Source organism: Mercurialis annua, linkage group LG7 (assembly GCF_937616625.2).
Source record: "Mercurialis annua linkage group LG7, ddMerAnnu1.2, whole genome shotgun sequence".
Classification (NCBI taxonomy): domain Eukaryota; kingdom Viridiplantae; phylum Streptophyta; class Magnoliopsida; order Malpighiales; family Euphorbiaceae; genus Mercurialis; species Mercurialis annua.
This window is the reverse complement of record NC_065576.1, coordinates 3,011,548-3,083,636: the sequence shown is the minus strand read 5'-3', so window position 1 is coordinate 3,083,636 and position 72,089 is coordinate 3,011,548. Positions and strand designations below refer to the sequence as shown.

At 30.1% G+C, this 72,089-nt stretch overlaps 6 protein-coding genes across 8 annotated transcripts; 3 read left to right on the top strand and 3 right to left on the bottom strand.

Annotated features, from left to right (window-relative positions):
• Positions 1-1,190: 1,190 nt before the first annotated feature.
• LOC126657452 (uncharacterized) lies at positions 1,191-2,094 on the bottom strand. Its single transcript, XM_050352142.2, has one exon. It carries the CDS (start codon positions 1,974-1,976, stop codon positions 1,359-1,361), a length of 618 nt encoding a protein of 205 aa, XP_050208099.1. The 5' UTR covers positions 1,977-2,094; the 3' UTR covers positions 1,191-1,358.
• A 3,249-nt stretch (positions 2,095-5,343) lies between these two features.
• On the bottom strand, positions 5,344-7,903 carry LOC126657451 (reticulon-like protein B13). The gene is made up of 4 exons (XM_050352141.1): positions 7,819-7,903; positions 7,469-7,655; positions 6,223-6,434; positions 5,344-5,768 (listed from the first exon to the last, which is right to left on the bottom strand). Exons 1-4 carry the CDS (start codon positions 7,853-7,855, stop codon positions 5,587-5,589), a joined length of 618 nt encoding a protein of 205 aa, XP_050208098.1. The 5' UTR covers positions 7,856-7,903; the 3' UTR covers positions 5,344-5,586.
• Positions 7,904-25,851: 17,948 nt separating this feature from the next.
• Positions 25,852-30,873, top strand: LOC126657449 (L-ascorbate oxidase homolog). The gene is made up of 8 exons (XM_050352139.2): positions 25,852-26,181; positions 26,276-26,385; positions 27,277-27,547; positions 28,309-28,405; positions 28,514-28,859; positions 29,196-29,561; positions 29,649-29,727; positions 30,278-30,873. Exons 1-8 carry the CDS (start codon positions 26,044-26,046, stop codon positions 30,479-30,481), a joined length of 1,611 nt encoding a protein of 536 aa, XP_050208096.1. The 5' UTR covers positions 25,852-26,043; the 3' UTR covers positions 30,482-30,873.
• A 4,057-nt stretch (positions 30,874-34,930) lies between these two features.
• LOC126657448 (L-ascorbate oxidase homolog) lies at positions 34,931-41,098 on the top strand. The gene is made up of 9 exons (XM_050352137.2): positions 34,931-34,964; positions 35,559-35,727; positions 35,834-35,943; positions 36,528-36,798; positions 37,170-37,269; positions 37,843-38,188; positions 39,658-40,023; positions 40,176-40,263; positions 40,644-41,098. Exons 2-9 carry the CDS (start codon positions 35,584-35,586, stop codon positions 40,839-40,841), a joined length of 1,623 nt encoding a protein of 540 aa, XP_050208094.1. The 5' UTR covers positions 34,931-34,964; positions 35,559-35,583; the 3' UTR covers positions 40,842-41,098.
• A 3,508-nt stretch (positions 41,099-44,606) lies between these two features.
• LOC126657450 (dof zinc finger protein DOF2.2-like) lies at positions 44,607-46,439 on the bottom strand. Its single transcript, XM_050352140.2, has one exon. The coding sequence runs from the start codon at positions 46,144-46,146 to the stop codon at positions 45,139-45,141; it is 1,008 nt and encodes a 335-aa protein (XP_050208097.1). The 5' UTR covers positions 46,147-46,439; the 3' UTR covers positions 44,607-45,138.
• A 20,831-nt stretch (positions 46,440-67,270) lies between these two features.
• On the top strand, positions 67,271-70,742 carry LOC126657708 (autophagy-related protein 101). Of its 3 annotated transcripts, none has more exons than XM_050352453.2 (7): positions 67,271-67,499; positions 67,602-67,638; positions 67,875-67,960; positions 68,337-68,432; positions 68,839-69,001; positions 69,111-69,270; positions 70,179-70,742. In XM_050352453.2, exons 1-7 carry the CDS (start codon positions 67,467-67,469, stop codon positions 70,189-70,191), a joined length of 588 nt encoding a protein of 195 aa, XP_050208410.1. In that variant the 5' UTR covers positions 67,271-67,466; the 3' UTR covers positions 70,192-70,742. The 3 variants fall into 3 exon arrangements, with proteins under 3 accessions (XP_050208410.1, XP_050208409.1, XP_050208411.1); XM_050352452.2 differs by having other exon boundaries at positions 67,272-67,499; positions 70,239-70,742; XM_050352454.2 differs by lacking the exons at positions 67,271-67,499; positions 67,602-67,638; positions 67,875-67,960 and adding an exon at positions 67,989-68,225 and having other exon boundaries at positions 70,239-70,742.
• The last annotated feature ends 1,347 nt before the right edge of the window (positions 70,743-72,089 follow it).

The window sequence follows — 72,089 nt, the reverse complement described above, 5'->3', positions numbered from 1 at the left end:
GGATCATATTTGAGAAAAGTATTAAATTTTAAATATTTTGCAAGTTGCATAATCATATATTTTATCAAAGCATATCTTATTGGGGTGGGGGGGTGGGTGGGTTAAACTATGCTAAATGTGATAAGCTATCGGGTTATTTTAAGCAAATAGAGTTCTAGTCAAGTCAAGCTAATGAAATATGAGAGATTTGATAGCTTTTGAGAGATTGACTAAAGAGCTATAGGATAATTTTAAGTTGAGTCCAAGTAAAGATAAACTGTTCGAATATTGAGGATTTGACAAACAAGTAAGATCAACTTTTAAACTATTAAATCAAGTAGAGTTGATGTAACTGATCTAATCTATGAATATCATCCTAATTAAAGATAAGCTAATCAAATATGAATGATTTGCGAGCTTATCAATATAAGAGAAAAAACTAAATAAAAGGAAATCAGATTAGTTTCAAAAATACTTTTAAAAATATCTCTAAAAAAAACTCTTTTTGAAATCAGTTTTCTGATGAAGTTAATTAAAACAGAAATGAAAGCATAAAGCTGAGACAACAGATTTTAAAGTGGTTCGGCAACTCTGCCTACATCCACTCATTAGGAATCCCTATCTCTAAATATTTCACTCTTCAATCTCTATTACGGGCTAGAGATAAAGCCAATAAGAATACAACTCTAGTTCTACCAGAAGGTAGTCTGTAAATTACACGCTGATTTGTTAGACTGGTATATCATTTCAGCCATCGACATGTAAAATAAAAATAAAAATATTTAGATTTATTGTATTTTAGTGATTGTATTTTAGTTCAATTTATTTTAATTGTTAAATTTTAAATTTAATTCAACAAAAGTTTTCCAGTTGAAATACATACGTATATTCGGAATTTTCCACGTTGCAATCATCTTTTACTTATATTTTTCTGAAAATTTGTTACATATGCATAATTTCATTTTATCATAAAATTTCAGGCTAATTTATACATATATGACAATTTCTCGTAATATAATTAAAGTTTAGTAAGTGAATTAAAATTTAATAACCAAATTAAAAATAAATTAAAGTTCGATAATCAAATTGAAACGGGTCAAAGTTTGGTCACTAAAATGCAAAGATAAAAATTGATAATTTGGGTGCCTCAAGATTAATTACACGACTTAATAAGAACCAATCTTTTAGGTTATCTTTCCACAAAACTAACATTGAATTAAAATCTCTAGATAACATAATTGCATTTCTTGGAATTTCACTAGCAATTTTTTACAATTTCATAAACTAGAACACTAATTAATGATCATACTACATTAAGGATAACCCTTTTGGTTAATCTGCAGACGAGCTGAACAATAAGAAATAAGAAAAAAAAATTACTAATCATGATTATGACGCCAAAAGCGAATGTCTAAACATTTGTCTTTACTCATTTGCCAGTGTAATTCAAATGCTGGTTTTGATGTCTTATTCTTAGTGTTCGTAGACGACTCCGGACTTGATCCTGACGGAGTTTCTTCGTTTTCAGGCTTGGAATCTGATTCAATTCCGAATGTTGCATCGGCACTACTATTTCTTTCCAACAAAGAAATTATACGATCCATTTTTCGGTTACTTTCTCCGATATCATCGACAATTATTGCGAGGTAGAGCAATTGTTGAGCCTGAAAATCTCGAGTCAAGAACCTCTGAAGAGATGCATCCATTTCTTGAATCAATTTCTTGACTTTCCGCTTCTTGAGCAGCTTCCATTTCTTGATATCGGAATACATTTCGACGAGCACCTTTGCTTTCTTTAGTTGCTCTACGAACTTAGAACAAGCATCGGTCGGAGCATTTTCTTTCTTCAGGATCTCGCAAATTATCGGAAATATCGACTCGAGCGTGGATTCGAGGTGCTGAAGGGTTTTCTTGAAGAAAGTTGCTTTTTCTTTTGCTTGTACTATTTCTTGAATTAAAGCTCCAAGAACCGCCCCTAAAAGAGCCTCCTGAAACATTGTTAATGTTGAGAAGCTAATGAAAAATCAGAAGTTAGAAAATTATAAAAACAGTACTTAAATTTAAGTTTTTTTTTCATGTACATATGAATTGATCAAAATCAAGACTACTAATGAAATGGATGAACTTGGGGGTATATTTATGTAGTACGTACTGAAACATAATTGTTGAGACGTGGTCCAGTTCTTATTAATTTGCAAGTTGCAGTATACCACATGATATTAAATTATTGTCTTGAGACAAGTCAAAGAAATTGTATGTGCTATAAAATGTCGTTCATAAAGTTATAAAATGGTAAAATAATCTTATATATACCATACATAACTTTAATTAATTTAATATATATGTTTTAGATAAATGGTGGACGTACTACTATATAGTTTGTTAACATATATTAGTTAACTGGTCCAGTTAAGAAAAATAAATTTTACATTTTTAATTGATTTAAGATTTTGATAAAATTATCACATTTTATTTAATTAATGGATCAAATTGTCTAATTTCTTTTTTTAAAATATATTTAAAAAAATAGACAAATTGTGAACATTATAAAATCTTTTTTGCCTTAGAAAATTACTGAACTTAGCAAGTTGACAGACATGGTCAACTCATGTGATGTGAATATGCTTTTAGTTGGATGTACCAAGAAAATGTACTAAATTGGTCACTCATTTATTTTGGAGGAATCTTTCATGATTTTTTTTATTATCTGAAGTATCATTGTCAATGGAGCTCATTGCATTTTATCTAATATACCAACCCTTCTGAACTTTATATTTTTATTAAATTTATCATTTATTATATACCTAACACTTCATGTTTTATCACAATAATGCAACAAAAGTTCCCAATTTATAGAAAAAATATTCGCAGATAAAATTATATGGTTCACTAATTTTTCTATTTCCATTTTGAACTTTAAAATTGCTTCTTTCCAACGCGAAAATTTTAAAATCAGATTTCACTTTTGCTTTTTTCTAACTAAAAATTCGACTATATACTTTTAATAAATAATTTTGCTATTTAATTTTTTTTTTATAAAAGTTCAATTAAAAATTAAAAAAATTCAATTGATTGAAAAAATTGAATAAAATTCTAACAATGTTATAAAATTTCAGTTTGCAAATTTTAAGAGTTTTGTATAAATTTATAATAAGTAGGAAAAAAAATCTTCTTAGCACGATTTGACCTTTAAAATTCTACTACTAGTGATCTTTTGTTGTTCCTTTTTAAGTTGTGGCTCTATTAGATTGTTAGTTGATAAATCAAGAATTGGATTATTAAAAATAGAATTTATAATGTATAAATTATTTATTTTAAATCACTTTAAAAATCATATAATGATATTCTAATCCAACTAAATATTCAAAGTAATTCTAAAACTATTAAAAGATATAAAATTAAAAAAGACACTTAAATTATTCACACTTTGAAGATATTGATAAAATCTTTATGAAAGCCCAATTTTTTTTCTTCTAAAAACTACACGGAAAACAGTTTCCAATAAACTCTATAAAATTAAATCAACAATAAAAACGAGAAATACATAGACGGTGAATACATAAATTGAAAATTTTAACTTACAGTTAACATTAAAATTAAAATTTTATTTCATTTCAAATTAAATTTTGAGATTCATCTGCTTCCTTCTAACAGTCCTGACTCATTTGAAAAAAATAATTGATGACAACAATGCTAAAAAAGGCTCTCATACCGATGTTTAAACGATCGGACCAGACCGGACCAGCCGGTCGAACAGTTAAATTGAGAACTTGCCAATAGTCTACAAAAAATCTGCAAAGAAAACTTGAAAATCTGGCTGGATCGAATTGGACTGGAGAAAATCGAAAAAACAAGATTAAACCGGTAATTGAAACTGTAATTGAACCAGTAAACCGCTAGCCGAACCGAAAAATGAGAATTAAACGATTGAAAAACTTATCACTAAATACCTAAATTCGTCGATAGTTCTGTATTTTTGTAATTTATTATAAATTTCATTATATCAATTGAATTGAAAGTTGAACCAATTAGATCAAAAACCGGTGGCTTAACAATTCGATTTATAAAAAGCTAAATATATTTTAAAATCCTTGAACTATACGTTTTTTGTTCATTAAGTCCCTCAACTTTTATTTGACTTCCTCAAATCCCTAAACTTTCATTTTTTTGATTCATCAATCCCTCAACTTTTATTTAGCTTCCTCGGATTTCTAAATTTTTGTTTTTTGATTCTTTAAATTCTTAAACTTTATTCTTTTTACTTCATTAAATTCTTAAATGGATCTCCCTTAAGACCTAATGAACTAAAAAACAAAAATTTAGGAATCTGAAAAAGCCGAATAGAAGTTGAGGGACCTGATAAATTAAAAAAAAGTATGGAGACTTAAAGAAACCAAATAAAAATTGAAGACCTGATGAACCAAATTGTATAATTTAGGAATCTCAAAATAAATTTAGCCTTTATAAAATACTAAGGAGCCGTTTGGTTCGCCAAAAAAAGGGGGAATGGGAATGGAAATGGAAATGATTCCTATTGTTTGTGTTTGTTTTGTCAAAGTATACTAGGGAATGGGAATGTGATTACCCCTTCAATGGGAATCACTCATTCCCCCCTACCCTAGGGAATGGACTTTTACAAATAAGAATCAAAATTATATAAAATATTTTAACAATAAATAATCAATATATAATTATTAAAAAAATTATTTTTAAATATTTATTATAAAATACTTGAAATAATAATAAAATTCTTTTTACTTTTTTTTAATTTTTTTAAATAATTTTTTAATTTCTTAAACACAATTAAAAAAATTAAAATTTTAAAAAAATTCAATTTTTTTTAAAAAAATATTTAAAAAAACAAAAAAAATATTTAATAAATAATAAATAATTTTTTTTATTAAATTTTACCCATTCCTATTCCCACACTAATCTTGAACCAAACAAAAAATGAAAAAAATCATTCCCATTCCCATTTCTTCTCATTCCGATTCCCAACTTTGAACCAAACGGCCCCTAAATTTATGCTGACTTACTTATCTTACTATGTATCTTTCATTACCATGTCTGACTCAAGAATCGCCAAAATTCAAAATAATCATATCGACGTAAGAATCACCAAAATCCAAAACGACAATAACAAAAATCATAAAATAACATTACCAACCAAATCTTTAAAAAAATCACCTACTTATAAATAACATGGACACGATTATTAATACACCATAAAATCATAATTTTATTTGCAAATACCAATATAATCTCATCGTGATTTGTAAAAAAAATCATTCATCAAAAAAATATTGAAAAAAAGTGGAAAAAAAAACTTGTAGATAAAAACAAAATGTTTTGTTACCCATCTTTCATAAATTTTCATGTTTCATTCACAAGTTTATATCTCAAAAACACAATCTAATCCATGCCACATCAAGTGGTACATACAGAAAATGTACATAGCGTTATTGTTGATAATTTATGGCTATACGCTGCAATAATAATACTAATAATATACCAACAGAAACCAAGAAAACATCATATTGTACAAAGATCCATTAATTTTTCATTTTACAGCAAAAAGACCATTGTGATACTGCAGGTATATAAAATCTATTCTACCTTCTTATCCTTCTCTTTACCATGAGACAACTTGTTCTTAACTTGCTTAAATACTCTTTCGTCCACCATTTCGTAAACTCTTCTCGTCTTCATCCTCATCCATTCTTCGCACCGCTTTATCCGATCTTCATTCTTCACATACATCACCGGACCAGTCATCCCCCCTATTGTACCTGCAAATTCATACATTTATAAAATAATATTATATACTTATATATTTGGTTGAAGGGTAAGATTCAATACAAAATGACTATCAAAATTTCAATTTTTAAAAGCTGAACATAAACCAATTTTATAAATAAAATTTAAATATTTCAAATTAAATTGAACCACACCAATCAGATTATTTTTTCGACTTGATATATAAATCCTTCCATGAACTGTTTTTTCTTATACAACCTCTGAAACTAAACCAAATTAAATTTAAGAATATTAATTTTTTTTTTCATTTTGAACCAAATTGAATCATTTAATTCAATTATGCGGACCGGATCCTTTAAGAATCAAGTTCAAATAAACTAGAAAATCCCGTCCTGTCCGTTGCACAAAGGTAAACATCACTAAATTCTCAAAATTTCTACATATTAACTAATAAAATAAAAGATGATTAAAATTAATCTTTGTTACCTATGTAAAGTAGTGTTAAGAAATCACAGGAGCTCCCAACATAAGAGAGCAACCACAACACAGCAACTGCACGAACGAAAGTGAACCAATCTTTCTCTGCACTAACGAAGAACATCCATCGAATTCCTTCTTCAATCATTTCTCTAACCGACCTTGAAATTTCTATGGCAGTCTCCTCTGAAACTTCCCAATTTGACACATTTGGCTCTTCTCTAAAACAAATACACATTCACATGATCAACAGCAACTTGATCATCAAAATGTGCATATCAATTTAATCCAATTTTTAAATTTAACATACTTTAGTGAATTTTAGCTTAAATAATTATATTTTAGAAACAAGGGCACAATCTCTTAACTCCACCCTCATAATTATTAATCACAGCTCAAGCATTTCAACTCGAGCAAGGTAAGACCAGAGACATCAAGACTCGCGCACGGTGGGTCTAGGAACAACAGACCCACCCCCGTCGGTGGGTCTAGGAACAACAGACCCACCCACGTCGGTGGGTCTGTAAACAGAGCCACCACGGTGGGTCTGTAACAGACCCACCACGGTGGGTCTGTTCAGTTTAGAACAGATCCACCACGGTGGGTCTGTACCGTCGGAGAAGACGACCGGACGGTCGTCTTCTCCGGTTAAAAAAAAATTAAAAGTTTTTTTTTTAAAAATTTAATTATATAATATATATATAACAAGTTATATTAAAAATTTATTTAGTTTTTGACGAATAATTTTCCGACAATGGATGGATGGCGGTGATCGAAAAACGAGAGTGACGGTTTTTGGTTGTGTAATTATTTAATGATATTTTTAATTAATTTATATTTAATGTAAAAAAATTTAATTTTTAAATTTAGGAAATATAATTTTATTGTTGAAATTTAGACATTGAGGACTATTTAAAATATGAATTAAAATATAACGTATCAATTTAAACTTTTTTCCAGTGAAAAAAAGGCTAATTTAATATTTTTAGGGTGCAATTGAAAATAAAAGGTGACAATTTGGGTAAAATTGGAGATTTTGAAAGGTGAGGGTGCAAATGAAGGGGGATTGAAAGGTGGGGTTTTTTTTCAGGGGATTAGCCTAAATATAATTATTCAAATAAGATTAAATTAATAAAATTTACAAAATTAAAAGATTAGATAAAATTGATGAAGATCGATTATTATTATTATTATTATTATTATTATTAACAATTTACTACTTATATCAAAGATAAAGGAGTGTGTAATTTCTTACTTGCGGAAAAGCCTAACCAAGTTGGCATAAATGAAGAGTGAAGAGACAAGAAAGATGGCCAGCCATGAAGCAATTGTAATAAAATTGAACTCATAAACATCAAGCAAAACCCATATTACTGTCGCCACTGAAACCACCATAACGCTTAATTTCTTTCTCCTCCATAGAAATATATCTTTCACAGTGCCTATATTTATACACATCACCAAATCAGTACAAAAACATATTAAATTGATGATTCCTTACTGTAAATAACAAATCAAATTAAAAGAAACAGCCAAAAAACATTTTTTTACTTCAAAAATTGTTTCAGAATTATGTTTCCGTGCAACACAAGTTATTAATATTACCTGAAGAGAACGAAGGAGATTTTGTATTATCAGACATTATTATTGTTAGGGAACTGAATTTAATTATGAAATATATATAAATGAAGCTGAATTGTAGTTTTGATTAGAATATAGACCAAATTAAGACTAAAAATATAGTGAGGTTTTGAAGTGACACGTATGCTAAAACGTGGAAGTAGACAGAAATACATGAGTCTACGTGGCATTCAGAGAAAGCAACACATTGGTAATTGGTCATGCATATTGATACGAGGGAAGCTTATCCTGTTTCTTCTTTCTTCGTTTCATCCTCTAGGAATTATTTGTATAACTTTTTTTTCTGGACTACAAAATTTATTTAGATTTAAACTTTCATTTATTTTTTATCTAGTTTTTCAATTTTATATTTTTTACTTATTTAGATTTTAAACTTTGTAACTTTATAATTTTTTATTTATCTATTTCTTTAGAGTTAATGTTATAAATTTTCATCAATTTTATACGTTTTTTCAATTTAATCACTTTTTTAATAATTTCTCATAAAAATACAACTTTTAATTTTTTATCAATTCATAGACGGTGATGACGTGGTAAATGAGTGCCACGTCATCACCGTGTATGAATTGAAAAAAAAATTAAAAGTTGGTGTATTTTTATAAAAAGTTTTTAAAAAATGATCAAATTGAAGAAATCTGTAAAGTTGTTGATTTTCTTATGACATTATCCTATTTTTATAACTTTAGGTATTTTTAGGACATGAAAAAGTAAAAAACCAAAATTCAGAGGCAAATAAATTTTTTTAAAGAACCTAATTAAATTGGAAAAAAAAATGTAAGACTGATGAATTTTTATGACATTACCCTATTTTTTTAATTTTATGTATTTTTTATTTATTTTTAAGTTTCAGTCGTCGGTTCGTTGATACCGCCGCCGTTTGAGACCCAATGTTCGTCTGAGAGTAATATACACAACTAACATACAACATTGTTCATAATTCAACTATACACAAATAAACATTAAAATAGTCACTTAATAGACTGCTTATTTAAAGGACGAGTGTATTGTATTTTTATTTTTTCCTTTAAAAAGTGAAGTTCATTGTGGTGTAATCAATATATATCATGATGTTTATAAGCATAAACACGTACATATGTCATTTTACTCGGCATAGCCAAAAACTTACTTTGATTTACACATAACTATTTTATTTATTACTTAAATCCAGTCATAATAAGATCTCAACAATATTAAAAATAATAAATTAAGTTCAAAATCATCATGAACATTAAACACTTTCACCAAATTTAATTCAACTTTAGTTCTTAAGTAATACATTAATTTACTTTTTTAATTACATATTCATTAAATATATTATAATATAAATTTATTAGATTTAATTAGGTTTAATAAAAAATTAAAATTAATTTTAATTAGTATTAAATAGGAAATATTAATTATTTTAAAATATATATAAATTTTATAAATGATAATAAAATTACTAATTATTAAATTTAAAAATTGGTTTGATTTAAAATTAGGTTTATTCACCTAAAAATACCAAATCTATTTCTTTTGTGTCAGTTATAGCCAAACCTTATTTAAATATTTCAGCTGCCATGCCAGCTAATTACTTAGTTGGCGGTGACGTGGACGACACGGTGTCAGAAAAACCGGTTCGATTAAAAAATAGCTAAATAAAACAGAAAATATAAAGTTTGGCTAAATCTGGTGATTTTTAAAGGTTTGACTATAATTGACACAAAATGTATAGGTTTGGCATTTTCTAGTGATTAAGCCTTAAGTTTATTATAAAATTAAAATATATAAAATTATTTTTAATTTTTAATTATATAAATAATATAATTGTATATTATTCTTTAAAAAATTGTGTAGTAAATTTATTTTATTAAATTTTTAGTAATAATAATTTTTAATAATTAGAGATTAAATTGATTATTTTTTATTATGAGAGATTGTTAGAGGCGAAGAGTTTGTGTTTGAGCATTTGACAGGTTAAGGTTTTTTTTTTATACCAAATTTTATGATAGGTTCAACTCGTTCATTATATAAAAGATTAAAATTTGTCTTAATAGTTTTTCCTAAAAAAATACATCATTCAAAATAAAATTAATTTTAGATAATTATTGATTTTATATTAAAAAATTTAAAACCATCAATTTTATTCCAATTTTAAATTTTAGTTCTATTTATTTTGTCAAATTATATTTTTTTTCGATTATATCATAATTTTAAAATCGTGCTATTTTAATCTGTCGTTTATTCAACATGGGCTGAATATATGTCACGACCCAAATTATTGAGCCGAGACCGGCGCTAGGGAATGGGAGTGGTTGCTCCGAAACCCGTAGCAAGCCTAAAACCGTTATAAATTTTTCGCGATTAAAACATATTACTATATATAACACATTTATTAAAACATCGTATTTCTTTTCTGAAAACATTTGCGAACAAATTCTTAGAAACCAGGGTCTTACCGAGCGATATCTCATATCCAGCACCGCCCTGTTTCTGATCACAAACATAACCAATTCCTCTTAAGGCAATTGGTACACAATTCAAACGGATAAAACGCCATTTTTATAAACAACTTATTTATAAAACTATATCAGAGTTTATTTTTCAAATACCGTTTGAAATTGAATCATACACCTTATACTGACACCTACTGACTACTGCAGCTCTATAAAAACCCGTACTTTGCGTAGGCCAAAAGGCTGCCGACACAAAGGAGATGGTCTGTCTAATCCGACTCCGATAACCTGAAAACAACAATGGTGAGGGGTCAGTATTTGGGAAAATACTGAGTGAGTCGACATTTACTAACAGTATTATAAAAATATAACATCGCATCTTAAGAAAACAATATTATAAAACATATAAACATGTATTTAATCCGTACGAAACTAATATCCTAGCATGCGACACATCTCTCGAATAATCATATATCATTCAACCCAATCGTAAATATCAATTGCGAGTCCAACTCGCTGGTGGCCCAGCCACTAGATACGGGGACTTCCAGGCTACACCGTAACCGAGTTCACTCTCGTATCGAAATCATAACCCAATCGTAAATATCATATTCATCATCAGCTCCCAGCTGAGTTATATCAATTCATCACTCATATGCAAACATACTAGACCGACTCGGTACTGGTGATCACACAGCCTATTGACACCCAATAGGTAGCTAGTTTCTTCGGATCGCATACTAGTTCTCGTATATAGAAATTAAGAAAGCATATAACCTTTCAGTCATTTATATAACATGCGATGCGTATAAACAGTATATGTATATCTATGCAAAATAACTTTATATATATAATACACGAAAGTAAATTTGCCACTCACAGTGACCGCTATCCAAAACTGCATTATTATAATCCTGCAAGCGTAAGCTCCATGCGTTGTCCAATCACGTGCCCACTCCAGCTAAATGGCTTGGTAGCTTGTCGATACGTCAGCTACTTAATTGAGTTACCTATACGTTTAATCCATAAATGTGGGCTTAGTATTCAAACTCCTAAGTTATAAACTTAGGTTAACACAATCGTATTTCAAATATGACTCTTAACCTTGATAATCTCTTAATCACACTTTTCTTTTAAACGTCCTAGTTTACGTTTTGATATTCAATCGAATCACGATTGATGACACGACTTGAAATTGTCTGAAATCGAGTTTCCGCGTCGCGTCAAGGCTCAGAAGCCAAAACTAACAATATCCGCTAACGAAGGACTGCACGTTTGTGCAGCAGTGTACTGCACGTTCGTGCATGCAGTACGCTGCACGTTCGTGTGCTCCACGTTCGTGTAGTGTACTGCACGTTCGTGTGCTCCACGTTCGTGTAGTGTACTACACGAACGTGTGCTACACGTTCGTGCAGTCTGCTACACGAACGTGTACTGCACGTTCGTGCAGCAAACGGCTGCCGATGTGCAGCCCCGGGGTTCATTCCCCGGACCAATTCCGACGTGCTTAAACGTCCAAAGTCGATTCTAACAGTATTTCCGTTAATAACCATCTCATATATCATCAAAAACGCCAATAGAAACGCGATTACGATTCGTTTAATTCGTTAAAACGAAATAACCCTTATTTATCAATTCTCATAATAAAAACGTCAAGCTTACCTCGATTTGAAGCTTAGCGATGATAGAGAATCGAATTCTGAACGAATCGATATAAAGAACTCGCGATTTGGACGAGAAACGGCGAAACGGCGACGGATCGTATTGATCGCCTAAAACCTTCTGTACGCTCCTTCTTCTTCTTCCATCTGATCTCTTTCCTTTTCTTTATATAGATTGTCTAATTAGCCACTTTAGTCCTTCATTTCGTTAACTTAAACCATTTCTCTTTTAAACTTTCTAATTTAACCAAACGGTTAAATTATCCTTTTAACTCGATTACTTTCGTATTATTTATATTCATATAAATAATACTAACTCAAAATTATTATTTTCCCTCAATAATCTTTTAATTACTATTCTCGAGACTTAATTGGCTAATTTACACTTTAGCCCTTAAACTTCTCAAAAGTGACAATTTAGCCCAAAAACGCATCCGCGTCCAAATTTTAAAAGGTCTCCGATTGACCCAAAACTTTTACCACATATACTATAAAACATTTCGCGGACTTTGGCGAAATAATATCCCTTCGGGTTTTATATGGTTAAATTACCATTTTAGTCCCTGTACTTTATTTTGCGACTTTCTTAATATTTTTCTTTTCCAATTCTAATTCCAACTCTAGAACTGAAATATAATATTAAATCTTTCGCAATAATCCTTTCGAGTCCGTCCTGTTAAAATTTAATATTTATCCTAATCTCTCGGAAATCTTTCTAATATCGCCACTCTAGCGACTTAACACTGGACACGTGGTCCAGTTAAATACTTAAATATTTTGGGGTATTACATTCTTCCCCCTTTATAAAAATTCGTCCTCGAATTTTCATATAACTCCTTGACTTAACTTAAACCCTTAACCTTTTGAACTTCATTCATCCCTCCATTTCTGTACTCCTTACAGATTAATGTTAATCGTCATTGACGATCTTTCATATCGTCTCTGTCTTTCATAGTGTTTTTAGCCATTTTCTTATGTACTATAACTTCTTACCTTTGATTGCTTCTCTTAATTTTACAACACAATTGTTGTGCTTGTCCTTTGTTTGACATTCAATACTATGAGCTTTTATCTTTGTAATTGAATTTTTCAGTTTAATACTGATATTCAATACTTGTTTGTTCTAGTAATGTCTGATTACTAGTAACGATAATCTCCACTCTTAAGATTACTCATTCGTAATCGAATGATGTAGATGATCCATTAGTTCGTACTCTTAGATTCTTTTGCTTTGTCTGATCGTGGTTACGACTTGATCTTGATCTCCAAGTCTTCTTTCTATAACGATGTTAGTCGTACCCACATACATTTTCGTTCTCGATCCTTTTCTTTTTGTCCAACATATTTAATCCTATCATCGTTCCTTGTTGAGTGATGTAGACACTCAAACAACTCGTGCTTCACTTCTTACGTAGTCTCTGTTGCCGTCGTATGATTGTTATTTGTTGTCGTGCTAAAAGCTTATTCCACTATCTGTTATCCTCTTTTATCTCATTACTTCATTTCTCGTAGGAAGATTCTTTCGCTAACGTTATTTATTATGGTTATCCATGAGGTAAATCCTCAGGACGTATCCTTATGAGGTCTTCACTTTTCTTGTATGGCTTACTTAACCTTCTTTTTTTGCGTCTTAATATCTCGTATACCTCTATATTCGTTTGTATATCCATTGGTCTATTTCCTTTTCTTAAGCATGGCGTACTATTCTTTGAAGCTTCCTATCTCCTCTTACTTCACATCAATCTGTTTTATCTTTCATTCTTTATAATCTTGGATAACTGTCTTTGTTATCCTATCCTTTACTCCCCTTTACGATCATTTTATTGTTAGTCTCACCTAGTGTTTTTTATACCACACTTCGTACTAGAGGGACAACAATTGTTGCCGCGTTGGAGTTTTACTCCCGATTTATTCAATGCACCTAGTTTACTCATTTTCAATGAGGATCCTTGATTCTTTCAACTTTTGTCGTCATGTATTGCCTTTAACAGTGTCGTCACTGTTACCTTCGTCACTTATCGCGTATATCTCTCACTAATCTTTCAATTAGTTGATCCTTCCTTCTTTTAGTGAGTATGTCACTATCCGCCTCATGGTAGTCCATCTTTTGAAACTTAAATGTTGACCTTAGTATTAGCCCTTAGGTTATATTTATCCTTAACTTCTTATTTACTTTTTCATTTCATTTTACCTATGTTCTTCCTTCTTTTGTCGTCTTCTTAACATTGATTGTCTTATGACCTTTAAGGATGCTTTTAGCATTCATCTTTACGATTCACTATTCTATTCCATTCTCCTTTTCTAATATCGTATCTTAGTTTGACTCTTAATTTCCAAACTATTTCTCTTTTCCATAGCGTGGTGTGAGGTTTATTCCTTATTATCAATTGTCTTGTTATTTTCACTCGTTACTTCACTCTTCTACCTATAATGTAGGTATATTCCTTCATGTCTCTTCCTTGACTTCTTGTTCCTAATCAACCAATAGGATTAATAGTCGTAATGCTATAGCCCTATGGTACCTTTCTTGTGTTCCGTATTCACGCTCTTATCATGTGTTTCGATCATCTTTTGTTACATTTCTTGCATTCTTCTTCATTGCATCCTGTACATCATGTACTTCTTCTTTTAATATTCACAATCTCGAGCATGAGTGGTGATCGTAGCCTATTTCGTCTGAATTCCTCGACATGGTACGTTCTTGATTACTTGCGTCTTATCGTACTTTTACTGACACCTTGACTGTCAGTGAAGCCGATCCTATGTTCGAGTCATCTTTATTTCTTTTTATTGTTATGTGTCCGTGACTACATAGAGTTCAATCTAGTGGATCCTCTCGTTAATTTTTCCCCATTTTAGTCCTTTAACTCTATATCGATTTTCGTAACTAACTTCTTTGTTCGAGTTCTTATACCTTCTCATAGGTATCTTACTTTCATCTCTCATGTCATATTTCGACTGATCCAATATATGTAGCTCAAGTTTGTTATTGAGTCTCTTCTTCACATCCTTTCACTTACCTCGATGCACGAAGATTCATCTATGTGTCAAATACGTTCGATGCTATATATTGCATCCTACCCATTCAGGGGCTACTATTAATCTTTCACATCAATCGCACCATGCACTCTACTCCTTATTAGTCGAACTTAAAACTTAAGATCTCGTGCTTCGCGCACATCATTCGCACTTATACTTGTCCTAATCTTTTCATCCACTTTATAATCGTAACTTTGTGGTGGAAGTTCCAACTCCTAATTCACTTATTGCAACTCTTCTCGTTTATCTCTTAATCTTTCTTATCATGCTTCTCCAATCACTACATTCTATGCGGACTTGATGTTAGCTATACTTAATTGATCCAATTCCATGCGCCGTACTTCATATTCTTGTCACTCGTCTACTTGGCTCGTCACTTTATCGACATATATCCATTATCGATATTCTTATGAAATTTACTTCACGTTCTCGGTTTGTCGATCGTAATGGTTTACACTTAGGTCACCGTCTTAGGGACATCGTGTTCCAGTGACAACTTGATCCAACGGTTCAATAAAGAGTTGTCACGATCTTATTAAACCTGACGACTTTCTAATATTACGCCATATTCACATTATCCTTTCATAAGGGTAACCTTCTATCTTCAAGGTGTAAACTGTGAGTCTATTTCTATGCTCGACTATCCTCTTTCTTACTTCTATGGTGTGGTAGCATGATGCTCTAATCACCTCGTTTAAAGATAAGAATATCCCAGTTCATCGTTCGATTAGTTACATTTTGCTACTCACATACATCTTACCATTCGCTTCTCGTATATAAACTTCATTCTTCTTATATACTTCCTTCCTTATATCGTAGTTTAATATCTTTGACGTCCTGTCAAAGAGATGCTTACTTCCTAGCTTACCACTAATCTGGTACGCGTCACTTTCCAATACATCTGCGATTTTTAACTATATTCTAGCTCGTTAACTCGAAACTAAGTTCATATCCTAAAAGCATAACTCCTATGTTCTCGCAACTATACGTATTCATTCGCTTCGTGGCCTCGATTGTAGCTTTCTCGCGAGCACTTCACTTCCGTCACAGAGTTCTGGTCTAGGTATACTTACATAAAACAAAACTCTTTTAAAAACTCTTTCACATAAAACATCTCGTTTCGAAATTTAAATCAAAATTTCATTCAAATCTTAGCAAAATTGTGCACTAGGGTGATGACGTCTCTCATCCCCAAAGAGTTGCCACAGCTCACCTTTTTGTCTGAGCATAATGCATATGATGCATGTACTATTAATGCATGTCTTCATTTATCATTCTCTTTATTAATTATGTATGTAGTGATGCATTTCTATCAATGTTGTGGCAATCACACATTTCTATATCGGGTCTAGGCACAATTATGCTTTCAAAATCGTTTAAACAAAACAATTTTAGAAAGTTATAAAGTTTAAGTTTTGTAAGCTCTCTAAACCTTAAAACTCTGTATCTGGAAAGTTCTTCAACTTCTGTAACTTTATACTTCTTCGCTATTCCCTCCTGGCGTTTCAATCGATCATTTCGATAGTATTTTGCCTAAACAACTCAAAAGATGAACTGCCTCATCGTAGAATTTCATCTCCTCGAGGTTCCATCTAAACATGCATATCACGTATGCATACCTTATCGAAAACAAAATATACGCGTGTATCTCATATACGTATGTCACAACAAACAAACAAGCATTTCACATACCAATAAATCATACTTATCACAAAACGACAATGCAAACCACTTGGATCAGACAGAACTCAACTCTATAGCTGCAGTAGTTCCTAGATCACTAAACTGACAAAACTCATATTAGCAGAGGTAACTGGACCAACTGCTCTGATACCACAATTGTCACGACCCAAATTATTGAGCCGAGACCGGCGCTAGGGAATGGGAGTGGTTGCTCTGAAACCCGTAGCAAGCCTAAAACCGTTATAAATTTTTCGCGATTAAAACATATTACTATATATAACACATTTATTAAAACATCGTATTTCTTTTCTGAAAACATTTGCGAACAAATTCTTAGAAACCAGGGTCTTACCGAGCGATATCTCATATCCAGCACCGCCCTGTTTCTGATCACAAACATAACCAATTCCTCTTAAGGCAATTGGTACACAATTCAAACGGATAAAATGCCATTTTTATAAACAACTTATTTATAAAACTATATCAGAGTTTATTTTTCAAATACCGTTTGAAATTGAATCATACACCTTATACTGACACCTACTGACTACTGCAGCTCTATAAAAACCCGTACTTTGTGTAGGCCAAAAGGCTGCCGACACAAAGGAGATGGTCTGTCTAATCCGACTCCGATAACCTGAAAACAACAATGGTGAGGGGTCAGTATTTGGGAAAATACTGAGTGAGTCGACATTTACTAACAGTATTATAAAAATATAACATCGCATCTTAAGAAAACAATATTATAAAACATATAAACATGTATTTGATCCGTACGAAACTAATATCCTAGCATGCGACACATCTCTCGAATAATCATATATCATTCAACCCAATCGTAAATATCAATTGCGAGTCCAACTAGCTGGTGGCCCAGCCACTAGATACGGGGACTTCCAGGCTACACCGTAGCCGAGTTCACTCTCGTATCGAAATCATAACCCAATCGTAAATATCATATTCATCATCAGCTCCCAGCTGAGTTATATCAATTCATCACTCATATGCAAACATACTAGACCGACTCGGTACTGGTGATCACACAGCCTATTGACACCCAATAGGTAGCTAGTTTCTTCGGATCGCATACTAGTTCTCGTATATAGAAATTAAGAAAGCATATAACCTTTCAGTCATTTATATAACATGCGATGCGTATAAACAGTATATGTATATCTATGCAAAATAACTTTATATATATAATACACGAAAGTAAATTTGCCACTCACAATGACCGCTATCCAAAACTGCATTATTATAATCCTGCAAGCGTAAGCTCCATGCGTTGTCCAATCACGTGCCCACTCCAGCTAAATGGCTTGGTAGCTTGTCGATACGCCAGCTACTTAATTGAGTTACCTATACGTTTAATCCATAAACGTGGGCTTAGTATTCAAACTCCTAAGTTATAAACTTAGGTTAACACAATCGTATTTCAAATATGACTCTTAACCTTGATAATCTCTTAATCACACTTTTCTTTTAAACGTCCTAGTTTACGTTTTGATATTCAATCGAATCACGATTGATGACACGACTTGAAATTGTCTGAAATCGAGTTTCCGCGTCGCGTCAAGGCTCAGAAGCCAAAACTAACAATATCCGCTAACGAAGGACTGCACGTTCGTGCAGCAGTGTACTGCACGTTCGTGCATGCAGTACGCTGCACGTTCGTGCAGTACGCTGCACGTTCGTGTGCTCCACGTTCGTGTAGTGTACTGCACGTTCGTGTGCTCCACGTTCGTGTAGTGTACTACACGAACGTGTGCTACACGTTCGTGCAGTCTGCTACACGAACGTGTACTGCACGTTCGTGCAGCAAACGGCTGCCGATGTGCAGCCCCGGGGTTCATTCCCCGGACCAATTCCGACGTGCTTAAACGTCCAAAGTCGATTCTAACAGTATTTCCGTTAATAACCATCTCATATATCATCAAAAACGCCAATAGAAACGCGATTACGATTCGTTTAATTCGTTAAAACGAAATAACCCTTATTTATCAATTCTCATAATAAAAACGTCAAGCTTACCTCGATTTGAAGCTTAGTGATGATAGAGAATCGAATTCTGAACGAATCGATATAAAGAACTCGCGATTTGGACGAGAAACGGCGAAACGGCGACGGATCGTATTGATCGCCTAAAACCTTCTGTACGCTCCTTCTTCTTCTTCCATCTGATCTCTTTCCTTTTCTTTATATAGATTGTCTAATTAGCCACTTTAGTCCTTCATTTCGTTAACTTAAACCATTTCTCTTTTAAACTTTCTAATTTAACCAAACGGTTAAATTATCCTTTTAACTCGATTACTTTCGTATTATTTATATTCATATAAATAATACTAACTCAAAATTATTATTTTCCCTCAATAATCTTTTAATTACTATTCTCGAGACTTAATTGGCTAATTTACACTTTAGCCCTTAAACTTCTCAAAAGTGACAATTTAGCCCAAAAACGCATCCGCGTCCAAATTTTAAAAGGTCTCCGATTGACCCAAAACTTTTACCACATATACTATAAAACATTTCGCGGACTTTGGCGAAATAATATCCCTTCGGGTTTTATATGGTTAAATTACCATTTTAGTCCCTGTACTTTATTTTGCGACTTTCTTAATATTTTTCTTTTCCAATTCTAATTCCAACTCTAGAACTGAAATATAATATTAAATCTTTCGCAATAATCCTTTCGAGTCCGTCCTGTTAAAATTTAATATTTATCCTAATCTCTCGGAAATCTTTCTGATATCGCCACTCTAGCGACTTAACACTGGACACGTGGTCCAATTAAATACTTAAATATTTTGGGGTATTACAATATATCAACTATTTTTTAGAGCATAATTTAAATCTTCAAATAACTAAAAAAAATCATTCTAATGCGGTAAAATTTGATATTCAAAGAAGCCATGATATATTTATCCTTTATCAAATAAATGATTGATCAAACTAACACAATTTTAAATGATGATATTTTTAATAAAGGGTTAATGTCATAAAAATTCACCAATTTTACATGTTTTCTCAATTTAATCACGTTTTTTAAAACCTCTTATAAAAATACACCAACTTTTGTTTTTTTAAATCCATACACTGTGCTGACGTGTCGCACATTCATTGGTTAAAAATAACTTAGACCTTAGCAAATTGCACCAATAAATGAGTGCTACGTCAGCACCATGTATGAATTTGAGAAAAAAAATAAAAATTGTGTACTTTTATGAGAAATTTAAAAAATGTGATTAAATTGAAAAAACATGTAAAGTTGGTGAATTTTTATGACATTACCCGTTTAACAAACAGTCATAATTATAAATATATAAAAATACTTTATCTTTTTTAAAATTAGATAAACCATTAGCATCGAATAAATTTACAAAGAGAAATAAAAATTTGAGTGGCAATCGTGATCGATGTCGCAGGCCTACACTCCAATAGTCACTAACACATTATGGACTAGTGAGAGGAATTATTTGTAGAGAAAATTACATCAAATCACCCAAAATTTCAAATCTTTATGTTAATAACCCAGTTTTTTATTTTTTGTAAAAATCCCTCAATTTCCTAAGATTCTTTCCATGTCTACCTCTTATTAGTTGTCATTCCTATTTTATCCTTATGGTATATTTTTCTTATTGTGTTTTTATTACACACAGTAATTTTCCTTTGACTCACGCAATATTGCTTGCTCACACTGTGTCATGTGCTCAACACCTCTTAACTTGTAGTGTCTTTCAACTAGCAGATATAAGTTGCTTTTTAATAGTTGCTTTTCAAAATAAATTAAAAACGTATATAATTTACTTTTCAACTTGCAGATATAATTGGCTTCAAAGCAATTTTACATATCATTATTATTGACGTACCATTTTTTCTCAGTAGTAACGCAAAGAAGGCAACAATCTTGCCATGCAAGATGTAGATATCTTAATTAAATTATTTGTCACATTAGTTTATCAAAATTTTACACTATTTATTTATTAAAAATTTATACTATCAATTTACTAAAACTTTATTCCAGTATGAATTTGATATCAATTTAAAATAAATAATTTAAATTTATTTTTTCTATTATACGGATAATAAATTTAAATTTGACTCAATCTAACTAAATTAATGTCAATATAAATTAAATAAAAATTTAATGTAAAGTTAATTCTTATCAAACTTAATACAAAAATTTAACATAGTCTAATTAAATTTATTTATTGAAAATTTACACTATCGAGAATTAGTATACAAAGAGATAAATAGACTATTATTAAATTGAAATCTAATTTTTTTATGGTGATTTGTATAAATTTAATATAAATTTGAAAACTCAACATCAACTCAATGTCAACTCAATAGAAACTCAAAGTAATTGTATAAACCAAATCTTTAATAAAATTATTATAATGTTGAAATAACTTATTCTAACTAAATTAATTTATTCTAATCAAGTTAATTTATTAATAATTCAGAAAAAAAATCTAAAAGTAACTAATAAATTAAAAATAAATTATTTATTATCTCTGTGGTCGTCAGTGTAAATTCAATGTTAAACTTAATGTAAATTTTTTGTAAATTGTTATATCAAATTAATTTATTTAATAATTAAAAATAAATTTCTAAAGTGACAAATAAACTAATATTAAATTGAAATTATACTTTTAAAAATTGTCCACAAGTGGTCGGTATAAATCTAATATAAACTCAATATGAACCTAATATAAACTCAATGTAAACTTAATATCAACTCAACGTAAATTTAATATCAACTCAGTCTATGCTAATCTAAAATAGATTCTTAATAAACTGTTTGTAAATCTAAAATTAACTTACTCTAAACAAATTAATGTATTAAAAATTTACCTATTAAAAATAAATTTGTATAGTGAAAAATAAACTAATAGTAAATAGAAAGCAAAATTTCTTTAAAAATAATATATAGTGGTCAGTATGAACATAATATAAACTCAACATAAATTGAATGTCAATTGAATGTTTTTTTTTTGTAAATTGTTATATCAAATTTATTTATTTAATGATTCAAAAATTAATTTCTAAAGTGACAAATAAACAAATAGTAAATTGAAAGTAAAAGTGTTCGGTATGAACCTAATATAAACTCAATATGAATCTTATATAAACTCAATATAAACTTAATATCAACTCAATGTGAACTTAATATCAACTTAGTGTAAACTAATCTATAATAGATTCTTAGTAGACTGATTATAAATCTAAAATTAACTTAGTCTAATCAAATTAATTTATTAAAAATTTATATTATTAAAAGTAAATTTATAAAATGACAAATAAACTAATAACAAATTGAAAGTAAAATTTATTTAAAAAAAATCTATGGTGGTCGGTATGAACATAATGTAAACTCAATGTAAACTGAATGTCAATCTAATTTTTCTTGTAAGCTGTTATAAATTTAAAATTAACATGGTATGATCAAATTAATTTATTAATAATTCAAAAATAAATTTTTAATTGACAAATAAACTACTTGTAGATAGAATGTAAATTTTTTAGAGTTTTCCGTAGTGGTCGGTGTAAATTTAATATAAACTCAACATGAACCAAATGCAAACTCAATATAAACTTAATATCAACTCAATGTAAACTTATATAAATTAAATTCTTAATAAACTGATTATAAAATTAAAATTAATTTACTCTAATCAAATTAATTTATTAAAAAATTACACTATTAAAAATAAATTTATAAAGTGACAAATAAATTAATAGTAAATTAAAAATAAAATTTCTAAAAAAGTTATATGATGGTCGGTATGGACGTAATGTAAATTTAATGTAAATTTAAAATAAATGAATATAAAATAAATTTTAATAAAAGCTAAATAATATTCTTAATTGTTGAAATTATAATAACAAAATTTATTTATATTTTAGAATATTAAAATTAATGTTTCTATCTAAATATTATTTTTTTAATGTAAATTTAATATAAATTTAATATGAACTCAACTAAAAATTAATCATATTAATTTTTTTATTAATATAAACTTAAAATAGATTTCATTTAATTTGATATAATTGACCTCATATATAACATCCAAATGTCATCCCTTTTTATGTCTCTTCAGGTGTGTTTTGCATTTCATAAATCATCTCTGCTCGTTTCAATTGATTCTCATACATTTTCAACCATTACAATTCACTAAGCATCATGAGTTCCACGTGGATAATCATCTTTCTTAAATGGGTGCAAGAGGTAGCATGTGCCCCACGTGGTGTAGGTGCAAGGCATTGCACACTAAGCAGCTGTTACAAGAGTGATGCATAAAGGGCGAGAGTGTCCTATTTTATTATAAATCTATTTATTTTGGGGCATGAGAGATTTATGAAAACTTTTTTATTTTTTTGAGTGATTATTGCAAAAAAGAAAAAACTGAGGTGGAAATGTTAGCTTGGAGCATTTTTGAGGGATTTGTGTAAATTACCCTTATTTGTACTTAAAATAAAATCGAGCCCTAAATTATAATCTGAAATTGAGAAGACTTAAGGAACATAAAACAAACAAGAAAAAACTATGAATCGGTACTTAGTCAATAAGCAATCTAAATTATGATCAGACAAAATAAGTGAACAGAGATTTGTTTAAGATGGTAATAATTGTATTTAATCTATCTTTGCCTTTGTTTAAATCATACCATCATAGTATGTGCTGGTGATGTTAATTGCAATTATGAAGATCGAATAGCATTATTAACTACCACTAACTGCGATTTAGTGTATTAGGGGTCAGTGGGTCGTTAGGTAATCATAATCCATGCTTAACAAAATGAAGGCAGAACATACATTTTGATACTCTCTCCGGTCTGTAATATTTAAAAAATTATTTTAGTTTTTAAAATTTATCACTTTAGGATAACAAGAGAGTATTTATTGTTATTTTTTCAAATTTATCCCTTAATAAAAATAAAAAAGACTAATCAAACATAATAATAGTGTAATTAATATGGATAATTTAATAAAAGTATATACAAATCAAGATATATATTTTTTTTTTAACTCATATGAAATGGTCAAATATAATAAATATTATAAACCGGAGAGTATAATTTTGTTTTTGCTATTAGATCCTTTTACTTTAATTTGCAAAGTCGTATTTTCATCCCTCTATAAATTCAGTTATCGGAATGGCGGTGATGATTTACTACAGTACTTAAAGTTAAAGAAGCTCACCTCAACATCATAAATTCCTTCATAAATAGGCACAACCAAACATCATGATGAACTTACTTCACTTTTGGTGATTTCAACCTTCAACAACTTTACTTATGTAGTTAAAAATTAAAATCATATCCAAAATAAAATGTTTCCTAACTTTATATAAAAAAAATAAGAATCTTCCTCTCTTATTGGGAGTTAAACATAATCTCATTCTTGATTAAAAAATAAATGTAGCTTCGTAACAAGAAAATTTCCTAATCAAACCCACAAGTTGAAAAATATTCAAAATTGGAATTTCAGGAATTTATGGGTAGTTTAGCATCATATATTGATTTCCACCGCAAATTTGGCAAATTATGATCGACCAGTGAACCTCTTTTAGGTACCATTCATCAAATTTAATTGATATGCATGCTACATTTTAATTGCGCGTGGACCCATTTCAATTTCTGAAACAAGTCAAAAGATGAAACCAAAAAAATAAAGTCTCTCTTCACCAACAAGCCACATGGGTTCCATCATTTCTAATTAATTCTTCTTAGTTTAGAAGAAAAGCCACTAAATGAATCATTGTTAATAGGCTATTTCGTTTTTAGTAGCATCACAAGAAATTAGGGACTAAAAAGATGGATTCAAGAAACTTCTTTCTTTGCCCAGAAATTCTTTAAGAAAATGATACATCATTGAAATCTATTAATCAACAATAGGTTTAATTGTCTAAGATTAATTAGTATTTTTTTAGTTGTTTATAGCTCAAATTTTTAAAATTGTCACTTTCAATTTATTTTTTAATTTTAAATTCTAATTGTAGCCATGTATTTAATTGGAGCGAAAAAAAAAAATCAAATTTACCTTTTATTTTGCTTCTAATTGCTCCAATTTAACTTTTTACCTTCAAAATTTTAATGATCAAGCCTTTATAATTTTAAGCCTATTAACTCAACTATTGAGTGTTTTTTTTTTAATTTCCTCCAGTTCATAATTGTTGTCACATTTGGTTGATTCGTATAGATTAGGAAAATAATTAATGTATCTTATTTTATATACGTGTTTATTAAATTATCTGCATTAAAATAATGATTGAAAATTATATGATTGATAACGTAGTGGTAACATATAGTAGGGGCGAATTGACCTAACCGAAATATAGTATCACTAAGTTGAAAACGATAACCGGCATAAACAAGATAAGGATATGGATAGCTCGAGAATCAGAGCATACGAATAGCTCAGAGCTCATAGCTCGAAATCCATAGCCTACATTCTCCTTTTAGCTCGTCCAAGATATCAAATGCATGAGCTCATACAATGAAGTTGGCCGCATTAACATAACTCGAAGAGAATATGTGCGTAACAAATTTTAGGGGACCATAGCTTTGACACACAGGAAGCCCCCCCGCATTGCATGCATCTAACTCACCACTTGATGCATAACCGAATTAATCACTTCAAGCATAAAGTGTGGACCAGAGAGAGGAGAAGAAGGTTTGCACAAGTCGGCCTATATATATCACCTTATGTACAAACCGTAATGTACTTTTCCTTTTTTCACCCTTGAGCACTATTTATTTCTTTTGTTTTCTTTACTAAACTGATTTGAGCATCAAAGTATACCACCTGTGAACTCCGCCGGTGTTCCTTCATACTATTATTTGCTTCTTATCCTCAGGTGGATTAGAAAACAGCTCGAACGTGATTTATCATTCTAAAAAACAGTGTAAAAAGAAAAATACAAACACTAAATTTTAATAAATTAAAGTATAAAAACGAATAAAAAATTTATCTACGTCAAGTGCACACACTTTATTTATGTGACAAAATACCCAAGTCAATAAAATTGAAAGTATAGATTTAATTAATATTCACAAATAGAAGTGAATAAAATAAAAATAGAAAAAGTACAGGAACCTATTTGGGTATTTTGCCAAAAAGACCTTATAGTTTCAAAAAAATGGGAATTGTCATTTGTCACAACAAAACATAAACCGCGTAGATCGCGCCGAATATGAGCACTATTTGAATTATTTATTTATTGGTTCAATTTCATTCACCCAAAAAACATACTCTAGTGTAGCCTCAACTCACATTACCACTAATTCTTTATATAACCCAAACCCAATCCATTCCATACATTTCCACTCAAAAACAGAGCTTCAAGTTTGTATTTAGCAGATCCAATGGCGCCTCTGCATATACTCTTCACAGTTTTTGCTGTTCTGGGTAGTGTTTCTTTGGTAAATGCCGAAGACCCGTATAAATATTTTACCTGGACCGCCACTTACGGAACTATTTCTCCTCTTGGTAAACCTCAACAGGTTGGTTAATTCATGTTTTTCAATCTTCATTCTTGACTGTGTGTGATTCTAATTTTTAATTAGTTGATAAGTTTTTTTTTGTTTGTATTGAAAGGTTATTCTTATCAATGGTCAATTTCCCGGTCCGAGACTTGATGTTGTCACTAATGACAATATCATCCTTAATCTTATTAATAAGTTGGATCAGCCTTTCCTCTTGACTTGGTGAGTTTGTTCATTTTTCAGTTTTTTATTTTGGAATTTTATATATTTGCATTATATCTTGTTTGTTTAATCTGATGAGGTAGTTTTGGAAATGTAAATGAAGTAGAGAAGATTCATAATTTGAGTAAAATTGCAATTTGACCTCCATCTTTTAGTATTGTACGCAATTTCAGCCAAATTGCTGCTTCAGTTCAGGTTCAGTTAGATGAATTCTATTTCATTTAATTTACAGTAAATGAGTAGCACTGTTATTAATTTCCAGATGATTTTGAAGTATAGAAATCTCTCAACTTGGTTTCATCTTTGATTCTGAAAGTTTCTAATTTTAAATCCGGAAATTACAGCTGTTTTGTCAAATACTAGACTTTGATGCTTCACTTTATTTTTTTATAGTTTTACACATAATTTCTAAAATTAATAAAGGTTCATTTTGATCCTCCAATTTGAGACAAGATAAAAAAAATTAAGTTTTTGATTTTTTTTTAAAAAATCTATCAATTTGTCAATTTTGGATCATTGACCACCTTAGATCATCAAGAATAACTTCAGATTAATGTCATATTAGGGCGCAACTGACCTCAAATTGACAAGATGAAGGTTTTGTTTTTTCCAAAGCCACGGACTTGAATTTTTTTGATCTTTTATTTTAAGTTCGAGCATCGGAATGAACTTTTATTATTTTTAAAATTAGTTTTTTTATCCATCACTTCAGTATAACTTTTTAAATTTGGTTAAAATCACTGGAAACCTTATCAAAACTAAAAAAATGGGTAGATAGTTTGGAAAAAAAATACCTAAAACTTGTAAATTTTGTACATATTAGCCTTCTTAGACTGTAAAAGAAATTTTCATATCCTTTTCTTTACATTTTTAAATTTTTGTATCAACTAGGAATGGAATTAAACAAAGGAAGAATTCATGGCAAGATGGAGTGCTTGGAACCAACTGTCCCATCCCACCAAACTCAAACTACACTTACAAGTTCCAAACCAAGGATCAGATTGGAACTTACACATACTTCCCATCAACTTTACTTCACAGAGCTGCTGGAGGTTATGGAGGGATCAATATCTATTCGAGACCTCGAATTCCAATCCCGTATCTGTACCCTGATGGAGATTTTACTCTGCTCGTTGGTGATTGGTATACCACTGACCACAAGGTGAGAATGCTATGCTAATGTGTATTTTGTGACAATATATGTTGCATGGAAATAGTATTCATAATGTGTATTTGTGGCAATATATGTTGCCCAGAAATTTGTTGAGTCATAAGTTTCCGCGTTTCATTTCCATTTTTGTTTGCGAAAAGGCTTTTGAAATTCCGAAACTATATATATATATATATATTGCTTATTCTTGTAAAAGATCTTGTTCGGCTGTTTCCTGTTTTGGCATTTTTCTTTTCAGTGTTACCGTTTCGTCATGCATAGGTATCAAGGCATTCTTGATGAGCTGTTTGTTCTAGACTTCTAGTTTTCATGCTTATGCCTCTATGGCTTTGCCAGACTTAAAGAATTTCAATACATTTCCTGCAACATTTCAGCTAGAATAGCTGTCTAAATCTGTTCATTTCTTTTGAACATTACAAAATAAAGCAAGCTTATTAGGCTGTGTTCATGCAAATTAATGTATGTAAATTGAATTTGTATATTAAAGCCAATGACTTCTATTTTTAGTTGATGTGAAATCAAAATTATTATATAGAGCAGCAGGGGAAAATCATGCTTACCTGGTCAGTTTGATCATGATATGCTGGTTAGTGGTTAAAGGTTTCATTACTATATGCTGCAAAACAGTGATTTTGTTCCTAAATCCTATCTTGTTTTCTAAAGCAAGTTTACTCCTTATGCATTTTACTTGTTATTCTATTTCTGCTGTTGTTGTCCCTCCAACAGATCTTAATATGTCTTTCTACTTGCAGACTTTACAGGCAACTTTAGACTCGGGAAGTTCTCTTCGCTTTCCAGATGGAGTCCTCATTAATGGCCAAACTCATACAACATTCAGCGGAGATCAAGGTCATCTCTTCTTTTATCAGTTTTCTAGTCTAGACACCATATTCTTAAAAATAAAAATCTGTTTACAGCAAGTTCTGTTTACTAAAGCTTATCTTTTTTTTTCTTTAGGTAAAACCTACATGTTCAGATTCTCGAATGTGGGCTTGTCAACCTCCTTAAACTTCAGGATTCAAGGCCATAAGATGAAGCTAGTTGAGGTCGAGGGATCTCACACCCTTCAGAATATATACGACTCTCTTGACGTGCATGTCGGACAATCCGTCTCTGTCTTAGTAACCTTAGATCAGCCTCCAAAGGATTACTACATTGTCGCATCCACCCGTTTCACTAAGCAAGTTCTCTCAGCAAATGCGGTGTTGCACTATTCAAACTCTCAGACTGCAGCCTCTGGACCTCTGCCTGCTCCTCCTTCCGGTGCATTTCACTGGTCTATGCAGCAAGCCAGAACTTACAGGTATAGATTGTTTGAGATAAGTATAGACCTATATTGCAACGAAAGTTCTCCAATGTTACATTTAGGCAATTTGTTGTCGTTTTCAGCAACGCCTGTGAAACTCCAAAACTCTATATTTACAACTTATTCTTATTAAAAAGTATCGTTTAGCTTCTTTTTCATTGCAATATTTTCCGTTTCAGCATTTCTGTTTCCATGTAACATAAGCTCATGCAAATGTATATTACAAGTGATTGACATGCTACTTTTGCTGATTTCACCTATGTATATTGGATTCAAATCATTTTAAATGTGTAGAATTAGTTATATTAATCTTTTCATTCGTCTTGCTTGAAGGTGGAATTTGACAGCAAATGCAGCCAGACCTAATCCTCAGGGCTCATTTCATTACGGAACAATAACTCCAACAAAGACAATAGTATTGGCCAATTCAGCACCTCTAATAAATGGAAAGAGACGCTATGCAGTTAACAGAGTATCATATGTTAACGCCGAAACCCCATTAAAGCTTGCTGATTACTTCAATATCCCTGGAGTCTTCAGCACAAATTCCATCCAAAGCCTACCGTCGGATGGCCCTGCATATGTGGCCACGTCTGTTCTTCCGACAAACCTCCATGATTTTGTTGAAGTCGTTTTTCAGAACAATGAGTACACAATGCAATCTTGGCATCTTGACGGTTATGATTTTTGGGCTGTCGGGTAAGTCAAAACAAAAATAATATATAACTGCATCTACTATTTGCAAGTTGACAAAGTTTCTAATCGTTCCTGTTGCAATATCTACAGTTATGGTTCTGGACAGTGGTCACCAAACTCAAGACAGAATTACAATCTAGTTGATGCTCTTACCAGACATACTGCACAGGTAAAGTAATCCAAGGTTCATTTTCAGTAACACCATACATTTATTGTTAATTTGTCATATTAAGAAAGACAATACTAACAACTTAGCCAGTGTATATGGCTCAAAATGTGCTTGATTTAAAATAATTTCAATAACGTCATTCTTTCGGATTTTTGTTTAAGAAAGAAAATTTATTTCCTTCAGAACCATATCACATCTCGAATCTGGTGAAATAGGATGAATTGAGACAGTATTTTTTTGAACATGTTATTAATTATTATCGTGAATATATTAACTATTATTTGTTTATTCTGATTTTTGGAAGGGGCAAAAGAAACATCTTGTTCTTTCTTCAAATTTTTCTGGTCTCTAGTAGACCTCTTCATAGGATTCGAACCTAGATAAAGTTATGTCAATCTATCTGAGAAAAAAAGAACGAACGGATCTTATAGGATTCCAAGAAAATTCTTCCATGAACTCCAATCTAGCAAAACTTGAAGTACATTACTAAAACCAGTGCCACCTTCAGCAATTTACTTATTATTTCTTAATACGTATATGTATTTTGCAGGTATATCCGAACTCATGGACCGCCATTTTAGTCTCGTTGGACAACCAAGGTATGTGGAACCTGAGGTCTGCAATATGGGAGAGACAATATCTAGGACAGCAACTTTATCTCAGGGTCTGGAGTCAATATCAGAGCCTTGCTAATGAATATGACATTCCGAGTAATGCTCTTCTCTGCGGAAAAGCTGTCGGACGACACCATTAGATCAGCAAACTGAGCAAATGGTAATCTGTTTCCTGACCGAGTCATGAAGGCTTGACTAGCAAGAAACAGAATAGAGATTAGAAAAATGAGAATGCATATTATTTATTTGATTAAAATGTTTATATATCAAAAGTATTTAGATTTTTTGTTTGCTGTTCATGATGATCGTTCTTAACTTTTGAATGATCTTTTTTTTTTTGAAGTTTGCAAATTTGGCAAACAGATAGATTGGAATAGAGATGGTGTTCAGTTTGTATTGTTGGTTTTGTATTCTGGTTACAGTTTCAATTTGGGAACTCAGTCATGAGTCAACTCACAATACTGAAAGATGACTCAGTTCCATTTCAACTTATCCAATTAAGTAAATCCATACCAAATTTATTTTGTGTCAATTATGATTTTCTCAAGTTGATTCCTAACAGGTCATGTTCAATTTAGTCATTTTTCATAATTTTTCTCTACTTGTATGACTCCACATTAAAAATTAATTTTCACTCTCTCTATTCTTACTCTATTTTTTTTTGTAATATAATTTCTATACAACAATCAAACCAAGAAAGATTTTTTATTTTCAAAATAATATTTTTTCATATATGAAATTTTTCAAAAATAAACTGAACTTAATAAAAAAAATCACACATGAACACAAAAGAAGAAAAAGATGTACTATAAATTAAATTATCAAACTTTTATATCAACCTAATTAAAATTCTCAGTTGCGTTTTTCGAATTCTGATCCCTACGTTTCAAGATAAATGTTTGAACTTATATAGTAGTATTTGTATACTTTTCACTGCAATAATTATTTTTAGGGATAGTTACTATTTTCTCATGATATTAAGTCATAATTACTAGTCTTTTCGTGAATTTTAAAAAATCAACTATTTTTTCCTCCCGATACTCGATTAAGTTAGTTACTATTTCTCTTTTGTAAGTTAACTCCGTCAATTTACTTAGTCAAAGATTTGATTATTAAAAATAAGATTCAATTTGACCTCTAAATTTATTTTTCTTTCAAAAAAATCTATGAATTGTTAAATTTTAAATAAATTCTCAAAATAATTTATAATTAATTACTACTTATTAAAATAAATTAAAAATATTAAAAATATAATTAAATTTTACATGTTGTAATTCGATAAAGAAATAAAAATTACATGTCTTCTTCAGTTTAAATTTTTGATTCAAAATAATCATACCAAAAATAAATTATATCCTAGAATTTTAAAACAGAACCTGATCTAAATATATTACATCAAATTATTATTTTTCAAAAATGAATTTAATTTTTAATATTTCAAAAATATTGTTAAAACAACTATATAAATAGTGATAAATTTATTAAAATGTATTAAACAAATATTTTAAAAATATTGTTTAAATTGTTTTATGATTTTATGAATTTTTTGTAGAAAACAAAATAGGTGTAGGTGTCAAAAGTAAATTTTATTTTTGACAATTAAACTCTTCAAGTGACAGGGTAAATTTTTGTTTTTGATATCTAATTATTTCCTTACCAAGGTTCTCAAATTTGAACTATATACTGGTCCTAAATACTAGTATCATTAATGTATAGTATTAAGATTCATCATAAGCATATGTTTAGAATTTAGTTCCACATGTGTTGGAATTAAAGCTTTATAAGTCTTGTGTGCAATTTCTAGATGAGATCTATACTTGGAATGCACTTTTTTCATTATTAGTTGACTTCAGCAAATTATAAGTATACATTTATGGAGTCCTGAGAAAAATAAAAATATATTCACACTTAATAGATCTAGCAAATTCCCAAAAGAAATATTGTATACAACTCTATATTTTGTTTCGAACATATTTTAGTTTTACTTTTTGAATACTTATAAAGGGGTCAATGAATTTCATACACACCAATGATATCTATCAAATCCTGCTCTAGCTAGAAATATACTAGCATAACATGCAGGTTCCTTAAAAAAAATTCAATCCTACTAACATTAATGTTAGCTATGGGTTAATTTATCTTAAGTCGCATGTGAGTTGGTAATACGCTCTTCTGACTTAAATGAAGTCGAAGGTTCGAACCATATTCATATATGCAACAATTTAAAATTTAGGGTTAGAGTTTTGCCTCCCGTAAAGGACCTATCCGACTCGAATGCGGATTAATCTGGATGCCAAAGTTTAAACGTGTTGTATCGTAGTTGATATTATAATACCAAAAAAATCAGTGGGTTAATTTGAAAGTAATTATGTATACTTTGAACGAGCATTGTGCACGAAATCTAAAATCTTCGAACCAGAGCTAAAATTCAAACTGGAAACATCTTGAATTTAAAATATTCGTTGATTGTCGACCTTTTTCAAACTAGACCGTTGTTGACTTTTTTCGAACCAACCCATACTAAAAAATTTATTTGTTAAGATTTTGAAGGCGAATATTTAAACCAAAAATCATATTGAATTATTTTGAATCGAAAAACTGAAATTATATAACATTAATGATAATTTTTCTGTAAACCTCTAAAGTGGATTGTTGACATAATTTAATTAAATTTTTGTTAATATTTTGAATAATATTTTATATATTTTTTGGATAATTATTTTATGAGTATTTTGATGATATATGTTTAACTATTTTTTTTCAAAATTACTATCTATTTAATTTTATATTAATATTTATAACTAAATGTAAAATAATATATGCTGTTTTATTGATATCCATTCCAAATTATACCAATCCGTTTAAAATAAATTTTCGAACCTAATTGTACTGAAAAGATAAAATTTTAATATTAAACCGAATCAGATTCTGACTTTTTCTATTTTTAAATTTTGCATTCAGCTCCGAAGATATCAATTTCCGGCTCGTCGAACCGTGGAAAGTCCTACTTTGAACCCAATAATAAAATGGTTTTCTTTAAGGCCAAATGTTATAAAATGGCCAAACCTTTTATAAAAGTTTCACAAAAGTCCTGACCTTTCAATTTTGTCGATTTTGGCCAAAAATAAATTATTTGGTTTCAATTGTGGCCAACTCTCAATTTGATTTCAATTTGCCTATGTGACGCCTATGTGGCGCCTATGTGGCATGCCAAATATTGAAAGGTCGGGACTTTTGTGAAACTAAATAATTCATTTTTGGCCAAAATCGATAAAATTGAAAGGTCGGGACTTTTGTGAAACCAAATAATCAGTTTTTGGCCAAAATCGACAAAATTGAAAGGTCAGGACTTTTGTGAAATTTTTGTGAAAGGTTTGGCCTTTTTACAACATTTGGCCTTTCTTTAATGAGTATATAAAATGATTCTTTATTTTATATGGCTCTTTGTGATTTTATGTTTAATTTCATTATATTACATAGATTTTTAGTCTAAGATTGGTGTACAAATTACAAGTTGAAGATGAAGATCTAGTGCTATTAATGTCGATCCGCTCACGCCTGCGCCGCAGCCGCTTTTCTTTAGATCCCTAACTCCTTCCTTCCCGCCATCACCGACCCATCCAAATCTTGTAAAGTCTAATTTTTACCTATTCTTTTTAAAAAAATAAAAATTATTAGCTGTTTTGTTTTGCTTTTAACTAAATAAAAGCTAACAGGAACAACATTAAATTGCAGTCAAAATGGCAAAACTGGAAACACTACTTAATTGCTAGTTCAATTAATGAGGACTAATTATAAAAAAAATCAAATATTTCCAATGCTTTGTTAATTTAACTAAGTTATTTATTATTCATTGTCAAAAAAAGGTTATTTATTATTCTAAAAAAAACTAAGTTATTTATTAAATAACATGATCACCAATAATAACTGGTACCCAAACGAGGTATAACTCAAACAGGTATAAACGCTGACAATTTTTTATCAAAATCGTAAGTTCTATTTTTCTCACAAATGATTTCCTTTTCCAATTATAAAAAGACTAATAAAATATAACAAAAATAGTTGAAATTAATAAACGATATATTTGTGGGATGGTATAGTAAAATTTTACATATTGTATAATTTCTAACTTTAAAATACTAAAATATAGATTTAATGCTTATGTGATAAATTGATAAGGTATTTTCTATCTTATCAGAATACTTAAAAAAATAGCAATAGTTTTTATTTTTAGGGATAGATGTAGTTTAATTTTATTTATCAAAAGAATATAGTATTAAGTTTTATAACTAAGATAAAATTGTTTAAATTAAAAGTTTTAGCTACATTTCTAAGAAGACGAAACTATATTACATTTTTCAAACTATTAAGTCTTCAATTAAATATTAACAAGAAAAACAGTTAATTAATTAATAAATAAATGTATGAGTTGTGAAAGAGGTCTGTAGGTTGCATGAAGTACGGCGCAAATGAATTTGAATTTCTTGATATTTGTGTGAATATGGTGGCATTGCTAATATCTTAAGTTCATCTCTATATATATACAAGTCTTACACATTTCTAGTGCCTCACTCTATACTTATTTTCTACTCGTCATTTGAGCTCACTCGACAATTCTTTAAGGTAACTTCTCTTCTCAACTTATTACTATTTCCCATCATCGATCGATTAGCCCCTCTAACATAGACAACAACTAATGTAATCAGTAGCGGAATTAAGCGGAAAATAGATTAATGTCGTTCATACCGTCCGTCGCTATGTTTTTTATTCTTTTCGACATTATTAGTTTTTTAATCGTTTCATTTCATCTTTTTTTATCGCAAGTAATTATTTTCCTCAAGTTTATCTTATGGTTCTGTTATTGGATATGATTGTGTAAGTAGTGTTTTTCTAAATGTAATGGCAATATCGGACTGAATCATGTACTTAATATTAACGAAGCTAGCTAGAGTTTTTGTTGTTGAAAATAAGCTTAACTAGAGTTATAGTTGACGAGATGGGTTAGCTCAAGTGGTAAATACGTTATAGCTAAAAGATCAATTTTATATTCGAGCCACCGGGGAGTAAATTCTTTTAATTCTCTTAAAAAAAACTAGAATTATAGTTTGAGCGGGTTAGATGGATATTTGGTCTAATGATCAGGTTTAGTTGGGTGTATAATTATTCTGCTCAAAGTCTACTTTTTTTGCTTAATTTTTTTTTTGTTTTCTGTAGCAGGTATATATCTGAAATTTTAATTGAAATGAGGCAGGCCAATATCATATGGTTTTATATTGGATTATTGGCATTGCTGAATTGTATTAATGTGAAAGCAGAAGACCCTTATAGATATTACACATGGACTGTTACATATGGAACAATATCTCCTCTTGGTGTTCCTCAAAGGGTACAATTTTGAAAATTAACAATTTTTTTCTGATTATTATTAAATACTTTTATAATTGTTTTTCAACTTAATTAGATTGACCTTGAATCTGTTAAATATGTTGCAGGGCATACTGATAAATGGAAAGTTCCCTGGTCCAACCATTGATTGTGATACTAATGATAATATTGTTGTTAATGTAATTAACAAATTGGATGTACCTTTCCTCATTACCTGGTTAGTTTGTTCCATCAAATACTTTGCTCTCATTTGGCTTAATAATCCAAAAATTAATATTATATTTTTTTTTCAAAATTTACTAAATTTTAACTTGAATTAAAATTAAAACGATAATTTTAATTTTATTAGTTATTCAATTTATCATGTGTTTTTAGTGATAAATTAAGTATATTTACATATAAGTGTCATTCCACTTTATTTTTTATTATAGTTATTTGTTACTTTTAAAATCTATTTTTTTAATGCATCCATTTTCTAAACCAATTATACTAATAGTTCAAATCATATGTTAAGGTTCATTTTTAATGTACATTTAACCAACCTTTTTTTTTATTTTACACCAATTTATAAAGTTTTCCTTCCTTTAAAATAATTTACAGCTCTTGATATCACATATCAATTCAACAAATATCAAAGCTACACTATAATTATTGTTCTTTTAACAGAATTAAATTACTGATTTTTTTTTAGATTTATAAAAAAATTAAAAGATTTTAATTTTTGGATTCATTAGGCTTGTTTTTATATCTTAAAAATGGAAATTACTAAATTGAGATAATTACTTTATTGTGAAAAAATAGGAATGGGATTAAACAAAGAAGGACCTCATGGCAAGATGGAGTATTAGGGACTAATTGTCCAATTCTTCCAAATTCCAATTGGACCTATAAGTTTCAAGCAAAAGATCAAATTGGTACCTATAATTATTTTCCTTCAATTGGATTGCAAAGAGCTTCTGGTGGATTTGGAGCTTTCAATGTTCAAACTCGTTCTGTTGTTGCAATTCCATACCCAATTCCAGTTGAAGAATTTACCCTACTTGTTTCTGACTGGTTTAAGGCTGATTACAAGGTATGAAATTGACCAATTTTACATATTGCTTCCATTAATTTGAATCTAATTACACCTTAATAATCAAATTTTTCATATGTTGAATGCCGAATTCGAACCAAACCGACTAACAAGTTTAGTCGAATTTATTTTTTAATTTTTTAAAAATGTTGGTTCGATTTCGAAAAAATAAAATTTTAATTCAGAATAATTCAATTCGATTTGATTCAGTTTAATGTAAATGCACACTCTTAATTGTGTTGTGTGAAGGTTCAAACTCAATCGCTATAAATATAACTAAATAAGAATACTAATTAGATTAGTATATCTTAATTAATTTTAATTGTACGATCAATGCATGTACTAATGAATTTATTTTCTCTAATTTTCAGGTATTGGAGCAAAAACTGGACCAGGGCCTTTCTCTACCTCTTCCTGATGCACTTCTCATAAATGGGCTTAATAAAGCTGCCACCTTCGTCGGTGAAAAAGGTACCATGGACTAATTAATTAAATCATTAAATATTAAAAATTTCGATTTCAATTCTCATTTTTCTTAAAACATTATTTAATAATGTACTGAAAATAGTATAGTAATGACATAACAAATTGAGCTAATAAATTATGAGTGTACATTCAGTTCGGTTTGATGATAAAAATATTACTAAAACTGATCGATTTTTAAATAAAGTAAAACCATATCAAATCAAAGAGCAATCTTTCGATTTATTAAAATACAAAAATAATTCATCTTTTTATAATAGTATAGACCAAACGTTTACTATAGAAATTAAATATTTTTTAAATTGGAATACATTATATATTTTAATCATTTGAACATATAAGATTACTTTTGTAAAAAAAAACATAATAAAATAATATAGGGTCTGAAAAAATTGTATTATATTAATATATATAGTTTTTTTCATTTTATTTAAAATTAAAAACGGAACCAGACTGAAATTTTTAAATTAATTATAATAAGTGAATCGAACCGACCATTTTCAATTTGCTATAATTATCAAGAGTGTAATTCGCATTAAAATTTTGATTCCATTTTTTCAGGTAAAACATACAAATTCAGGGTATCAAATGTTGGAATAGCAACATCAATAAATTTCAGAATTCAGGGCCACTCAATGACATTAGTAGAAGTAGAAGGAGCTCATACATTGCAAGAGGTCTATGAGTCACTTGATGTTCATCCTGGTCAATCCGTCGCCGTTTTGGTCACCTTACACGCTATGCCAAAGGACTATTACATTGTTGCCTCTACGCGTTTCACTAAGCCTATCCTCACCACCACCGGAATTCTTCGTTACGCCGGCTCCAATAATCCGGCGTCATTGCCGTTGCCGATCGGCCCTACTTATCATCTTCACTGGTCTATGAAGCAAGCCAGGACCATCAGGTACAATTTTTCTTCAAATTTTAAATTTTAAATTTGTGATAAAATGAAAATGAATAAATAATATTTTAGTTCAATAATTTATTTTTATAATAAATTAGTCTATAATTAGAAGAAGAAAAAAAGAACTAGGAAAGAAAATTAACGAGATTATCTATCACATTTTTATGTTACTATCAAAAAATTATGTTTTGTTTATTATTATAAAAAAAATTATAAAATTGTTGGACATAATTAGTATAAACTTTTATTGAGATGTAGTCACTACTACAAGAGATACTTGAATTAGCAGCAAATATTTTAGCTGCTAATAGTTCTAAAATTGTTAATATTAATATATAGCAAAAAAGAAATTGTGGTTTGTTGCTGTTAATAAAACGTTGTCTTAATTAATTGGTAACAAAATTTGCTGTAAAATGCTGCTATAACTTGACTAATGCCAGTAACTTTCAAAATTATTGCTGTAAAATAGCAAAAAAAAATTCACTGCAAAAATATGTGTTGCCAAATACAGAATTTCTTGCAGTGAGTATTTGTTAACTTTATAATAATCGTGGATATATTGATTCATTTTGCATGATAACTCACATTTGTAGGATGAAAAATTTATAAGTTTAAAAATTTTATTGTTTGTATTAAATATTAAATTTACTAAATTTTAGAATTCTAATATAATTTATTGCTCATGAAAAAATTGTTATATTTTTTTTTTCAAACCGAGATGGAACTTTAAATAGAGAATTTTAAAACAGATATAATTTTATAATTTTTTTTTTATATTGTGGACTGATGATTTTATTTTAATTTAGGCTTAATTCCTTAAAAAAACCCCACCTTGCACTTTTTCTTCGTTTATACCCTGACTTTATAAAAACAACATTTGTACCCAATTTTGGATTTTTATGTTTCATCTATACCCAAAAGTATTAAAATGTACTCTTTTCATTTGGAAAAGAGTTAAAAACATACTTTTTTCTATTTTTAAAAATACGAATAAATCCTTAAACTTAAAAAATAATCAAATATATCCAAATAATTAATTAATTTTTTTAATTTTATAAAATAATTAAAAAAATAAAAAAATTATTATTATTTTTAATTTTTTGTCGGAAATATTTTTTAAAAAAATAAAAAAAAATTAAAAAAATTCAGAAATATTTTTTAAAAAAATTAAAAAAAAAACTTATTATTATTTTTAATTTTTTGAAGAAGATGGTATTTTTGTACTATTAATAACATTAATATCTAATTAGTATATAAGTTAAAAATGAATGATTGTTTTAAACTCTTTTTCAAATAAGAAGAGTACAATTTAATGTTTTTGGTAGAGATGAAACATAAAAACTTAGAATTGGGTACAAATGGTGTTTTTACAAGATCAGGGTATAAACGAAAAAAAATGCAAGGTGCGGGTTTTTTTAAGGAATTAAGCCTTTAATTTATGACATTTTTTCATGTTTAAATTTGAGCAGGACGAATTTAACAGCAAACGCAGCCAGGCCTAACCCTCAAGGATCATACCATTATGGAACAATTCCAGTAGTGAAGACTCTTATTTTGGGCAATACAGCCGCTAAGATCGGCGGAAAGCTCCGATACGCCGTTAACGGTGTCTCTTATGTGGATCCAAAAACTCCATTGAAACTTGCTGACTGGTACAACATTCCTGGTGTATTTTCCTTGAACTCATTGAAAGAAAAACCTACCAATTCCACCCCTGTCCTCGGCGCATCGGTCATCGGAACGGAACTTCATGATTTCGTGGAAATTGTGTTCCAGAATCCACAATCTACCGTCCAGTCATGGCATCTTAGTGGTTCTAGTTTCTATGTGGTTGGGTATGTTCTTTCATCTCTTTGATTAAGTTGAAATTTAAAAAAAAAAATAGTGACTGAAAAAAAATAAAGATTAGTAACTAAACTGTAATATGTGGATAATTGAGTGACGTGTGATGAGTAGTCTAATAAATTAGTTAATACATTGTATGCAGATATGGTTCGGGTACATGGAATCCTGATCTGAGGAAGCGAAAGAAGCTATACAATTTGAATGATGCTGTTCCCAGACACACTGTTCAGGTGAAACTAATTTTTTAATTCAAGTTCGAACCGTGTTTAAATTTAAATTTGTATTTTAATTATCCTTAACTTTTTTTAATAATCCATGCCGTCAATTTTTGTCCAATTTTCGTCAATTTTTAACAACGTGTCATGCCAACATGCCAACTGGAGTTCTATACGGACGCCTAGAATTGCCACAAAGAGTCGCGCGGTAAAATTTAAACTTTAGACGTTCATATATACGACTCTGGTTGGCATATCACGTCATTAAAATTGACGGAAACGGCGTATATGGACCGTGTAAATTATCCTAATTTTTTTTAAACTTTGATTTCCCGATTATGATCGAAACATATTAAAGAGCCATATTTAACTTAATTAATCATATTTTACCACAGGTATATCCTTATTCTTGGAGTGCAGTTTTGGTGTCATTGGACAACAAGGGAATGTGGAATTTGAGGTCTGCAATTTGGGAGAGAAGATATCTAGGGCAACAATTGTATATTAGGGTTTGGAACGATGAAAAAAGTCTCTTTACTGAAGCTGATGTCCCTCTTAATGCACTCTACTGTGGCTTGGCTAAAAAACCTTAGCTAGGGCTAGCTCTTTGATTTTATTTTATTTTTAATTCTTATGCCTAATTATTGCTAGGGCTCTTTGATTTTATGTTTTCTTGATTCAGTTACGAGGGGGTGACTGTTAAAAGAAAAATTGGGAAATAGTTTTAGAATTAATTGGAGAGGGAGAAGGGAAAAAAACCAAATTTTATGTTTGAGTTCCAAGCTAAAATATTTATTGTAGTAAACTCTTTCCATTATAAAGTTTAGTTTATCTGTTTGGTTTCCATTAATTGTTCTCTTATTGTATGCATGTCTGCTTATGTTATGTGAATTTTATTTGTAGTGAAGAACTTGCATTGCAATTTCTACTTAAAATTTAAAATCCAGTGAATAGGAGCTTAGTATTACAAAAAAAATAAAGTACATGGATTTTTTCTGTTATAAACTGAAATTTAGGGACTATAGTGAGAATCTTGCTTAAATTTAAGGACTGAAATGGAATTTCCCAAACTTTATTTTTCTGTCAAAGGCTAAATTTGCTACATTGTCGTTGCTACGTAAAATTTAAAATCAAGGGATTAGGAGCTTAGTGTTACAAAAACTAGAGCACATGGATTTTTGTCCTATAAACTAAAATTAAATGACTGGGATGAGAATCATGCTTAAATTTAAGGACAATTATGAAAATTTCACAAATTGTGCTATTTTTTATGAATAAAGGGTCAACTCACCCCTGAACTTGTGACACTAGATTATTTAATTTAATTTTTATTTTTTAATCAACTAACTTCAAAACTCTTCATTTTTTGGTTAGATTATCCATAATTATATTTTAAAATTGCGTGAAATACAAATCGGAGGTGAGAGATGCGAAAAAAAATTAGAAAATTCCCTAATTATTACGGTAAAATTATCCTAAATCTATTTTTTGCAATAAGAATATAAACCTATTTTTTGTTTTTATTATAAACCATCTATTATACAAAAGTGTAAATTAATTGACTATAATAGGCCAAGTTTAAAATTCAACGAATCTAATATCTATATAATAAAACTGGGTTTCTAATGAACAGTAACCTTCAATTACAATTTCTTTTATGCCCATAACTTCCCACTTATTTTCATGTTATGACAAAAATTGGTTGAGTTTCTTTTATACCCATAACTTCCCACTTATTTTCAAGTTATGACAAAAATTGTTTGAGTTCAACTTAATAGAACTCCTTCTTTGAGATAATTTCAGAAATGTCACCCTAGCATTTATGTTTTTGTTGTCTATTTTAATCAATTTATATATTTGTTATGCAAATAGTCACAGTTTGCTGTTTAATTACAAAAAAGAGCCAAAACATATTAGTTTTTTTAAATTCATTTTGTCTCTATATAATTACTGGTTGGTTAAAAACACCCTTCTTTTTTGCTTTATTTTCAAAAAATATGTCCATTAATTTATTTTCATTTAGATATATTTTGATAAAATTTAATTTACTGTTTTATTAATAGCCAGGTTATTTTTTTTTATTTACAGAACAACTCTATAGAGATGAGGTAAAATAGGATAAAAGAATTAAACAAAGGATCCGCATGCTTTTAAATTTGTGTCTTAAGGTTAAATTAGTCATTTTTAATTTTTTTTATCAACTAGATTCCAGATTTTGTGTTTTAGGTCAAATACATCACTTTAGTCAATTAGATCGCAAAATTTATAACTCGGGGATCAAATAAGTCCATATTTGAAGTTTACAAATTTGGGGTTATTTGACCTAAGTTGAGAGAGTTTGAGAATCTAATTGACTGATTAATTTAAAAACGACTTATTTGACTTCAAAATACATATTTGGTGTTCTAATTGGTTAAAACAAGTTAAAATGTATTTATTTGATCCCTAAACACAAATTCGAGGGCAGGACTAATCCTTCATTCAAAAAAATTCTATTGTTGTACTTCATTTTACTGCCGAATGTACAAAAAGAAATCTTCAAATTATTCAGAAAGAGTACATAAACTCTTTTAGTTTCTTTTTATTTTGTAGGCCCTCAACATTTTTAAACATTGCAAAAAAAAAACCATAAATATTTTAAAAGACCACCAAAATCCTTTTAGTTTATTTTTCAGACACACAACCCCTCACATTCTTATTTATTTCTATGATTTCTTTCAAGTGTGAGGGTTTATTCGTACCATTTAAAAATATTGAGGGCCTTAATAGCCAAAAAATAATTAAAACTTATACACTCTTTCCGAATAACGAGAATAATTTTTTTTCCTTTTGTCTTACTTTAATTAGTGGAGTAAAAAAAGTATTTATTAATTTATTTACTTTTAGTATTATTTATATAAAATTATTTTGTCATTTCTATGCAACTTTAATAATTTTGTTAATACGCATGTTTGTTAAAAGTAGAAATTTAAAAGAGAACAGATGGAATGATTTACAAGTATTTAATTTACAACTTGAATGTAATGTAATTTAAATAAGTCATTTATTTTATGTATGATTATTTTTTTAAATTTCAATTTATTAATATAATTCAAAATAAGAATAAATAATGTTATATTAAAAATACTAGACCCGAAGCGAAGCGAGGGCTTTGTACTAGTTTCCAATAAAAGTAAGATGTTATTGCAAATTTTCAAAAAACATTGGCGCCAATTAGCACCAATATTTACAGTGTGGTTGCTAATCACTTGAAAAACTTGGCGCATCTTTTGCACCAAAATTTGTGTATAACTTCCTGATAAATTTATGAATTCTATTTGCAAATACCGACAGATCCCGTTATTCTATTTACCGATGGATTAATTTGGTCGGAATCCGGTAAATTCTAGTGAGGGAAACTTGGAAGGTGTGGATCCATATAAGCATCATAATTGGTAATAAATTGATCAAAATGGTAATATGTTGCAAACCCGAGCTGGATGCTTCCATCAATTTTATTTATAAATTTGTTAAGCAATTATATTGTACTCAAAGACTAGTTATAAGCTGGAAGCACAACACGGATATAGAGACACGGGACATTTGGACACGGTGAAACGGTGTTATTTAAAAAAATATTATGTAAAAAATAAAATTTCGTGTTCGAAACGTGAAGTATCTAAAACGTTACTAAAACGTGACACTTTGATGGAATGAAGTGTCGTTTAGTTTTCTTTTGCTATATACATTTATATCAGAAACAAGAGATAAGTAGATAAGGTGTAGTAAGCATTTTTCAGTACTTGAAGTGATTAAAACGTTAAATCTTAAGCACAAATTATTCAGAAAAGGTAGAGATAAGTCAGAATCAATCAGACACAAGGCTGCAAATGGAATCCTTCTTTGCCGACTGTGAGAATCAAATTGCTGTTTGAGAAGACTCTTTCCAAAGGCTGTTTTAGCACACTATTCATCATTTCTTCTAAGATAAATAATATTAATATTAATATTATATTCACAAAAGAATCTTTATTTTCCACTCAATATATATAAAATATATATACCTCCACCACCATATCCTTTATTGTTATTAAATAGTATAAAAAAGAAACAATAGTGTTACTCTTTTGACTAAACCAAGAAGATCGTTAATCAAGTGATTATAGATTATTCTTTCTAATACTTTATACTACTTAATTAATTAATTTCATATAATATAAGAAGATAGTGGATTATAAGTACCCAAAAAATCTTTTATCTTCTTTTTATGAACTGATTTAGTAACATTCCTGCTGATAAAAACTATTATTTGCATTGGAAAGGCTCTAGATCTTGTAGAAATTTGTATGACCAAGAAAATATAGTGAAACCAATGGATATTAAGCAATAAGCATTGAATTTATATAAATAGAGCTAATACTTTTCATTTCTACCATTTCCTGATCTTTTGGTACATAGTCAAAAGTTAAACACACTTCAAAACACAAACATAGATTAATAACATTAAAAAGAAAAAAAACTGATTATACTAAATATCCATATACCACAACCCAAACAACAAACCCTAGCAAATGAAAGAGAAAGAAAACGGATAAAATATTTTTACGGTTACTTAACTAAATTATTTTTACATAAGAGTTACCGACATTCATTTTTTATATTTTGATAACCAATATTAATTTTTTTTTAAACGGATTGCTAGATAGGCAAAATTTAAACTGAATTGATCTGATAACATTCTGTTATTTGAAAAATGAATGTTGGGCTATCAAAATATACAAATTTTAATGTCGGTAAACATTTTGTAAAAATAAAATAGATGATTAACCACAAAAATATTCAACCCTAAAGATATCTAAAAGCAAACAAGCTAAAAATGAGATGTAGAAAGTGAAAGAAAAAAAAAGATTCTCAAGGATATGCACCGTTTACTGTTGGAAGATCAGACCATGAAAATGTTGGGTTCCAGTAGCCCATTTCACCACCACCAGCAACAGGAGAAGACTCCAAAATATTTGAAGTTGATGAAGAAGAAACCACATTGCTTAAGCCTAGAGATGATGAATGATCTGTGTAGTAATTAGTAGTAGTGGATGATTTGAGTCTTTGATACAGTTCTTGGAGTCCTGAATTTTGAGTTTCACTCACTGCTAAACCACTTTGTTGAGCTTGGTTTTGACTGGTTTTCCAAAATGGACTGTAAAGACCTAGAGAAGGGACTTGACTAATGAGATGGTCTAACCCCATGGTTCGACCGTTTAGCGCACCGATCACACCGGTTGGCTCATGACTCATCATCTGAGCACCAATCATGCCACCCTCTTCTTTCATTCCGAGAGAATTAGATAATGTGGTGGAATTAGGGTTAGGGTTAGGGTTAGGGTTTGGGTTATTGGTAGCTCTCAATAAGGTCAAGAGATGAGAATTCTGAGGTGATGCCCACATAATAGGACTTGATGGGATTTCATGATCTAACCCATTTCCAAAGCTTGATCTACCAATCTGATCAGAAACCATAGTTTTCAAATTATTATTGTTATTACTACTTACTTTTCCAACTGAAGAAGACATAGTTGTGTTCTTGTTTCTCCGACATCCACCGCCGATCGGAACGTTCCGAAGAGCGCCGCCTTTCGTCCAATATCGACGGCAAGTCTTGCAAAAATGGCGCGGCTGAGTGAGATTGTAGTTGTTGTAGTAACAAAATTTGGTGTTGGATGAATCACATCTAGGACATCTTAAATTCTCTGAATTTGAAGAAGTTGGTGTATTTGTTGATGTTGTTGTAGTAGTAGTTGAAGAAGAAGGAGATAATGAAGGAGAATTAGGTTTTGGTTCTAAAATAGTACCATTAATGGAAATTTTTCTATCTCCTCCTCCTCCAAAAAGAGCAGAACCTCCTAAGAGTTCTTGAATCATCTTCTTTAATTCTTTGTAGATCTACAACAATCCAAAACAAGAAAAGCAAAAGAATTTGGTGACTACTTTTTTTTGAGTTAGTGGATCAAAAGATAAAGAAAGTAGGTTTTGTTGTGTATTATTGTATGAGTGTAAGATCAAAGTGGGAGAGAAAGGAATTTATTGAATGCCTTTGTAATATTCAATTTGAATAGCTTTTAGTGTTTTGGTAGTTTTTTTTTTCTTTTGGGTATAAAGCAAATGGAGAATAGTGTGAGTGTGTTGAGCTTTAATATAGACATGAAATGTGAAAGGAGACACTTATTATAATAATCACAAAACAACAAGTGGGTCTTGGATTTGGAATTTTGTTGTAGCTGATTTTTGGAGGGAAGTGAAATAATGGAGTTTTCTCCATTTGTCTAGTATGCACTTCTTTTTGTTTTGGGTTAAAACCTTTGGTGGTACCAAATGTTTTTTCATGTATCATTTTGGTACTAATTTTTAATTGGTGTATTCTTTTTAATAAAAAAAAACCCAAACCTATGTTGGTTTTGTCAGGTATAGTCAGATCTTTCAAAATCGTCAGGATTAGCTCATTTTACGATATTAGAACATTTTCTAACCATTTAGGCTAATTATACATGCAATAATTTAAGGTTAAATTCAAAAAATAGCTATAAAAGGTTCTGAATATTTCAAAATGGGCTAATCCAGCTGACGATTTTGAAAGATTTGACTATAACTGACAAAATTCGCAAATCTTTCCTATATTAAAAAAGAGATTAACCCTTTTTAACCTGTATTGTATACAATAAATCGGAAGAAATTGCATTTGTAAGGAATTTAGGAGAGTTCAAAACTCACTTCTCATAACCTAATATAGGACGGATATTCTGCGCAAGAGTATGTGCCGCTTTGCTTATATCATCTCATGAACAAAATAGATAAATTAAATGATTTCTTCTGTGATTCATCACAATTTTAAATTAAGATATCCGTTGAAACATGAGATAGATTTTGCAAATTTACAACTACCTCCATCACATCGAATCCAAAGTTTAAAAATTACGATAATTTGACTAACAAATTATAATTGTGGGTATATAAATTTAATTTATCAATTTAAAATAAGGTACTAAATTGATATATAAGGAAAAGATTTGGCACCAAATTGATACATGAGAAAAAAATTGATATCTAGACTTTTATGAATATAACTTGAAAATTAAGTTGGAGGAAAATATTCTGAATTTGATTGCAACTTCAGAAGACATAATATGAATTTTTATGCATAGTACCACCGTTTGAAATAAAAATAAAATAAATGATACTATTATAAAGTATAAATTAAAAATAAAGTTTCAAATTAATACAACATAATAGATATTAAATTTTTTGGGTCACTAAACTTATCTATTATTACAACAAAGATACTAGATTTTATTTCGTTATAAAAAGATTACTGAGTTATACCTTTTATTACAAAGTGGTTCACCCATGTAAAGCGACGTCGTTTTTGCTGACATGGCAGGCCAAAATTACAAAAATGTACATACTTTAGTGATTTTTTTGTAATAGAATATATAATTTGATGACCTTTTTGTAATTTACGAAATGTTCCGTATCCTTTTTATAACAATATAAATCTTTTTGTAATTTAAAGTATAACTTGGTGATTTTTTTGCAACAAAATAAAATTTAGTACCTTTTTATAATAATAGATAAATTCAGTGACACATGGAATTTAATATCCAAAATAAAATGTTTGATACCACATAAGATTTTAACCATTTTGTTTTCTTTCCCTAGCTCACGAAAGTAATTTTTTTTTTGACAAGAACCCATTATTAATTTATTACCCTAATGATTTCAATTGTCCAATAACAGTCTAGCTATTTGATTATATCTTCTCATAATCTCATCATGCAAAATGTAATACTAGATCTTCTTTCATTTCATTAATTTAATAATTGATTAGCTAGCCAAAACTAATTAAGTGTATGCTAAATCAGAGTTTAAAGTTCATGATGAACTTCATATCTTTCTATCTAAGCAATTTATACAGATCATACCCAGCTTATCATTAGTTTGTGTTGGTTCAAAATAAGTTAAATTCAAAGTTGAGTCCTTCACAATTCAAATACATTAAAAGAACTAATAATGTCAAGATGGGGTCATTTTGTTTTTTCAATATTTTGATGCCTTTGTAAATAGATTGGCTTCTCCTCAAATACAAGAAATCCACTTATGTCTATAAATATACAATTTGGACTCACGCTATTTATAAAGAAATCAAATTCTAACTTTAATTTGAAGAGAGTTTATAATGATTTTTTTTAATTCATAACATAATGGACCGTATAAGTTAAATAATAGAGAATATTTCATTTTTCTATATTCGGAGTAAAGTGTTAAATAATCAATTCACCCTATACTCGTTTAAACAAATTATATGGTATTGGTGGTATGAAGACTCCATTTTGAGACCTTCGCAAGTCTCACAAAATGAAAGTATCTAGATAATTGATTTAAGAGTTAATTTTTGAACTTCTACATTATTTTATTTTGATCATGTAAGTTTAATTTGTCTCATTTTAATAATTAAATGTTAATTTTTTTTAACTAGAATTACTATTTTTATTTCAGGTCAAATTTTGCTTATGTGAAAAATTGTGTTTTATTATTCATAACATCCCATACTTTGCTATTGTAAATAAATAAGAAAAAAATCAACTTGGTATTTATGTATTAGTCACCAAAAATCTTTTAGTTTGAAACAAATTAAAATTTTATCATTAAAATAAAATAAATTAAAATTTCATATAACTGAAATGAATCGATATAATACTTATTAAATTTATTTGGCTTTTCTCATCATTTTTAGCTTCAAACTCGTTTTTTTTTTGCTAAACTACTAAAAAATTTGAGAATTTAGATTCAAGTTTTGGTATTTTTTTATTTTTTTTAATATTAAAAACTAATCTTAAAATTTTAAAAAATGAGTCATGCTAATTATGGAGTTAATTTAATTCAACTAAAAAATAGAACAATTAAATTAATTAGAAAAAAATAGATAGAATTGCAAGAAAATGATTTATGTTAAAAAAATGTTAGTAAAATTTCAATTACTCACAAAAAGTTAAATTTATGTTTTTAAAATTAATTATCATAAAATATCAATAATGCCACTCCTTCAATAATGATTATAGTAATCAAGTTTTGTAACCGAGTAATGTTTTATTTTTCTTGCTAAAGATGGTGTTGAAGAATAATGATTATCTTAAAAAAAGAAAAGAATAATGATTACGAGTCCAAAGCAAAGACTAATGAGATGAAAATAGGTGTAAAGTAATGCCCCCACTCCCAACTATAAAGTCACTGCCCGAGACTTATGGCTTCAATTTAGCCTTCCCCACACATAGCAGCAATTAGGGTTTGAGTCATTTTAAATCCAAGGCTAATGATTCACACGTGCAAAATTTAATTTTACTCGCAAATTATTCATATGCCATTCGTGAATATTCAATCTACAGAATTTCATAATCACACCTTCTTTCTGTTGAATTAGTAGGATTTTACTTTTGCTTGCAAGATTAGTAGGATTTTAGAGGGAAACTAATACTTAATTTTTTTTATCAATTAATTATCAAAAGTTATTTTTAACTAGTCTAAATTGTGATAATAGGAGATGGAATCACTACAAGGAATTCTGTATTTGACAACAAATTCTTTTGCAGCTAATTTTTTTTGCTGCTAAAAAATATTTTGCAGCATTAATTTTGAAAGTTGCTGCCATTAGTCAAGTTATAGCAGTATTTTACAGCAAATTTTATTACCAATTACTTAAAGCAACGTTTTATTAGCAGCAACATGCCACAATTGTTTTTGTTGCTATATGTTAATAGCAACAATTTTAACACTATTAGCAGCAAAAATGTTTGCTGCTAATTCTAGTATTTCTTGTAGTGAATTGAACTCGATTGAGAAGAGAGGAGAGATTTGCCGAGCCATATATGGAATTATCCTAAGTAATGGACCCCAACTTTGATTCGTTGAGTCAGAGCCCTTCCACATGGGACTAGCAGAAAAAATAGTTTTTCTATTGATAATAAAATAAAAATAATCGTAAAAATAAAAATTGAATAGTTTAGTTCATAAAAATTACAAATTATGGTAATTATATTAAAATCTATGAAGTTTTTTTGCCTGGACCAATTAAGTAAGTTTATGTTTATGGTTAGAAAATATTATTTTGCCTAAATTAATCTTCATTTTTATGTAATGGATTAACATAATTTAAGATAGACTTTCATGCATGTTAGAAGGTACAAATTAAGATTGGTAGGCTTTGCATAAGGACAACAACTACGATCACTTAAAAAGATTTTATGCTTAATTGTTCAATTAATTAGTAAAGATTTTAGAGTGTAGCACACTGTTTCACCTAATTAGAGGCACATAAGACAAGCAGCAATTAGCTTTGATGTAATACCATTATCTCCACAAAAGAAAAAAATAAACTGCTATATAAAGTATGATTTGATTTGACTAAGAAATTTGTTCAACCAAACATATATTATGACAGTTTTGTAATTAAAATTCTTTTTCAACCATCTTAATCAGAAATAATAAAATTAGAAAAAATTTGAGAAAATATTGGGTGATAAGGAAAGAAGACGGGTCTACATGTTTGATAATGGTACAGCAATTTGTCAATGACCATCTTCAATTGAAAATTAGTCATTATGATGAAGTGATATATAAATGGATTTTATGACTTGCACTATAAGATAATTTATTCTTCAATGTTCAATTATTAAAAAAAAATAAAACACTAACAATTAACTACTAGCGACTAATCATATGTTTAAAAATATTATATATTACGTCTAACGATTTTCTTTTTTCTTAAACCGAATTCATTAACAATACACGAACCCAACTAATTCCATATCAAGAGAATTACAATTTTTTTTTTAAAAGTTTTGAGTATGCATTTTCCATGAATCCCGTCAAGCGCTCCTCCCTCTTCAAATTATCAAAAAAAAAAGAATTTTTATGTAAATTAAGAATTTATAAATAAAACTGCCATTTCAGAAAAGCTAAGTTTATGAGGAGGTGCCTATGATCTATGAACGTTGAGAATTCAAATATGAATACATGTAGTTTGATTTGTTAGCTGAGTGTCTTATAATCAAAGATATAGACGGAATTAATACTGGTCCGCCTATATATAAAATGATTAAAATTGCTAGCTACTGAAAATGTCGTGTGTAAACAAACTTTTTATTTGCACCATAATATTTTAGCTGCGAGAATATTTCGATGTATGTTGGATTTATCATCGAATAATATGCTTTAAACCGAATTCTGATTGGAAAAGCAACTAAAAAAGGTTGATGCATGTAATTTAAACTAAATTGATGTAAATTATTAAATTAATGTGCAAAATTAATGAAAAATTACTCTTGAGAATAATCAAGTATAGGAATTTGTGGATATAAAATTACAGAAATTTGAATTGATTTTGCTGATAAATTTGAATTGTATTTAATATGATGCTAAAACTAGCTATTTCATCCGTTCACAAGAGATGAACCGGTTCTCTTTAGGCGTCTTAAATAATTATAGCCTCATTTTTTTAAAAGATAATTAATTATATATATATATATATATATATATATATATATATATATATATATCTAAAATAATTTTAGTCAACTAAATTAAATTGATTATAACTTTAATAGTAATTATGATTAATGTTTTTTTGATAACCAATTCTAATGTTAAAAAAAATTAGAACAAAGGGTCAACGCGCCCCTTAAACTTATTACACAGGGTCATCTAACCCATTTTATATGTTTTTGAGCAATTAACCCAAAAACTCTTCATTTTTGGGTCAAATAACCCCATTATTTATATTTTTATTTTAAAAAATAAATTTAAAATTATTATATCGCAACAATTAGAGAAATATCTAAAGACTTTTTTGCATCCCTCACCTCCGATTTGTATTTTACGCGTTTTAAAAATACAATTATGGGTTTTTTGACCCAAAAATAAAGAGTTTTGGGGTTAGTTGCTCAAAAAAGTATAAATTAGGTTATATGACCCCGTGTCACAAGTTTAGGGGGCGCGTTAACCCTTTGTTCAAAAAAATTATGTAATTTATCAGTCATTTTGGATAATTAATTAAAAGAATATATTTGAAAGATTAAAACTACTTAATAAAGTTAGTAAAGATAGTTAGTATAGTTATAACCGATTAGTAACTAAATGTTTTAGTATATGTGTAAGTTAAATAGGTTTATTTCTTGCATGCCTGAAAAAATTCGTAACATCATTATGGTTAATTATTTTCAAGGATACTCAACTATAACAATTTTACAAAACAGTTACCGAATAATTTAATTTTATTTTAACAAAATAATGACCGAATTATAAAAAATAACAAAATGGTAGTTTGTATTTTTTGCAAAATAGTTACAAACTATTATTTTTTTATAAACCGATTACCGACTTGATGCCTGATTATATTTCTTTGCCTCGTCCATATCAGCAAGTCGTTAATTTTTTTTGTAAAAAAAACTATAGTCCGGTAATCGCTTTGCAATTTTATATACGTACTTCGATAACTATTTTGTTAAAAAAACATATATTACAGTGAATTTTTTATAATTTTTTATAATTTGATAACCGTCGTGTAAAAAGGAAAGTCGAAAAACATTTAACACTTATAATGGATGTACCTTTCTTGATCAACCACCACTCGTACGAAACCGACAGCAGAAACCGAAATTTAAACAACTCCCAATTGGGTCATACATTAATCCTAGTAACAAAGCATATGAAAGCTCCAACACAATGAAAATTAACTAAAGTATAAATTCAAAAATAAAATAAAAACGCATTTTGTCATGATTTCTGTTCTTTGAAAACAATTGTTCACTGTCTAATTTACCAAAAAAGAATTATTCAACACTAAAAAAAGAGATACGAAACCTGACCGCGCGTGCCGTCCGGAGCGCGAGAGCTGTCGTAATGACCGAAACCTTTTTCTGATTCAGAGCGGGCAGTACGGGCAGTTTAATCTAGTCGCCGTCCCTCGGTGTTCGGGCTGGCTGGCTTTATCCTCTATGTCACTGTCGATTTGCTTTTACGTGAGAAAGAAAATGGAATATATGTTTTTGGTTTTGTTTCCCGCCTTATTCTTTTAGAGTTTTATTAGACTCTAAAAAAATCTGATAAACTTGATTAGGATGTTAAAAATATATATTCACAAACAACAGAGTTAACTATAAAAGGCATTCCTCAATAAAAAATCATCAGATTTTTTTTTGGATAAATGATGATTTATAAAGCACAACCACAAGAAGTGGAAGGCAAAAGACCTCGAGAGGTCAAAGAGAAATTACAAAATTATCCAAACATCTAAAAACGTCATTACCCGAATAGGGGAAAGACGGATGAATGTAAGAAAAAAATTGCACAGACTTGCTAATACAAGAATAAGCCAAAGCTTCATGATTGATCACTTCTTCGTTAAAAACCCTATTATTGCGAGCTTTCCACAAGTCCCAAATACCCATGAACCAAATCAGCCTCCATAATTCTTTGTGAGAAGAGTGACAAAAAGAAATCCACATATCAAAGAAAATATCGATTTTAGGCGGCGACACCCACACGATATCACATTTTGCCAAAATAAAGCTCCAAAACCTCCAAGCAAATGAACAATGGCAAAGAATATGAATTGAAGTCTCGGCACTGTTACAAACCGAGCAACCTATCTGATCAAAACTGATGATACCCCTTGAGACCAAAGATTCATTTGAAAGTATCCTATTCTTTATAACAAGCCAACAAAAGAATTTAACTCTAGGCGGCAGATTCCATTTCCAGAAAATGAAAGAGGAGAGGCTTTTTGTACCTGTAACCATCACTTGCACCTGTTGAAGAAGTAAAGAAATATCTCTTGTTCTGAATTGAGCTCCACGCCAAAGGACCTCATCTGAGTTTGAGGATAGCGGTAACAGATGATCAATGTCCTGAAGGAGAGAAGAAAGCTGGTCCTGCTCGCCAATACGCAGTCTCCTTCTCCATAAGAACTTAGAACGAATATCGTTGTGGCTGTTACCAGATTCATCAAGATAATCAGAAAGCAAATGATGAACTGAGACCGTAGGGTTTAGAGATAGAGAAAAAAGCTGATGAAACCGATCAGAGACATAATCACCCAGCCAAATATCCTTCCAAAACCGAACGGTTTTGCCGTTGCCCAAACTAACTGAGACATGCTGATTAAATAAGTTCCAAAGTTGAGAATTGGCAATGCAAATTCTGTATATTCCTCTCCAAATATGAGATAGATGAGAAACGTTGCAAAACTGAAGTTCATACCAATTGGATATAGAGCAGCTAGACAGGACCACAAAGAACCAAAGTGAGTTCTTGTCAGAACGAAGTTTCCACAACCATTTGCAAAAGAGACTCTATTTTTGTAATTTGAATGGAATCAAATTAAGACCTCCTCTATCATAAGGAAGGCAGACGTTATCCCACGACACCTTACAAATACCATTGCCATCCACATTTCCGTTCCAGAGGAAACGTTTTGTGTATCTATCAAGAGTAGAGATAACAGACTGCGGCATAGCTAAGGAACCCAAATAATAAATAGGAAGGCTATTCAGAACAGACCTGATAAGAATCAGGCGACCTGCAGGAGAAAGAAGGTTACCCTTCCAGAGAGCAAGTTGGTCTGTAAATTTTGAAACCACCGGCTGCCATAGCTGAGCACGAACCGGTTTTGTAGAGAGCGGAAGACCAAGGTAAGTAATGGGAAATTCAGCCGTAGGACATTTCAAAATTCTAGAAGCAGTTGTAAGCGCATCATCATCCACATTGATACCCAAAATAGAGCTCTTTTCATAATTAATAGCCAATCCCGAAACCAACTCAAAACAACAGAGAACCCGCAGGAGGTTTCTAATCATATCCAAATCCTGAGGAATGAAAAGGAGAGTGTCATCTGCAAATTGAAGGATAGAAATAGGCTCAGAATATCCATCTATTCTAACTCCTTCCAAAAGATGTTTATTAGCAGCTTGACTGATCAAAGCTTTGAGTCCTTCCACTGCAAGAACAAAAAGCATGGGAGATAGAGGATCACCCTGTCTAACCCCTTTTCCCATGGTAAAATTTTTTGATGGACTCCCATTAACAAGAACCGAAAGCTGAGAAGTCTCGAAAAAATAAGAAATCCACTTCCTCCATTTTTCATCAAAGCCCATGCTGGTCATCATCTTCAAAATGAAATCCCAGGAGATACTGTCAAAAGCTTTTCTGAAATCAAGCTTTAGAAGAAAAATTTTCTCTTTACGTCTAGCTGCAATGTGTAAAATTTCAGAGGCTATCATATGACAATCATGGATATTACGCCCCTTGATAAAGCCAAATTGATTTTCTGAAATAATATGAGGAAGAATAGGAGACAGTCTATTCGCCAGCACCTTTGAGAGAAGTTTAAAAACTCCATTAATCAAGCTAATGGGTCTGAAGTCTGTGAGATTAGTGGCACCTTTAACTTTTGAAATCAAAACAAGAAAAGCAGTATTGATACCTGGAGGAAAAGTGTCAGTAGAATGGAATGTCTCAAAAAGCTTTATGAAATCATGCTTCATAATAGGCCAAGCTTTCTTGTAGAAGAAAAAATTAAAACCGTCAGGACCCGGAGCCTTATTATCATCACAACTCATAAGCGTTCTCAAAATTTCCTCCTCAGTAAAAAAAGTTGTTAACGCCAAGGATTGAGATCCAGTAATCCTCTTGATATCTAAACCTCCCAAAGAAAAAGGAACAGCCACGTTACTTTTGAAAAGCTTCTCAAAAAAAGAAGCCACCTGCTGTTTAATGTCCAATGGCATAACAAAGTGATTACCATCAATAGTGATTTCAGTCAAGAGATTCGTCCTGGAATGAACAGAAGCTATTGAGTGAAAAAATTTTGTGTTTCTATCGCCTTTGAGGGACCAATTTAATCTGGATTTTTGATGCCAAAGAGACTCTAGTTGTTTCGAAAATCGGTAGCTATCTGAATGAAGAGCCGATAAGACATCTTGATCTGAGTCAGAAAGATCCTGCAAATCCGAGGTGGACTCCAACGAATGGATAGCTTGAAGAGTAGAATCCAGTTTATGGTTCAGGTTGCCAAAAACGTTGAAATTCCATTGTTTAATAAGGGTCCTTAGAGAACGCAACTTACTCACAAAATCTAATTGGTCTGCGACCGATAGCCATGAGTCAGAGACAAAAGATTTGAAATCTTTGTGCTCCCACCAAGCGTTAATTGACTTGAAAGGTTTGGCTCCCCAATCCAAAATGACTTCAGAGCGAAGAAGTAAAGGAACATGATCCGAGAAATTTCTTGGAAGAGCAGAAAGTTGACAATTCGGCCAAGAGGAAATTACACCATCAGAATAGAAGCATCTGTCAATCTTAGACTTTGAAATGGAATTTTCCCACGTAAATATTCTGCCTTGTAGAGGAGATTCAATAAGGTTTGCGTCGTTAATAAACTCAGAAAATAATCGCATAGAAGAAGAAAATGAGGTGCAATGGAGGCGTTCTGAAGGCTGTAAAATTTCATTGAAATCTCCTATGATAATACATTTACTGTCAACTGAAATTTCTGGCTTAAGTAAATTCCATAAGGCAGCCCTCTCGTTAGGACAACAACTAGCGTAAACACAGATGATACGAAAGGTAATAGAATTCCAAAGGAAATCAAAAGAAATCCAACTTCTTGAAATAGAAAAAGAAGTAGGAGAAAACACAGTCTTGTTCCAAATACATAAAATACCTCCAGAGGCTCCCAAAGACGGAGAGAAGCAATAGTCAAAGTCTAGATTTGGCCAAAGACGACTAACAAGGAAATCATCGATAATTTCCTTTTTAGATTCAAGGATACAAAGAAGGGTTACTGAATTATTCCTTACCATAGAGCGAATAGAACGTTGTTTTCTAGCGAAGGTTAAACCTCCACGGCAATTCCATGATAAACAGTTAAAGGAGCTCGACATAAAACTGTTATAAATCCTTGCAAAAGAGCAACCTCAGGATACTATCTCCTGATCCTTGAAAAATCTGTCATGTAAGAATGAAGTAATTTTCGATTTTTGAGAGACTGAGAACAGTCCCATATTAACTCCCACGTTCCAAGTTTTTTCTAACTCGTCAGATGACCGATCCTTCGCTCTTGCTATTTCATAATCCTGTAAAAGGATCTTGTTTCGCAGCCTAATATTTTCAGAGTTCAGTGAAGAAGACTCATCTGAGAGAGAAGATGTAGACTTTCTCAAATTTCCATGAGCAGCTGGAAGTTTCTGTTTCCTACGCTGAGTTATACTAGGATGGTTAAGAGCTGGATAATCCTTCTCCATAGTTTCAGGGACCACAGAAATTGGGGGCGGAGAACTAAAATCAATCAGTTGTAGATCATTAATAGGAACCCCTTTTGAGCCATCCTCTACTGGAATACTCAAATTTTCTGAATTATCTTTAGCAGTAGAAAGATTTTCTAGGTCTTGAATCTTTGAAGTAATTTCTCCTGATTCTGATTCATCATCAGAGGACGAGCAATCACTGTAATCTGACATTAGCACCGTGGAGTCTGTTTCCAAAACAAATATATCATGAGTTAATTCTCCCACTTGAATCTGAAGAGTCGAATCCAATCTGTCAAAACCTGTGGAAATTAAAACGTAAGCCGCATCCATCCTTTCCATTGAACGAGCAAAAGGATGAACCGTTATAAAATTACCCAGCTGGTTACCAAGTTTGACAAATAATTCTTCTTCCCAAACAGCCATGGGAACACCTAGAATCTTTATCCAGACATAACGTTCATGTGAGATAAAATCAGGAGTCCAAGGGACAACTGATTCGAAGAAGTCCGAGAAATCAATTTTCAAGAAATTGTCCTTTTCAATTGTAGAGTCAAAATTGAAAAGGATATATTTCCCACCCAAAAAGGAAGAAGAATTAAAACCAATACCTCGTTTACGCAGTAAATTACATGCATGCAGGAGACTAGGAAAACACGAGACCGCTGCTATCACCGAATTTTCGAATCTATTATGCTTAGGAGAAGCGATAATAGGGTTTGAGTTCAATACTTGGGCAAAAGATCTTCTGTCTCTAAATGATGGAGGGACGGGTTTAGGAGTCGATTGCTTGACAATTGGAGGAGGAGCAGAATTCACTTTCAAAGCCCTAGAAACAAACGGATATCTTGAAACGAATGCCCTAATATTGTATGATCCGATGCAAACCATATTCATTCTTGATAGTATATCATTCACATGAAAAGGGGGTTGAATTGTCAAGAATCCAAATCTCTTATTAGCCTTGTTGAGTTTCCTAGCTATGATCACCTTGCCGAAAACACCATATTTTGAAAAAACTTTCTGGAGGTCTGAAAATTTCCAATATTGTGGGAAATTCTCAAAGTAAATCGTGATTGGAATAGCTGACTCTGGAGGATTGAAGTAACGGGTTGGATTTGGTAGCTTGCTAGCATGGCTAAGATTGGGAAAGGGAATTTGGCTAGGGTTTAGGTTAGGATTTTGGTGGGGGAAGGGGAAGGAAGACATCGGGTACCTTCTAAAAAAAAAAAAAAAAAAAAAAAAAAAAATCATCAGATTATATAATTTGTCCAGGAGTATCTAACTAGATTGCAGATGGGGTAAAATATTTTTGAGTATCTTAACTCGGATAGTTATATAAATAAATTAAGTTTTAATACTTTATATTAAATTAAAAATATAATTATTAAATTAAAAATATAATTATTAAATTGAATTTTTGAATATACTAATTGGAAGTGAGGTAAAACATTTCTAGATATCCACACTATCGTCTTATTTGTTTCTTGTTATAATTTTTTGATTCGTTTTAACTTAGTTATTGATTGGCAAAAAAAAAAACTTAGTTATTGATGGAGTCAGCCTTCTGAATCAGTTATTAAATTTTAATTTAATTTTAACGAGATATTTTTCAGACACATTTCATGTGGTACCCAGTTTTTATTTGTTTTATCTGAGACCTAATTATGTATGTATAATTTGATCTAAAATTTTTTGTTGAAAGAAAATTATTCATACTTGACAAATTTTCAGGCAAAAATCCATTGAAACAAGAAAAAAATAAGTAGAATTCGATAGCAACGTATGTGTTTTTTTCTAAAAAACCACCAATTCAAATAAATAATTAAAATTTAGTAATCAAATGTGACGAATTAAAATTCAGTCATTAGATTAAAATACAGTTATAATTTAGATATCTTAAGAATTAATTATCCATTCTATATCAAAACTCAATTAACCATAGGATTTTCCGGATAGATTATATTATGTAAAGGAGGGGATAATATCATGTTATAGACCGAATGCAAGGGTGGACGATAGGATATCACTTGTAATTGTGAGATTAGTCGCAATATAATATCAAAAAAATAATAAAAAAATAAAAAATAGTAAAATTGAGATGCTAACTGATGGAACCGAATTTCAGTATAATTATAATGAAATCGAGTCGTACATATAATCTACTCTTATGGGAGAATTCTAGCACTTGTCCAAAAGGCGAAAGTCCGATGGTATCGGCACCTAAGTCCCCGAGACTCGCTAAACTTAAAGACTAAAGGAAAATTTGTCCGATATCCAAAAAGACTGATTCCTAGAGGACCCGGTAAAAGCGCGCCACCCAAACGTATCACAAATATCTAATACACGAAAAATCATATCTTGAAAATTGAATATACGAGATCTCTTTGCTATTTGGATGTTAAATTTCTATTTATAAAGATAAATTTATTCAGAAATATATTATTAAATAATATTTCTTTTGAAGAAAGAATCTCTTTTTTATTCGAATACAATGCTACTAAGTAGGAATCATTTTCCTATTTGAAGTCTACTAAATATTCTCTCAACTATTATATAAAAAATTTAAGGTGTGCCTGAAACCACTATTACATTCATATACGCAAAAACGCTACTGAAAGACTAAACTGATTTTAGCACCAGAGAGCTAATCGGACAACTATAAAATAATGAGTTTATTCACTAATAATATTCAAATTGTAAAATAATGATAGACATTAAACTCTAATGCTCAAAACTCTTAGAAATTCAAATTATTTCAAGAAAAACTCAGGAAAGATAAATAAAAACTGAAGTAATATTTGAAGTAGCATTAATTTACGTCATACTTTTAAATTCTACAAATCACATGGTTTGTCTACTCAAAATCCATTCATCAAGAAATAATAATCCTAATAAGATTATATTATCCTCTAAAAATAGAAGTAAGAATCATATTATGATTATCTTCTACGAAAAAAATAAACCTAATTAATTATTTAAAATAAATAACTCTAACCTAATCAAAATTCAGAAAAAAAAATCGAACAAAATGGGAATAGAAATGATGACATGACAAGCATGCATGGTGAATTCCACAATTTATGGGTCCCTTTGAATGTTTCCCCTTATCCGGCAACGTTGCTTTTCTAGGGTTTCTCACCATTCTCAATTATTTTCAATAATTCAAAAGAACAGAATATGAATCGTCTATTGATCTCCCTCACATCCATCATCTGCATGTTCGTCTTTTTCTAATGCTGCCTTTCTTTTGATACGACTGCTGAATTAAATTTAGCTTTAGACCAAACTAAGTGCTCGTAGATTTCCATAACTTTATGAACAAATTTTATTTGGTCATACAAACCCTAATATAGTTTGATCATTGGTAATTGGCTTCATTGGGGACGAAATAATATTCCCTCAGATTTTGTTAGAAAGTCTAAATACAATTTTCTATTTTATTTATGTAAGGTTAAGCAAAAATCCTGTTAAATTGAACTATATGATATATTTCGGTTAATTTCATTAAAAGTTTTTGTTTTCGGTTAAACTGCATTGATCAATCTACTTTGGTGAACACGGATAGTTTGGTTGCTAAGGCTAATAAATAAATTCCGTTTGATTATGTTAAGAGTTCTTTTTAAAAATGATTCAATGGAGTTAACTTAATATTTTTAATTTTTTTTAATTTCAAGAAATATATAATTTTTTGATTCAATAGATTATAGAAGACTAGAGCCGATAAGCATACACTATATTATTACTATTTTTATCAGAAACAAAATTTAATTGTGTTAGTTGTTAGTGTTGGATGTTAAACAACCGAATCATCAGTGTCCTAAGGCTCAAAACTCAAATTTCAGAAAATGTATTTGGAGAGCCTAGCGAGCTCTGTTTTTAAGATTTCAACTACCAAACTCTCATTTATTAAATTTCAATTGTATAAGCAGGATTTAAACCCACGATCTCATGATGCATTTCGAGACGCCTTAGCTATCAGGCCTAGCAAGTTGGTTAATGGTTATACCCAATTCTGATCCTTAATACTGCACAATCACGCACACTAGCAAGTAGAGTGAGCTAGCTAGGAAGGGTCCCAAGCCACACCACACATTGAGCAATACAACAAAGGGTAGGTCTAGGCCACCCACAATTGGGAATTCCAACGAATATAGTTTGAAAGCTGACAAAAGATATAAGATGAACAAAGATCCTTTGTGCAGCATTAACACACAGATTATGTCCCTAGGGCAATGCTGGCATGTGGCTCGTTCCTTATTGGACCAGCTGGAATTTACAAAATGTGTCTTTATTTTGAGTATGCAATTCTTTACTGACATGTCAACAACATAATCCAAAGTTTGTGTTACCAAGGTTAGATTTGGTTCTCTATGGAAGTTTGTATCGTGATGCAGGCTTCTTCTGCTAGTATCATATAATAAACCCTATTTTAATTTCCATGTGATTAATGAGACAATGATCTAGACTGGAAGAGTCTGAGTAATTATTTATAACCATTATGTTATAATTTTTAGGTTTTATATAGTAAACGTTCATTTTTTTCAGGATGTGCAGATAATTCGTCGAATTATATATATATCTGTTGTTTGTTTATTTTTTATTTTGACGTTTGCTAATTACTTTTTATTAATGTTCGTTCAATTCCGGTACGCATATTCTCATAAGTTCTCACAAGATAACTCAAATAAAAAAATGTATAAAGTCTCCACTATGGGAATATTAATTTGCCTGCTCAATAATGCCAACAGCTTATTGCAAAATCAAGAATTTTAAAATCATGTCAGACACTGTTGTCCAACCAAGAAAACTGGAAACGAATATATAATCTTTACGAGACACATTCTCCACAAAATTCAGTTAAAATCCCACATAATTCCAACTATATAATTTATTTTAATTTGGTGTGCTTTAAACCGATTTGGAAGTTGGAACAATACGAAATCAGAGTACTATATTGTAATTGACCTGAGTCAAGTGTAAATATTCTTAAATTCGAATTTAAATGTACTTTAAAATTAGAATTTTGAAACTCAACTATATTTTAGGGGTTTGATAAAAAAATTAAAAATTCAATTACATAATTTCTACAAAATATCTAAAATTAAATTTTTATAGGCATAATTATTGATAAGCAGCACATCTTTTCGTCTTTTTTTTTATTTATTACCTAACTTTCAAAATCGTCAATTTTAGTCCATATTCCAATTTTCATCATCTAGTGTAGCCATTTACTTGAATTGGAGTGAAAAATAGTTCAAATATACCTTTTATATTTGAAATTCTTGATGATAAAATTACAAATTGAAATATAAAGAATATATTTGAATTCTTTTCCATTTTAATTTAAACAAATTGCTACATTAATTGAAACTGAAAATTAAAAAATGGACCAAAATTGACTAATTTAAAAGTTCGGACCATAATTAAAAAAAATTAAAAAAATGTCGAATATTTTTGGATAATTAGGATATTGTTATATACAAGTTAAGTACTATTGTAAATATAGTAATAAAAGATGAAGAATATAGTAATGAAAATTCAATTAGATTCACAAATATATCAAATCGAGCGAATGTTAGCTCAACTCTAAATTGATTCAGATAATTTGGACTCAATTTTTTTTACTGAGGTAGATATTATGTTAGCTCTACTCTAAATTGATTGGCACATAGAAATTAGATTTTAATTTTTTTAATTCAATTGAAATAATAGACTGCGGAGACCAGAATTAGAAGAGCCTAATCAATCGGATTAGGACTAACTTACCCCTCAAAATCAATTTGAAAGAATCAGTCTCTGAGTAACTAGCGAGCCGGTTACCCTCCTAATCTACACTAACATTTACTGACCTGTAATTAACTTTTATACATCCAGAAAGCTAACAATGGGAGAACTGTCAAACAAATAAGTTGAAAATGGATTTGAATCAATAGTTAGAAATTACCTAAAATCAGACTAAAATGAACTTAATTAAAAGGATTAATATCATAAAAATTCACTAATTTTATACGTTTTTTCATTTAATCACGCAGTTTAAATTTTCTCATTTTCATGCACGAACTATCACTTTTTTTCAAATTCATGCACGGTACTGAGATATCACGGCTCCATTGGTGTAATTCGCTGAGGTGGATGTCATTTTACACTAATGTATGAGTGTCACCTCAGTACGGTGTTTGAATTTGAAAAAAAATAATAGTTCGTGTGTATGAAAATGAGAAATTTTAAATTGCGTAATTAAAATGAAAAAACGTATAAAATTCGTATTTTATTTTGACATTAACCTTAATTAAAAAGTTTAGGGAGTGGTCTTGTAGGTACATAAAAGTATATTCAGAGTGACCTTAGGGAGTGGTCTTGTTGGTACATAAAAATATATTCAGGTGAGGTCACTCTCATTTCTATTAATTATACCTGCCATGATGTGAACATGAGGATAAGCGTGATTGGCAAATAAAAGATCAATGCAAGTGACATATTTATATAGAAGAATTCAAATTATATAAGCAAACACTATCAAACATTTCTTAGTGGTAGTAATCTTCAAAAGAAAAAGACACATGGAACCCACATTGTTAGGAGGTTGGTTTGGTCCGGTTTCCAATCGTCTGAAACCGCCCGTGCCAAACTTCTGTAAATCTTCGACTGAACCGTTATTTTTTTAGCCAAATACCGGAACTTTTATCGATTCGGTTCGGTTCGATTTGATCGGTATTTCGGTTATTTATATTTAAAGTCAAAAAAATCCTTATCATTTTTAAAAAAGTTCGATTCGGTTGGTGTTTCAATTATTTAGGTTTAATAACTCCTCAAACCGAACCTTAATCGAACTTCAAATTTTCTAAATCATCCATCAAACCAAACTGTTTTCATCAAAAAAATCAAACTAAACAACACATTAGTTCGGTTTCTACTCACCATGTTGATGGTTGATGAATATATATTTTTTTATAAGTATTGTCTTTCAAATATTATCCAACCTAATTCACCATACGGAATGATGTTTACTTATAAATTAGTTTCGATAAAAATGAGATTGGGATTCTAGATCTCATGAAACAATCAAAGATTTTTAAAATTTTGATTTGGTTTGATTCGATGTTTGCTCACTTCTATTAATGGTCGAGAAATATATATTGCTTTATAAGTATTGTCAACCAAATATTACCCAACCTAATTTACCATACAAAATGATGCTTAATTATAAATTAGTTTCAATAAAGATGAGATTCAAACTCAAGATCTCATCAAACAATCAAAGATTTTTTTTATTGATGTAGATTGGTATACCGGTGACATACCAAAAAATTATGTGTAATTAGATGCGGTTTTCAAATAGTTTTAAAAATCGGCTTTTAAATAAATTAACATGGCATTTAATTTGTTTATTTTTTTGACCTAATGACTAATTAAATTCAAATACTTTTACATATATTAATTACAGTTTTTTTATTTTTTATTTTTTATTTTTTATTTTTAAATTTATTTATAATATTGCTTTCTATTAAGATTTAGATTTATTTAAATTGTTGGGCTTTTTACATATATTTCAACTATTTTGGAATAACACAGGGCCAGAACCACAGGCCGAATGGATGGTTGGTGCTGGTCTGATCTATCTGAGGTTGGGCTTAGTTTGGGCTAAGCCTGTTTCCGGTTCATGGCCCTATTTTCCTATAGGTAGTTGGCTTGGCTTCGGATATTAAATTTAATGCTATTTTTAAAAAATTAAATTTCAATAAAAAAAGGAAATGTACGGTCAAGCTCCATTTCATAATTAGAAAGACCATAATATTTTTATTAGAGTCTAATTCATATTTTTATATACAAATAATATGTTATATTAGTCCGCACGGGTTTGGTTTAGTGGTGTAAGTCTCAGCCATCTGGGCGCCAAAGGTCGCAGATCCAAACCCCGGCTACGTCCTTTCTTAATATGGAGTGGTTGAGGTTGGATTGCTGGCCATTATAGCCCGGAATTACCAGGTATGTGGGCTTGCGGGCGGTCCACATCCCGAGATTTGACAATGATATTGAATTTCGGCTCAGTTGAGTGAGTCCTCATCACCAAAAAAACATATGTTATATTACTTAGAAAAACATTACTTGTTCTTTTTTGTGCTATGATTTTTCTAAGGTTATTGATTATGTGAGTTATTGTACTTTTCAAAGTTGCAAAATGGTCACCGAATAATTTTTTGTTCTAAAATGGCCACTGTATTTTGTGACTAGCAACTTCCGGCGATCACCAAATGAAATCGGGTGACTTTTGTGCTATGTGGCTTGCCAGAAGCTTACTCACACCTTCCTTTTTGTCATGTCATTGTCGATATCACTCTTATTTTTCTACATCATCATCTTCTTCCCTAATTTTTTAAACATTTTCCGGCAAAAATAAAGGTGTGAGTCAGCTTCCGGCAAGTCACATAGGACAAAAGTCACCGAATTTCAACTTTGGAACAAAAAATTGTTCGGTGACCATTTTGCAACTTTGAAAAAATACAGTGACTCTCATAATCAATAACCCGATTTTTCTATAAGATTTACATGACAAACATGTCTAACTCCTATGTTAATATTTAGCATACAGCTATTAGTTTTAAACTTACAATAAGAATGGTGCTAGGAATTAGCATTAAATTTAAAAGTCAAGTCTAGTTCTTTCTCTTCTATATTTTTAAAAATTTAAATCTCTAATTATCTATAATAAATAAAAAGGACTTTTCATAAAAAAAAATATTTTTGAATATATTTCCACTAAAGTACAAAAAATAAATCATAAATCCCTTCAAAAATATATGTGATACCTATTTATGGCCGAGCTTGGGCGGGTTAGATCAGATTTAGGAGAACCTAACTTTTTAAAAATGTATACCTAAGACTCATTTACGTCAGGTTTATAATTAATATTTACTATCTAATTCTGATATTTATAATCAATTTTTCAAGTTGGGATCAAAGAATTTTCAAGATTCTATCAAAATTAATTAATTGTATAAAACTAAATCCAGCTTATAAAAAGATGTGCTTAATATGGATTCGAGCTCGAGGGAAAAAATCAAGAGAAAATCACACCCTATACACTTTTTTTTTGAATTTTTCATAATAAAACACTTTAAATTGTTGCTGTTGCAAAAATATATTTTTTTTAACTTTTTTTTTTTAAAATATACACTTTTCCAATTAATTACCAATAATTTACCAGAAAATATACTTTTATATAAAAAAATAGAGCGTAATTTTATAAACATTTAACTGAAAATAAGTATTTTTATAAAACGTCCAAGAGTCGATGTCGATACCCGGCCCAAACATTCAACCAGTGTTTTAAAAATCGGACCGAATTGTCTGGTCAAACTGGTTAAACCGCGAACCGGTCAGTGATTAGGTTCAAAACTGCAAATAAACTGGATCTTTTAGTTGAATCGGGTTAATTTGAGTTGGACCAGATTGAACTGATAAAAAAAACTTGGTGTTAAATCGGGTTAGATCGGATTGAACCGGTAAAAAACTGGTGAACTAGTATAATTTTTTTATATTTTCTAAATTTATTAAATTGGTTGAATCGGTCTTTGAACCGATTCAACCGGTTGAACCGAAAATCAGTGGTCTCACCGGTTCGGTTTTTAAAACTGCAATCAACCTTCAAATGTTCAATAAAACAAATCACAAGCCCGTAATTGCAAAATCCTTAAAGCACCAGGCATTCTTCTGTACTTTTTCCTCTAAAAATTAAAACTAACAGAAATTTAATACTTCGAATCCGATTAACCAGAAGAAGATCATCACTACGACAAAAAAACAACTGCTTTAATACTCTTCAATTTTGTTTTTAATCATATTCCTTAGTTTTAATTTTATTTTAATCTATCAATATCATCATCAATCATGAACTGCGAAGTCTGTCAGCTCAAAGAACTTGTAAAATTCGATTCTACTTCATTCCTTATTATTAACGTTTTTTTAATTGTTTTTCTCTCTAAATTTGTGCAATTTTGAATGTTTTTTGTTTTGATGATGTAGGAAGTGGAGCACTTTGAAATCAGAGAAGTTCTTCGCTGTAAGTCAACCAAAAAAAATTCTAACTTTTTTATTTTTGGGGAAAATTTCATGTTAATTATTTGAGAATTTTTTTACTGGGAGACAAGTATTTTTGTGCAAGTATATATAGTGCTGTGTTATGTTTGATTTATATTGCCTTAGAATTTATTTGATTTAGGTTGCATTTGTCAATTCAAAAAGAAAAAAAAAGGTTGGAAATTTTGTTAATTTATAGAGGTGAATGTGATGTTGCAGGTATATTACACACGATAGTCTTTCATCGAGCTTTAGGTCTTGTTCGGCCGAAAGATATTGATTTGGAACTCTTTGAAATTACATATGTAAGTTTATTCTCTCCATTTCTATTGTATTTGTATTGCTCCGTATTAGCGTCGAATGCTTTGAATTTGAATGGATTTTTTTCCTTTTAATTGCATATTTTGTTGCGGTTATCACTTTTCGGTATACAAGCCTTGGTGTTGTGATGTTAACTAGGAGGAAAGTGAAGTTATTGGACACGGGAAAATGTATTCTATGAGAAAAAATATTAGTTCCACCTATGCCGCCTATTGTTTGAGTGATGAATTTTGCCTATTTAGAGTGAAGGTTTCCTCAGCCTTATGGAGTACTAGTGTTAAATTTCATCTCGTATTTCTGATATTTAAAGCTTTTTATTGTCTAATTTTTTGACCTGCATATTCGGTTCTTATTGTGTAGGTTCAGTGTGGGGATATTGAAGTTGAAAAGAAAATAGATGAAAAGATTGAGCAATTCATAAGCTGGGTTGAGAAACATCCTAATAAGAAAAGCCAGGTATGTACTGTAATGTTTAGTTATTACTTATTAGTAAAGTGCTTGGTTATTTCTTTTTGTTACCATGGGCAAACTGATGATCGCCTTAAGCTATATTCTGTATGCGGAAAAGAATATATACAGCCAACTTCCAGTTAGACTGTGTGAAAACTTAGTTCAGTTGAGTTATGTTGTCTTTGCCTCATTGGTAATGGCATGGAAACTTGACATTTTGGCCATTTTCTTATCATTACCAAGTATCATGATGGCACTGCCACTTCATTTCTGCCCACTGTGTGCTCAGTATTTTCCATTGCTCAACCTTCGGATCTAGCTTATGTACTAATATTTCATCTTTTATCGGTGAATTGACAATTAAATATCTTTTTGTAACTTTTATGTGTTTGTCGACTTTCTGTATATGCAGATATGCTTATCATTCTATGAAGTGAAAAGCAAACAGCCATCATGGTTTAATAAAATTGAGCGGCTATATTGGGAACAGTGGTATGTCAATTTGAATGTGACTCAACAATCAAAAGCAAATTCTGGAAAGTCTCACTATTCTAAAGTCGTAGTTGACCCTGGAGGTAACATCATTTTTTTTTTCCTCTGACCAATGCTTAAAGATCTTAGTATCTTACAGACAATGTTACTCATTTTCCAGTTCCTTATATATAATTTTATTTATATTTACAGAGAGTGCATCCGAGGAGAGGAGCGCTCGTAGAGCAGCACTTGAAGCATCTCTCCGTGAGGTTCTGTTTCAAATTATAAAATTTGTAAATGAGAAAAAAGACCATGTCCCCCCCATATCCGAGGGCGTTATCTATTTCCCATATGAAATTACCATCCCAAGGTCAGTTATCATTTCTCCTCACTTTTTGATGCATAGTAATCTTGGCTAAGCTTAGTTACTTATCATGCGTGCTTTGTTGGATGAAGCTATTAGTTGCAATTCTTTTTAAAATCTATGTTTTTTTAATCTTTGAAACTTTCTAAAGTCTTCATCTTAGCAAAATTGACTTTGGAATAACTGGACAATGATGTGCATTTACATACTTACTAAAGTCATTCAACATAAAAAAAAATACTTTTCAGATTGAGCTATGGTCTTAGAAATGTGGAGAACATATAGTATTTAATAGTGCCCGTAGGTGAGAAACAGAATTGACATGTTAAGCCAGAGTAAACAATGATGACAATTTTCATGAAAACATCATATCAATTAAATGAGGTTGGTGATTGCTGATGCAATACTTCCAAATAGCTTTTTAATTCCTTGGCACCACTTTATATTATTGAAATTCTGCAGTACTTCGACGTCCTTTAGATTAGTAGTCTATGAGGAGGGGGAATATTGAGGTGCTTATTTGTGGTGCATCATCAGAAAGAAGCTTAGCAAAATGAATATGCATTTGTTAAAAAATTATCTCTAGCGATAAAAGACCGAGGCAATTTTTTTAGTCTGAGATAATTGAGGATCAGTGAAATTGATTTGGAGTGTGCTAACATGGTCATAGCGGTCAACAGTAGATAGTGCTGGTCCTGCTGCTACTAGCCATCTGCCCTGTTTGTAACTGGATTATAAGGAAACCCTTATCGCATAGATGAAGCGGCCTGGATCATTAGCACTATGTTTCAGCTTGACTGCTTGACTGCGCTTTTAATGTGATAATTGCATTAAGTGTAGGTTAGTGTGTGTGACTGCACTTGACACTCTTGTTCTATTATTGAGAAATTGCCGTTGTCGCTATTTTCTCTTAGGAAATTTCTCTGAGGCTCATGATTAGACTGCTGAGTTAACATTATACTGCCATTACTCAGCTCATCGGATTCTGCATTTGGGATGGATATGATCAAGAGGATGCTACAGACAGGGCATCCAACTATGCTTAGCTGATTCTAACAGTTCGTGCCTCGACTAATCATCAACTTGAACGTTCCGAAGCTGTTTACATCTTGTGTTGATGATGGTCTAGAAATCTGTAAATTGGTAGCCTGGTGCAGAACAAAGTGACGGGGTGAGCAAAGATCGATATTCTGAAAGCGCTACTACTAGTTGCATATTCAATTGTGTCATGTAAATATTCTCCCTTTGCGTTTTTTTATTTATGAGGTGTTCCAATTGCTGTCTAATTATTAGACTGATTAATAATCTAGTGAACAAAATAGCGGAAATATCTCATCCTGGTGACAGTATAGGGGTATCGCTTCCTGCTACTTTTTAGGTTTGCTGTATATAATGTTTTGATTCTTGTTCATGTCGGTCAATGTTGAACAAACTGTCAAACTTTTGAACATGACGATCATAATCTGGTGGTTTTGAGACTTCTGAACACGAAACTTTTCGATTACCCTTGGGTGGTGTTTGATAAGTGCTGAAAATAATTATTGCTGATTTTGTAAGTGCTAAATTAAATAAATCTGTTTGATAACTGCAATTACAGAAAATTATTAAAATTATTATATTTATATATTAAACCTCTAAACATTGACTATTTTAAAATTAAATTATATATTATTTAAATACTTAAAATATATAAAAAAAATATTTAAAATATGTGATGAATATTACAAAATCATACACTTTATTTGTATATGTTGACAATTATTTTTGAAAAATTATAATAATGTTCACTTTTACCTTGAAAATTAATCTTTAAGAGTGGAATTTTGATAATTAATGTTGGGTGTTGCAACGGAAGCATAAATAATATTTAAGAGTGAAATATAAATAGATGACATATATACTTTTTTTAAAAATAGAGAATAATTTTTTTATAATAATTTAATATATTAAGTGTTGATCTAAGTATATTACTCTCCTTGTAATATTATTAAAATAAAATAAAATAAATATATATGAAATAAAATATTTTTATCGGTGAGTAGTAATTGAAAATAATAAAGATATAAAATTTATTCAATAATAAAATTGATATTTTATAATTTAATGTGTTCAACAGAAAAATATTTTAATTTATTATTTTAAGTGATTTTTAGCTTAACTGAATAAGTTGAATTGAATTTTTTTAAATTATCAAACCAATTTAAAATAATTAAATATTTAATATATTAAAAAAATAATAAATTGTGTTATCAAACACCCTGACTACATGATGTTACAAGATAACTATTTGTATTTTATTGTTGAATTGAATAAAAATCAAAGACTATTGATAGATAGCCCTCATTACCCATGTAAAAAATATGTTTGATTTTGAAAAATGTCTGGAACATTTGTGTCAAGAAATTTTTACAATTTTTTATATACTACTCCCTATGTTCTCTTTTATTTGTCTAATTTTAACAAATACACATATTAATAAAGTCATTAAAATTTCATATAAATGACGAAATAACTTTATATTGATATACTAAAAATCTACATGTTAATAAATGCTATATTTACTTCACTAATTAAAACTAACGAGCAACAACAAAAAAATATATTAAAATTTATCATTAAAATTGATAATGGACAAATATTTTAAAACAAAAAAATTTCAAAAAAGACAATTAAAAGAAAAGAGAGAGAGTACTATTTTATAATCATGTCATTGATGGTCAAAGAAATTATACATGTCATTGAATTATTGAAATTTAAAATAATTATGTCAACATCAGGTTAGGTAAATACTTTTTTTTTTAGATATCCATTTAGCAAAAATTGTA

Bases quoted from the DNA above. Each gene is read 5' to 3' on its own strand.
- LOC126657452 (XM_050352142.2), bottom strand. From the start codon at position 1,976: ATGTTTCAGGAGGCTCTTTTAGGGGCGGTTCTTGGAGCTTTAATTCAA.
- LOC126657451 (XM_050352141.1), bottom strand. From the start codon at position 7,855: ATGTCTGATAATACAAAATCTCCTTCGTTCTCTTCAG. The intron at 7,656-7,818 runs GTAATATTAATA...GTATAAATATAG, and splicing joins ATCTCCTTCGTTCTCTTCAG to GCACTGTGAAAGATATATTT. The intron at 5,769-6,222 runs GTAACAAAGATT...ATGAATTTGCAG, and splicing joins CTTAACACTACTTTACATAG to GTACAATAGGGGGGATGACT.
- LOC126657449 (XM_050352139.2), top strand. From the start codon at position 26,044: ATGGCGCCTCTGCATATACTCTTCACAGTTTTTGCTGTTCTGGGTAGT. The intron at 28,860-29,195 runs GTATAGATTGTT...TCTTGCTTGAAG, and splicing joins CAGCAAGCCAGAACTTACAG to GTGGAATTTGACAGCAAATG. The intron at 29,562-29,648 runs GTAAGTCAAAAC...CAATATCTACAG, and splicing joins TATGATTTTTGGGCTGTCGG to TTATGGTTCTGGACAGTGGT.
- LOC126657448 (XM_050352137.2), top strand. From the start codon at position 35,584: ATGAGGCAGGCCAATATCATATGGTTTTATATTGGATTATTGGCATTG. The intron at 37,270-37,842 runs GTACCATGGACT...CCATTTTTTCAG, and splicing joins CACCTTCGTCGGTGAAAAAG to GTAAAACATACAAATTCAGG. The intron at 40,264-40,643 runs GTGAAACTAATT...ATTTTACCACAG, and splicing joins TTCCCAGACACACTGTTCAG to GTATATCCTTATTCTTGGAG.
- LOC126657450 (XM_050352140.2), bottom strand. From the start codon at position 46,146: ATGATTCAAGAACTCTTAGGAGGTTCTGCTCTTTTTGGAGGAGGAGGA.
- LOC126657708 (XM_050352452.2), top strand. From the start codon at position 67,467: ATGAACTGCGAAGTCTGTCAGCTCAAAGAACTT. The intron at 67,500-67,601 runs GTAAAATTCGAT...TTGATGATGTAG, and splicing joins TCTGTCAGCTCAAAGAACTT to GAAGTGGAGCACTTTGAAAT. The intron at 67,961-68,336 runs GTAAGTTTATTC...CTTATTGTGTAG, and splicing joins AACTCTTTGAAATTACATAT to GTTCAGTGTGGGGATATTGA.